General features: G+C 38.3%; 8 protein-coding genes across 8 annotated transcripts; 5 read left to right on the forward strand and 3 right to left on the reverse strand.

Moving 5' to 3' along the window:
* Positions 1-19,420: 19,420 nt before the first annotated feature.
* Positions 19,421-19,819, forward strand: LOC104442925 (glycine-rich protein 5). Its single transcript, XM_010056298.2, has one exon. It carries the CDS (start codon positions 19,421-19,423, stop codon positions 19,817-19,819), a length of 399 nt encoding a protein of 132 aa, XP_010054600.2.
* Positions 19,820-20,842: 1,023 nt separating this feature from the next.
* Positions 20,843-25,931, forward strand: LOC104441419 (U3 small nucleolar RNA-associated protein 6 homolog). Its single transcript, XM_010054567.3, has 6 exons — positions 20,843-21,379; positions 22,653-23,312; positions 23,450-23,890; positions 24,501-24,673; positions 24,820-25,003; positions 25,651-25,931. Exons 1-6 carry the CDS (start codon positions 20,987-20,989, stop codon positions 25,741-25,743), a joined length of 1,944 nt encoding a protein of 647 aa, XP_010052869.2. The 5' UTR covers positions 20,843-20,986; the 3' UTR covers positions 25,744-25,931.
* A 2,615-nt stretch (positions 25,932-28,546) lies between these two features.
* LOC104442926 (probable F-box protein At4g22030) lies at positions 28,547-29,935 on the reverse strand. Its single transcript, XM_010056300.2, has one exon. The coding sequence runs from the start codon at positions 29,933-29,935 to the stop codon at positions 28,547-28,549; it is 1,389 nt and encodes a 462-aa protein (XP_010054602.2).
* Positions 29,936-33,864: 3,929 nt separating this feature from the next.
* On the forward strand, positions 33,865-37,911 carry LOC104441420 (peroxisomal membrane protein PMP22). Its single transcript, XM_010054568.3, has 7 exons — positions 33,865-34,064; positions 34,404-34,502; positions 36,047-36,148; positions 36,664-36,739; positions 37,221-37,291; positions 37,383-37,468; positions 37,566-37,911. The coding sequence occupies exons 1-7, from the start codon at positions 33,993-33,995 to the stop codon at positions 37,618-37,620; spliced, it is 561 nt and encodes a 186-aa protein (XP_010052870.1). The 5' UTR covers positions 33,865-33,992; the 3' UTR covers positions 37,621-37,911.
* Positions 37,912-39,007: 1,096 nt separating this feature from the next.
* LOC104442927 (probable F-box protein At4g22030) lies at positions 39,008-40,228 on the forward strand. Its single transcript, XM_010056301.2, has one exon. The coding sequence runs from the start codon at positions 39,008-39,010 to the stop codon at positions 40,226-40,228; it is 1,221 nt and encodes a 406-aa protein (XP_010054603.2).
* A 288-nt stretch (positions 40,229-40,516) lies between these two features.
* LOC104441421 (aspartic proteinase) lies at positions 40,517-44,653 on the reverse strand. Its single transcript, XM_010054569.3, is given in 14 exon segments — positions 40,517-40,865; positions 40,998-41,086; positions 41,387-41,506; positions 41,579-41,735; positions 41,886-41,950; positions 42,136-42,249; positions 42,490-42,554; positions 43,280-43,319; positions 43,412-43,580; positions 43,666-43,778; positions 43,862-43,956; positions 44,138-44,198; positions 44,279-44,592; positions 44,595-44,653. Coding segments are annotated over 14 exon segments (1,542 nt in total). The 5' UTR covers positions 44,650-44,653; the 3' UTR covers positions 40,517-40,780.
* An 8,221-nt stretch (positions 44,654-52,874) lies between these two features.
* On the reverse strand, positions 52,875-54,615 carry LOC104441422 (putative pectate lyase 2). Its single transcript, XM_010054570.2, has 4 exons — positions 53,910-54,615; positions 53,702-53,805; positions 53,435-53,573; positions 52,875-53,262 (listed from the first exon to the last, which is right to left on the reverse strand). The coding sequence occupies exons 1-4, from the start codon at positions 54,603-54,605 to the stop codon at positions 53,041-53,043; spliced, it is 1,161 nt and encodes a 386-aa protein (XP_010052872.2). The 5' UTR covers positions 54,606-54,615; the 3' UTR covers positions 52,875-53,040.
* A 6,563-nt stretch (positions 54,616-61,178) lies between these two features.
* On the forward strand, positions 61,179-64,036 carry LOC104441423. The gene is made up of 3 exons (XM_010054571.3): positions 61,179-61,320; positions 62,054-62,077; positions 63,507-64,036. The coding sequence occupies exon 3, from the start codon at positions 63,542-63,544 to the stop codon at positions 63,812-63,814; it is 273 nt and encodes a 90-aa protein (XP_010052873.2). The 5' UTR covers positions 61,179-61,320; positions 62,054-62,077; positions 63,507-63,541; the 3' UTR covers positions 63,815-64,036.
* Positions 64,037-71,222: the final 7,186 nt, after the last annotated feature.

Below are 71,222 nucleotides of genomic sequence, written 5' to 3' on the forward strand. Positions count from 1 at the left end.
CGAAAGCTGGGGTAAGAATAGTGGGAATGCCATACTTTTCATACGGTGTTCACTTAAGTACCATAATTTTTTTTTCCACTCACTTTTTCGGGACCGGATCTCCCTGCTCGATCCCTCTCACGAGGAGAGGAATGAGAAATGTTGGATTTAGGGGTACTCAACTATGAGAGTTCCCTCACGGATCGAACCTTTTGTGAGTTCCCTCTGCAAGATCGCAAGTTCTCTTGAACTCATACCTTGCATGATAGCAGAGTGTTGCAACCTGTACCTACATGCACGACACACCTCGAGAGAGGAGGTCGCTTGAGAGAGGAGGTTGCGTGTGAATATCGAATTTAAGGGTACCTTTACCATGATAACCCTCCCTTTAGTACTCTCCTCTATAAGGATGGCATCACTTTATTCATTAGGAATTTTCCACATGTGGGTATGCTAAACCATGGTGAGTTTTATCAAGACTTGTACTCCACACAATGGGTTCATTTATACAGTCTAGTTGTTTAAGACAACTAAAAAATAAGACGGGAATCGCCATTAACCTCATATTTGGGGGGTCGACTAAAAAACCCTATCACGCAACCAAATATCTAGGTCCGGGACATTGGGTTATGCCATTATTTCTATTAGTGTCATTTTGGTACATAAACAGTATGTTGTGTTTGCCTAACGTGTCCATATATTTCTTCTTTATTATTTTAGTATCTTTTCTCCTAAACTAGGCAATCATGCTTGGTTGGTCATTTTTATGCTATTCTATTTCTAAGAAAAGTGAAAAGAAATCAATCAATTGTATTGGAATTGTGAGACATAAAGTAAACAATCAAGGAAAACGGTAAATCTACAATCCTAGAAAATATAAAAGAGAAACACAATTAAAAATGATAAAAGGAAGAGAGAGAACCTGCAACTCATCGGGCTTTATACAACAAAAGGAACTCAAGACACATGTTGGGGAATGAATAGTACATAATAATGGTTGGAATGGACATCGACCTTCACCATCTTCATGTCCTCTCCATCTTCAAGGTTCTAATCTAGATTTAGTTTACGAAATCTAAAACTAAGTACATATAATAGAAAAAGACAAACATACACATAAAACAGTCAAAAACACAACATCATGTCAAGATCAATTACTCAAAGAAAGTTCAATGCAAAAACCAAATTTGGGTCTTGGGGTTGACCTTTGTCTTTCGTGCGTAGGTCCTTTTAAGACACCTACCTAATCCATTTTTGTGACTTATAGCCATTATCGACCAACTGTGTTCTCGAGTGGCTAATAACAATTATAAGTCCCTAATGAGGTGCTCTATGTGATTGCAAGATTTTCCCTCGATATCATGCATCAACCTTAACATAAATCTAGCAATCATATGTATTATAGGACTTAAACATGCATCCAGGCCTTTTAGACCTTATTTCTCAATCAATCAAACAAATGAGTTAGCCGTTGGTGGATTACTCATTACCAAAAGCATGCACCAATCGCAAATACAAGCACTTCTAAATGAATGACGTGATTGTATGTAGGGGGTACATGTGATGTTTCAAAGACATTTTTTAATCATCCACAAAAAGTTTTAAGAAAAAGCGATGTCTTAGCTATGAAAGGCATTTAATTGTCAAGGCTAGCTCGGGCTTGTATAAATGCACTCAAGAGTATCGCAAGCATTCTGAATACAATTCAAACCGTGACTTTTCATAATGTCAAATAGAGTTTTGAAGGAATTTGAAAAAAAAATTAAAAGTAAGGAATATCTAAGTTATGAAACACGTTCAATTGCCAAAGCTAGCTTGGAACTCGCATAAATGCATTCACAAGCGTAGTAAGTATTTTGAATATGGTCAAAACCATAACTTTTCCTAGGCCAAATCAAGTTTTGAAAAAGAATTTCTAAAAATGTGGCTTTTAAAAACATTACATGTACCAAAGCATTTTCAAAATATGATTTGGGAAAGAAGCTTGTTGAAAATCATTTAACAATAAATAGCAAAGTATTTAAAGCATTTCTCATGAAGACGGTATGACCTAGGTTTATTTACAAACTAACTAAGGAAATTTACCTAAATAATCACGATAAAGTTTATGTTAAAAAATTTCGAATCTATCATGACAAAACAACAAAATTGGATGATGCTCATTGACAATTTAGCAAGGAAAAAATTCTCTAACATGCATGACATGGTAATGAAGAACTTTTGTGAATGAAGTTTTTCTAAATGAATTACACATGATTTTACAAAAATCAAATAATAAGCAACAACTCATCATAAGTTTGTCAAGTCATCAGGACATTAAGCCATTATCACAAAAATTTGTCCTATCAAAACACGTTTAAAAATCACCACATTTTTACACAACATAGCCAACATGATGAAAAACAAGTTTTATTAAGGGATCAAGTGCAGAATCCTTATAGAAAAATGGAAAAAAATGTCAATGATCTGTTCAAACATGGGTTAGAACAAGGGTCCGAATTTAATCCTAGGTCCAGATTCTAGTCTAGTTTTAAAAAAAATGGAAACTAACCCCAACGATGAGCGATCTACGTGAAATTAGTGGCATTGGAATCCTCTAAGTGTACCTTATGACTTCCTAGGAGGGCTCGAGTCCAAACTAGGTCGATTTTGTACTCTAAGACTGAGATATTTAAAAGTGTGCATGTCAATAATTAAGAAAAACAGAACACAAGTATGTATTACATGAAACCTCAGTCATTCAAATAATACACAAATGGCATTGAGAAATCATATGAGACTAAGAATTGGATGCGACAAACAATTTGGGTAATCATCTAACTCTAAGTCAGAATGTAAAATTGTTATACAATTTAATAACATTACGATATGATTTAAGATTCCTAATTACGTACTTGAGAATTCTAAGTATGATGAACATTTTGTGACACATGTTTAACATGCAAAGCGATACTTAAACAAAACGATCTAAACATGTACACAAACCTTGTAACATGCGGTTCAATTATCAAGAAGAAATAATTGCAAGATTTAGTCTCTAGATGACTCAAGCAAGCATGGTAAGGTTTTGTTCTGATTTAAGCATCACAGAACGAGCATGATTTTCGCTATCTAATGACATGCAAAAATTTAACAAAAAATTTCACATATAGGACATGCGATGATGAACATTTTTCATAGAGAATTTGAAACCTAGATGAAATCACATGAGTCATGGAAAAAATAACAAAATAGACATGCATATCCAAACTATATGTTACTGCAACATCTTTTCACATTAACTCATGCAATTGACGCTGTAGCCAATATTAACACTTTGCAAATCATGCATTATAAAACATACACAACATGTATTCCATCTTCCATGAATGATGAGACCAAACAAACTCATTTGTGAACTCAATTTTGTCCTAGTTAAACACATTCAAAAATTCCAAAAGAATTACAGAGCGTTCTCCACACAATAATGAACAATTTCATGAAAACAAGATTGCCCAAAAATCACCACAAAAAGTTACACAAAAATAGCAAAATCACATTTCAGAACTAAGACAGATTTGAAAACTAACCTAAACTACTGCAGAATTCCCAGTCGAATTCTCAAGTCTATTGCCTTAAAATTCCTTAATGGCTTACCCAGATAATCTAGTTATCTCGAGAGTGATCAACTCTGAGAACAGCCTTATAGACGTGTCAATGAAATATTCGATTAATTCAGTAGAAAACAGGTTGAAAGATTCAGGATGTCACACTAGTCCACACAAACTTAAGGATACCATGTGCATTGAATCATCACGCTGACCGCATTGTAAAGAAGATAATTCACTCCCAAATTATTGCCATGAATAGCCATGACACCATTTGGCTTTCCATTTCCACTAGTTCCTTTTGTGTATTGACAATTCTTTTTTTAATGCAACATTTTTATTTTCATCTTCTTCTTTAGTCTCCACTTTGCCCAATGCATATGAAAACAAGGAAAAATAAAACAAATAGTGGTGATAGGACAAAAAAGAAAATGAAAGGAAAGAAAAGAAGAAAAGAATTAGACTATTGCAAACTATCAAAATGGTTATGATTAAATTGATAAATGGTCAATAAATTATCAAAATGTTTAAGATTAAATTGACATAACTGAAAGGCTACCGTCATAAAATAGTTTAGGACTTTTTGGACAACTTTCTCGGAGTTTTGATGTTACCATTACAAACTCATTGTCATTGCAATAGGCTAGTAAATTCAAAGCAATCTCACGGAAAAGTTTTGAATGTATCAATGTAGGGAATTAGACTTAACTTGCACATACCATTCGAAACAACACTAATAATTGCAAAATGAAATTAGGCTAACATCCTAGTGTAAAATCCAACTCTCTCTATCTTTAGTCAAAGGAAAAGCTCGAGTGATTAATACCCAATTAGTACAATCTCGTACCAAAAGGGTGTTGTCAAATCTCTATGACATTCTTAAAATAGGAAATGATTGAGAGTAAGATTGAGGCAAAAAAAAATAAAAAATTGATGTCTTACAAGATCATGGGGCCATATTATCTCACTTGACAACAATTTATAGAACCCCAATATGTATGAGTAATTATAGATAAAACTATTTTTATAAGTCTCAAATCAAATGTGATAAAAGATCGATCATAGAAAGATTTTCTTTTACACTAGCCTAGTGTATGCTCTTATTTTCTTAATATTTTGTATTGCACAAACAAGAAGAAAATTATGAACTATTTAAGCAAGAACATCTACTATAGAGAATCATTAGCACAATCTCATCCTACTCTAGAAAATTGTCCAAAAAGTCATCGACTTTTCAATTGCCAATTGAATATACTCAATCAATTTTAGTCAAAAATCACTTATTTGAATGCAGATCATCCTATGTGGCACTATCAATGTCACGCCCCGATCCTCGGGCACGCACACATCCTTCTCAATAGGTCGATTTTATAATGCGATATCCTAGGACTAGTATCGCCGACCCTTTCATATATTAAGCACATGCGGAAGTAGTTAAAATCCCCAGACAATAAAACGATGGGATAGAAAAGCAGGGCCATACTTTTCATATTGAAACTTATAACCGAACTTTTATACAAAACACAAACCACTTCATAACTATTCACTTCAAAGGGAATTCTCAAAAAAAGATAGACTCTCAGTCCATCCGGGTCGTACTCAAGGCCCCTCTCAGGATTGCCTTCTTCCTCCAAAAATCTTTCTCCTTAAGATCCCCTCCGAGTCCTCCTTCTCGGATTCCTCCTTCTCAGCTCTTCAGCGAGGTCCTGAAATGGTTTTCCCCAAACTGGGATGAGACTACGTCTTAGCGAGTTCTACCCCACTAAGCCCGATTAGTAAACTATTATACTATAGGCTGCCTAAACACGCATAGGTCAGGGAACTTACCTTGGCCTCAGATTCCACCTGCATATTAGCACAGTTCAATAGGCACCCTAACAATTACATCATAGATCGATATCTCGATCAATCGACCTAGTCGATTTCATGTCAATCTGACCATTCCCGTCGTTTCCCTTATTCAGGTTCAAATCATACTCACGACTTCACAAGCATAGACTACCAAATTTCTTGGCAATAAATTACAGTCCCGAAGGACACGACCTATCTTTAGGTAGCAAATTACGGCCCAATGGGCGCGACCTTTAATAGGTGGCAGATTACGGCCTTATCAGGCGCGACCCGTATCGAGTGGCAAATTACGGCCTTAACAGGCGCGACCCATATCAGGTGGCAGATTACGGCCTTATCAGGCGCGACCTTTAATAGGTGGCAATTTACAGCCCAACGGGCGCGACCTTTAATAGGTGGCAGATTACGGCCTTATTAGGCGCGACCCGTATCGAGTGGCAAATTACGGCCTTAACAGGCGCGACCCATATCAGGTGGCAGATTACGGCCTTATCAGGCGCGACCTTTAATAGGTGGCAATTTACAGCCCAACGGGCGCGGCCCTTAATAGGTGGCAGATTACGGCCTTATCAGGCGCGACCGACTCCAAATTCAGTGGCAAATCTCGGCCCAACTGGCATAGCCATACTTCGGCGGCTTCCGAGGTTCAACTCACAACCTCTCATAGTCAAATTCTAATTGAATACCGACATTGATCAATCTTGGGATGAATCCCCACATACTCATCAACTCACTCAATCTTCACACGATATTAACATACCTGATGGATCTTAGCCAAGAGTATATTCAAATCACTCTCTCAATTCTACTCACTTTACAACTCAACAAAGCATTGCAAATGATGAATAAACATACTTGGCCATTTACCAATCAATAATTCAATCTCAATCAATTCCAATCAATTTAGGGTAAATCCCCAAAATATCACAATTTATTTAATTCCACGCAACGTGGAGCTCAAATAAATAAACGGACTGCACCACGATGATCAGCACGAGATTTCGGTCGTCGGCCATCAAAATTTTAATTTCCGAAAAATAATTAATTAATTTCGAAAATTAAATAATTAATATTAAAAATTCAATTTAGCTCAAAATAAAGCCCGATTAACTAAACGGACTTCACCACGGTCATCAGCATAATATTCCGGTCCCGGGCCATCTCAGTTAAATTTTCGGAAAATAAATAATTATTTAATTTAATTCCAAAAATTAATATTTAAATACTAAAAAAATCCACTTAGGCTTGAAAAGCCTAATTGGACCCACTAAGGGTCGGGAAAAATCTCGAAGCACTTCCAATAATTAGTAGACCACGTCTACTTGTTAATTGCACAATCAATTTATCTAAATCGCATCACAATTGAGTAATAATTGCTAATTTATTCTAATCTAACAACCTAAACATAATTAATTAAATCTAAACCAACCTTAAGCATAATTAGCCAACTAATCCAGGATTAGTGAGATTACTCACCAAATCGCGCGCAAATCGGATCAATCCGACGGGGGCGACGTGAGGAACGATACTTCCCAAAGCACGGCTCGGGTTCGGGCCCGTCCGGAAACGGCCCAAAACGGGCCCGAACCAGCTGGAAACCCATTTTGTGGGTTTCTTCCCTTGGCTGGTCGGAGCAGATCCGGCGGCCAAAACGGCGAGGGAAGGCCGGCGAAGGACGAGGGGGACGCCGGGAAGTCCCGGCGGGGCCGGGCGGTGGCTAGAGGTGGCCGGACGGTGGCTGGTCGGTGTGGAACGAGGGGGCAAAACAGGGCTGATTCGCGCGGCCTGGGCGTGTGCGGACGGCGGGACGACGGCGGGCGCACGGGCGAGCGGCTGTCGTGAGCGTGCGAGCGGCGGTGCGGCGGCGGGACGGGCGGCGACGGAGCTGTAGCTTCAGGTTCTGGTTCGCTCGCGAAGAAAGAAGGAGAAGAAGAAGCTGGTTCTGTCGTGTGCGGGAAGGAAGAAGAGAGAGGAGAGAGAAGAGAGAGATAAACATTGACTGGTCAAAGAGGAAAAAGAGAGAGAATAGGCGGTGGGGAAGGGTTTCGCACGAGGGGAGGGAAAGAAGAGAGAGAAAAAGGGAGAGAGAGAGAGAAGAAAAAGAATAATACTATTCTAAATTTTCTTTTCTCTTTCCATTTCCCTTTCTAATTTCTTCCGGTCTTCGATTTTTCCTCCGATAATTTCTTTCTTGAAATTTCGGACTCGGCAATAAATTGATAGACGATGAGACAGTCCTAAAAATGAATTGTGACACTCTCGAATATTCGATTCCCGAAACCAAATCAAATTCCATGGTTAAAATCGACCGGACTTGATTTTAGTCCAATCCAATCAATTAGGTAGCTTTTAGGGATTTTACCATGGATATATCCCTTAACAGCTTCACCCAATAGGTTAGTTAACTCGTGAGTGATCAGCTCAGAGAAAAAGGACCATAGGCACGTCGACGAAATGCACATTTCATTTTATCGAAACGGGGTCGAATTTCAGGATGTCACAATCAGTGCTAATATAGATAATTTATAATAATAGTTTTTTCACAACTTTCTTGATATAGGCAAGGACAACGACCCTCGCTCAAAGCTAGGCGAGAGCCATAACCCTCGTCAAACCTTAGCCCATTGGCCAATGATAGCTGTGATCCCTTGCATGACTTGGGGAGGGCCTCCATACCCTCACCTAGACCAAGCAAGGTTCAACCAGCAACTGCCAACCTAGGATTTAGGGGAAAAAAAGAAAAGAAAAAAGGAAAATGAAAAAAAAAATTAATAGAAATTCAATGAAATATTAAAATATTATTAAAATTGTCAACGCTCACACTAGCCATGCTACTTAGAATAGTTGGCATGGCCTTAGTGATTTTAACTAAAATTAATCAGATTGACTCAATTAGGACTAGATTGGTAAAATTGAAAGATTTAGAATTAAATTGGTAAAAGTAGTATTTAAGACTTTTCAAACAATTTTTCTCGTTCTACTCTCGGATTGCGTCAAACCAAATGAGCCAGCAAAACCTTTGCTCATAATCAATATTTTGATAGGTAAGCCAGATGAACAGGCTTTACCCACATTTCTCTCAAAAGCCAACAATACTTACATGATCTCGGTGCCCATTAAAACTGTGCATATCAACTTTTAGATCATGTGTGGGCCCATTGATTTGATGGGTAAGATCATTTGGCCTTGTGCGGATCGACTAATAATCAGGCACTCACGACACATGTATAAAGCTTGAATAAGAAAAGAGCTCCTTATGTATTTCAGCAAGACCATTCAACCACGTGCGAATCGAGACAATGCAATAACAGTCACACGCTCGCGAGGCATCTATAACGCTGGTGATGAATTGAAAAAGATACCATTATGAATTTGATTGTTATTTTCTTACGAAGAGAATGAATGGCATATATCCACCGTCAAATCGGATCAAGAGTGATTCAATAAATTCCTTTTAAGGGAGCGTCTCTAGATTGGCCTCATTATTTATGGCATCGCTACGAATATCTTGGTTATGAATCATTATAATATATTTTGATTTAATTACCAAACCTTTAAGGTCTTTTCATAATTGAATGATCTTGTATATTTACCAAGAGAGATCATTATTAAGATACTCAACTATTAAACTGTGCTACACGGCTCATGTCATGGCAACTCGTTGTGCTCGTGTTGCCTAAGTTGATAAAACTAACCGTGTCGTGTTTTGATTTACCTGTTTCATCGTATATCCTTATGTTGACACGATACGAGGATAATCTATTAGGGAAATCCTTACGATATTTTGAAGATAACAAAATAAATCAAATGCTATTAACGTGTTTAATGGTTGAGTAAAATACTATGCATATAATAGAATGTGTAAATGATATTATCAAAGTCTTTACTTAGAAGAACCAGAAAATAAACTCTATGCTGAAGCTAAACTTATTTAGACTATGTCTAGACCTTAAGACTAAATATGTTCAGACTTACATACAGATCGAAAAGTTTGCTTTAGACGGAAGACACTTAGACTTTACTTTAGACAAAACACACTTAGACTTTACATACAGAACGAGACACAAACCAAAACATGACAAGGTTCAAAACGAGACACATGTCCAGAATGTGACAAGGTCCAAAATGAGACACATGTCCAGAATGTGACAAGTTTAGAATGAAACATGTTCAAAATGAGACAACTTGACAAAACGTAACACAAGCCTCAAACATATAACGGTTAATGATCTAGTTTGGATTTCATATCAAGATGCATTTGATTGACAATTGGATTTTGAAAACAAGAATTTTTTAAATGGAGAAACTCTACTTATGGAAACCAAAATTCTGTTTGTATGGGTGATCAGAATCAACTTGGGATTTTGCTTCTATTACTCAACGGCTACTAAATCTTCTTAATATAGATTTGTCCAATAGGTAGATTGGAAAACGATCCCCTAGATGTTGTCCGATAGCTAGTTTGGAAGTGGAAGAGTATTCAAGGAAACCGAGGATCGAGGAGCAAAAAAGAGATAGAGTGTAAAATCTAGAGTGACTTTTGATCATACACTTGTCTTTCGTGAACTTAAATGTTTGTGATTGTGAGAGACATACTAAAAGAGTGACTTAGTGAAATAGTGTGATCTACCACTGAGTGTTTGTACTCAAAATTGTAATCTCTTATCCTATTTAAATCTGTTGCATACTTACAGGTTATTTCAGAAATCTGTTCCATCGCATAACAGATTCTGAACATCTGCCAAAAGTCTAGTGGCTTGCTTATCAGATTCTGATCTTTATTCAGACTTTGTTAACAACTTATTTTATTTCGCATTTATTTGTCAAGATTTGTTTTAAACACCTATGCACCATCTCTAGGTGTTCGTACTAGCATCATCAATTGGTATCAGAGTCAAGTGTTCGTTTTATTGAAGTGTTTTTACTTCCGAGCTAAAGATCTTCTATGGCTAGTATCTTGACACTAGGGCTGGTTGAAGGGTAAAGCAATACCGGACCACCCAATTTCGATGGAAATGAATACAACGTTTGGAAAAAAAAAAAAAAGGCATTCCTAAGATTTAGATATCTCTTACAATTGGATTTTGTGGAAAAGTGAATCAATCCCACTATTGTGTCTTCATTAAATAAGAATGGCTAAGACAAAAAAAAAACCGAAGCCCTTGGTCCTATGCCTCGGACTAAGATGTTCAAAAGAGAAGCTTTTGATGTAAAAGCTATTTATTCCTTATATTGCGCTTTGTCTCCTAATGAGTATAATAGAATCTTTTCATATGAAATAGCTAAAGAAGTTTGGGATATACTTCATGTTACTTATGAAGGGACCAATTGTATAAAAGAGACAAAAGTAAACTTCCTGCTTGGCCAATATGAATCCTTCAAGATGAAGCCAGGAGAGTCAATTGGAGATATGTTCAGCCGTTTTACAGAAATTGTAAATAGTTTAGCATATCAAAGACAACCAATTTTTGCTCCTATGAAGGTCAATAAACTTCTGCGAGGCCTATCAAAGGATTGGAACCATGTCAAGATCTCAATTTGAGAGACACATAGGATCATGCCACTTTCTGTTGATGAACTTATTGGCACTCTTCAATTCTACAAAGTGGAACGAATCATTGATGAAGATCCCGAACATAAGAAGTCCATTACACTTAAATCTAATGCTGATTTTGATTAGACAAATTCTGAAAATGACATGGACGACGAAGAACTTGCTTTTATGATAAAGAAATTCATAAAACTAAATAGAAAAGGAAGAAGATTGAATTGGAAAAAGCAAAGCAAGCAAAATTTCCAGAAAAGATCAATGTAAGATCTTGAATCTAATAAGGATGTAATATGCTTTAAGTGCAAGAAGAATTGACACATTAAGCCTAACTATCCCTTGCTGAAAAAGAAGAAAGGTAAGTATGAAAAATACAAGAAAGCTTTAAAAGCAGAAACCTGGAGTGACATAGAATGTGGGGAAAGTACAGAGAAGTTTGCAAATATTTGTTTGATGGCTCACTTAGAGTGAGACTCAAAATCAGAGTTGGACTCAGACATAGATTCATAATATGGTAAGGAAATCAATGTGGGTCATTTAGAAATTTCTATTAAAGTTTCTAAGTATATAAATGAGTTTTACTTAAACCTCAAATCTCCTATTAAAATAATATCTAAACTAAAAAATGATAATTCATGGCTTAGGTAAAAAGATCTTTCTCGAAAAGAAAAGTTTGAAATTTTTCAAAAGGATTTTCTACAAACAAAAGAAAATCGAGATTTACTTGTCAAAGAAATGATTCTTTAAAGAAAGAATTTTCAAATATTTCAACAAAATTTTTAAAGGGTTCAAAATATTAGAGTATATCATTTCCATACAATTACCTTACTATAACAAGTCGGGCCTCGGTTCAATAAGAAAAAGTGATTTTTTAATAGATTTTTTAAAGTTAATGAGAGATTTTGACAAAAACCTCCTAGACTTGCGTACAAATCAAAGGATCTTTATAAAATCTATTGGTTGAAATGCCCTCAAGTTTTCAAATTGTGGAGACTCAAAATACTTTGAGAAAGAATGTCCTAAAGTCTGGACACCCGTTAAGAAAGATTGAGTAAAAACAGCATACTCTACTAACTCATGGACCCGAGAAAATTTGGATACCGAAAAAAAGATGAGTTTGATGAGTTGTTTTTGCAGGAAATAAAGAAAAAGAAGAAAGAAAATTTGGTAAGGAAGGTATATTTTTAAATTCTCAATTTGATTTGGGCACATAATTAAAAAATTCTCATTATACTTGATATTCAATATATCCTCTTTTTGCCTTGGTTGATTCAGACTTTATTATGACCGTATTCTATGATTGGTTTCATTGAAGGATGGATCGTTTGATATATTCATAGGATGTAATTTGTTTAAATAATTTGATTGACTAATATCTTGCCTTAAAATAATTCGGTTGATTGGGTAGATACTCAACGATTTTATTTCTTCTAATTTTATCGTGCTTTGACAAAGTGAGAGTTTCTTTTTTGAGATATTATTGTGCATAATGTTCTTTCCTTAAGTAATATGGTATGGTGAGTTAAGAAAGAATATTTGATTATCTATGGAGATTTCATTTTTGCTCTAACGTCAAGAAAGGATTCAAATTCATGGATACCAAAAAGGAAATAAGTTTATTGTAGGAAACTCTACAAAGGAAAATGATCGCAAATTTATGCAAATCATGGCACAATTAGATCTCATGCGAAAAATGGCAATGATCATCCTTAAATTAATGAAAATAAAGGAATGACATTTGGTTCAACGTGCAAATATTATCATGATAATAGGGGGAGAAAGTGAATCCAAAAGAAGGGAGAAGAATCATGATCACTTCAAAAAGGCAACAAATTGAGGGGGAGCATTGATTAGTTATGAAAGGAAAAGGTAAATGTGTTAAAACTTGTTAAGTTCTACAAAATCCGGTTAGTACAACTCTTATTACCTTTTATCATTGACAAATCTCTTATTTACATTATGATTTTATTATGACAAAAAGGATAAGTGAATTTTATAATGCATCCGTGATTTTACTAGATATTTGCTGATATATATGATCAAAGTGAGTTATATTATATATCTTTAATGTTCGACTTACTTTGTAGAAGCTGATATTTTTGGAAATTGTGTTTCATGTAATATATATTATCGCTTTATATTTTCTAAGTGACACCATTTCCATTGTTATCGCTTTTTGATTATGACAAAAATGGGGAGAGAATATAAATATGCATATGTGTTTGATATTTTGCGATTATCTTTCCATATATTACTATGCTCAATCAATCTACTATCTTTTGCTATCTTCTTATTCGAAATACATTTTTTAAATACCTCATATTTAAAGATTATTTATGTGCTTAAGATTGCCCTAATTTATTATTATCTTTGAAAGTATATATACACATCTGCATATTCAGAGATTGTTTTGTCATCATAAAAAAAGAATGCGATTGTTAGGGAAATCACTTATGATGTTTTGAAGATAAAATAAATAAATTAAAGGCTACTAACGTGTTTAATAGTTGAGTAATAGACTTTGTAGATAATATAATGTGTAAATGATATTATCAAAGTCTATACTTGGAAGAATTATAAGATAGACTCTATACTGAAGCTGAACTTATTCAAACTGTGTCCATACCATAAGGCTACATATATTCAGACTTACGTTTATATTGTAAAGTTTGCTTAAGATGGAAGACATTCAGACTTTACTTTATATAGAACACACTCAGACTTTACATATAGAATGAGACACAAGTCCAGAATGTGACAAGGTCCATAATGAGACACATGTTTAGAACGTGACAAGGTCCAAAATGAGACACATGTCCAGAACGTGACAAGGTCCAAAACGAGACACATGTCCAAAATGTGACAAGTTTAGAACAATGCATGTTTAGAACGAGACAATTTGACAGAACGTAACACAAGCTCCAAACATATAATGGTTAGTGCTTTAGTTTAGATTTCATATCAAGATGGATTTGATTAATTCAATCTAATTTATTGACAATTGGATCTTGAAGACAAGAACTTTCTAAATGGAGAAACTTTATTTATGGAAACCAAGATTCTGTTTTTATGAACGATCAAAATCAACTTGGGATTTTGCTTCTATCACTTAACAGCTATTAAATTTTCTTGATACAGATCTGTCCAATAAGTAGATTAGAAGACAATCCTTTAGATATTGTCCAACAGCTAGTTTGGAAGTGGAGGAGTATTTAAGGAGACCAAGAACCGAGAAGCAAAAAAAAGACGGAGCATAGAATGTAGAAATCCAAAGTTTGAGTGACATACACTTGTCTTTCATGAGCTTAAACGTTTGTGATTGTGAGAGAAACAAAAAAAGTGACTTAGTAAGATAGTGTGATTTATCACTGAGTGTTTGCACTCAAAGTTATAATTTCTTATTGATCCTATAGTGGAATCCAACTAGAAAGCTATTAGCATGGGAGAATGAACATTGGCTTGATTTAAGCCGAATCATTATAAATTTCATTGGCAACATTCTCTTCCCTTATCTCTTCTTATTTAAATATGTTGCATACTTACAGGTTATTTCAGAAGCCTATTCTATTGCATAACATATTTTGAATATCTACCAAAAATTCGATGGCTCGCTTATCAAACTCTGATTTTTATTCAAACTTTGCTCACAACTTATTTTATTCCATATTTATTTATCAATATTTCTTTTAAACACTTATGCACCCCATTTAGGTGTTCGTACTAGCATCATCATAATCCACAATCATGATCTGCCATCTCTGAATGACATCTAGTACAATTAGGTTTATTTTCCATAACTCAAACGTTTGAGGTTTATTTTATAACATGAAGCATCCAGACCTTTCAAGTAATTGATCGGGTAAGGCTCCAATGGTGGGGCGGCCTTAAAGGCTACTCGAAGTTTCAAGATGCGTCGTTAGACAAGCGCGGGATCTATCGCATTTGAATCAAATGTTAAATCACTTGGCCAACCTCATGTGTTAACTTTGAGGAAAATTTGTTGGAGCAAAAATAATTTGTATGGTTCGACCGAAAAAGAAAAGGAGTTCGAAGTCCTTTTTTTAATCGAGTGGAAGTGCGAAAAAGTCTAATTCTCGTGCCGGAATAAAGGGGACTCTGGAATACATGACGACGGATGAAGCCCTTGTTTTGTAGTAGGATTTTCATATATTTCTATATGTATGTTTCCTCTATGATAAGCATTGCTGACGTCATCTTTGTTTTTTCTCTGAACATGCTTTAACTCATTTTTCTTTTCCAACTTTCACCAGCTTTTAAAGTCTTGTTTTCTGTTTGCGTTTTTTCGCCTCTTAGACGAACGTTGTACTTGCTTTTCTTCTGCTCGGGTTGTAACGCTAGGTTTATTACTGGGGCTTGCTTTCTGCTGTGAAATTTGACATTTTCTCCTTCTTTTGAGCGGAAATTCGGTACAGCTCTTTGTCCGGTTGGAAAGGGATACGAGGACACGGAGAATATTGTGATATCATGAAACCCTTTTTTGCGAAGCATGAGTATTTGTATGCTAATCGAGTTTTAAGTACAGATGAACAAGAGGCTGTGAATCACTAACATGTTGCTGCTATAAGTCAAGTAGGTGCTGAATATTTTTGCTTAGTTTGGAGACAGAATGTCTGCAAAATGTGACCGGAAGAATGTCTTCATAAAGTACTCATATTATATGGACCTGCCAATGTCCTTTTCAAATATTTTTTTCATTTATTTCAGGTAAACTTTATGCAATATTTTTCACTGAATCATGAAGGCATTTTTGAACACGCAGGTTCTGAAGAGAGTGGAGCTTTTTTTCCTTTTTCTAATCAAGACCCCAAAAGAATTAAACCTGAACTCCCCCAAGACTGAGCAAAAGCTGCACAAAAAGACAAACGGGTTCAACGGAGTCTTACCAGGTATTTATTCTCTCTACTGTTGCAATATAGTACTCTTCAATTACATCAAGAGTGTTATTGAAGAGGAGGAACATGGTGCATGGAGAAGAAAGCTCCCTTAAGAAGTCCAATTCTCCATCCTCTTCTGTTGTCAATGTTGATGGTCCATCCTCGGAATCATCCAATTTGAGGGGCGACAGGAAGCGAGGCAATGAGATGTTGGCTTTACTGCCCCTGGGAACGATAAGCCGGCGGCCATCTGTGGTCAGGCCTTATGTTCGATCCAAGACGCCCGGCTTCGTTGGACCCCGGATCTTCATCAGTGCTTCATGCATGCTGTCGAACAGCTTGGCGGAGAGGATAGTAAGGCCATCTAAATTAACATCACCAGTTCGGCTATATAAAGAGTTTTGTTTTATTAAATAATGATGTGGGAATGAACTAAAAGTAGCTGCTGCGACCTGTTCTTGCAGGAGCGACACCAAAATGGTTCTGCAGATGATGAGTGTTAAGGGACTAACCATATCTCATGTGAAGAGCCATCTTCAGGTTTGTGTTTTCACTTAACCTGCACTATTTTCCGATCCATTTTAAAGAGGTTCTTGCTGATGTGAGTCCTAATGGTGCTATTTTTGGGAGTAGATGTGCAGAAGCATGAAGCATGAGCAGATCATGCAAGGTCATCTCTACAACTCTACAACTTTTTTATGCATATTCTTGTAGATATAAGTAGGTTTGCCCTAAGAAACATTATCCTCTCTCACTGGGTTACCCTTCGTAGAATTTTACTCGCCTTTGTCGTCTTACACGCTGCAATCAACGATGAAATGGTGCCTTTTGTTAGTTTCAATGAGAACGATGCTACGATATACTGATAATTATTCGGCTAGCTCCAGAATTGATAGTTTTTAAGTGATTGTTTAAGCCCCACAAAAAGATCAGCTTGTTATTCCTCTTATAATATACGGTTCCTCAAGGCACTTTAATATCTTTGGATTTGACTCCGGAGATGTCGCATGCCGAGTTTCACCGGTTGACCGCCACCACGTTCTTTGCCAGAGTAGATCTGTCTGCTTCTCATAACCCATCTCAGAAGAAACTGGAAAAACAAAACGTTTTAATGTCCAAGGATCCTTTATGTCTTACCTATTTAATTGCACGTAATGAAATATCTCACTTTTCCAATTCCACTCTAATATGAAAAAAATTAAATTCCCAGAGTCACTTATTTAAAATGGCTTACGCCCACCCTACTACCTGTAAAAAAGCCGGGCGTGCGATGGAATAGAACACGTTTGTGTGATTTCGAAAGCTTCTCCTTGCAGAAGCAGAACCTGCAGGAAGAAAGAATGAGAGGGGGCGGAGCGTGGCATATTCGGATCATCTTCCTCACTGGGATGCGGTCCATCACCAACAACATTACTGGCACCAAAGCGACAAGGTCGATCTGACGATGAATAACTTCATAACCAGCCACAAAAATCAGGGAAATCATCACTCCGGGGGGCTCGCTCTCCAGCACAATAGCGTGCGCACGAAGGGGTTTGTTAACCTTTTTCTATCGACACACCCAATTTGTCTCGCATATAACTTGCTCATAGGTCGCAAGTTTCAATTGTATTAGACCTTAAAGTTGTGATCTCATGATTAACTCAATGAGCGATAGGAGAATGTGAACTGTAATATAAAAAGGATATAACTTGAGGGTTCAATATAATGAAATGTGAGAAAATCCTAATTCGTAGAATTTAGATTATCGCAACATTATTACCAGAATATAATCATGAAGTGTCATAGTTGATTCCAAATGGCGAATAGTACTTACTTTCAACCAAGAGATGCACAATTTACACACAGAATAAGAATCAACCATGGAGATGACCACATACACTTGACTTTTCTAGTGCGCAACATATGACTAGAGAGAATTTTCTTGCACGCACTTTTTTAACTGTTTGGTATCTTCTGTATATTTTCAGCTATGAGAACCAACAGGGAAGGAATATTGAAACATCAGCAAGCAAAGGGTGTCCAAGATCTTACATCATCTTCAAGGATCTGCTCAAAAGCTGCAAATCCCCGGTAAAATCTCTCTCTCTCTCTCTCTTCTCTCTCTCTCTGTGGGCAGGCTCTGACGATGGTTTTAATTTGATTCTTTCGGAGAGTAAGGAAAAGGAAGGAGCGCTGGAAGATGCTGAGACCCAGAATGCATGCAAGGGCAATCATAGCGGCGGAGAAAATTCGGCTAAGAAGAGGAGGGTTGATTGCACATCAATGACCACTCTATCAGTGAACTCAGCAGTTCATGAAGTGCCTTTGGATCTAACTCTTTGATCTGATCTAAGTCGTATAGCTGACTGAAGTTGTTTACTTATCTTAGACCTTCGTGTTATGTGGGTATATAGTTTATGCATATGTATGTTAGTTTTCTGACCTGGACTTCCATCAAGTTCGTCTGGGTGACAATACATTCGCATATATGATAAATAAAAGAGATGTTCAAACTTCATAGTACCTCAAGCGCCTGCTTTAGCTATACTCAAAAACAAGAGTTGATTAGCTTAATTTCTATGTCGATATACCTCTCTCTAATGACATATCCAGATTACAACACCCAAATTATATATACAATTCCCAAACTTAAACTATGTTACAATCCTCTAGTAAAAAGGAACTAAGAAAAAGCTCTCGTTTTTCTTGCAGAAATGTTAATCAGGGTTTGGGTAGCTTAATCATGAACTTTGACAAAATTTTAGCCCTCATATTTCAGTTGAATGTTATGGTTCATTTGATTCTTCAAGATTTTGTCAGGGAAGTTTCTTTGTTTTGTGTGCGGCATTGATTATTCCAAAAAGTTCTGTGCACATTTTTGCCATTCCACTGTATGTACAAAATAAAATTATCAATGGCATTCTTGAAGGCTGCGTTCTGCAGATTGCCAACTACATATAGATTGCCAACTACATAATGAAGTAGTAGGGGCTGAAAAGGATGGTTATCTTTAGTCCGGAAATATTGACACATGAAATTCTGAGAAGACCGAAAAAAAAAAAAAAAAAACTTTCAAATTTCATCCATTCATTACTAGTATTTGGTTGAAGGTTCACCTTTTTTTGGGCATTCAATTTCTAGAACTACATAGAGAGGCAACTCCGAACCCTAACTTACCCATTTTTCTCGTTAGATATCCGATCCACCCATCAAATTCCAATATATTCATTGTCAAATAGCGGTGGAAAACCCTAAAACTCGATCAAATCCCACCGCATGATTGCTAGATTGATGATCATATGTGTCCAAGCTCAATTCATGAACCTAGTCACGAGATGGCGAATGATGGAGGGTTTGCCTTTTTCTCTGGAGGCAGCTTGGTCTCCATCAATACTTCAGCTGTGTCCTACATACTTTGGCACGGACAATAAATGATACATGTAGGAATGTGAATCCTTTTAAAGCCTTCTCAACCGTCACCTTCTCATTTCCTCTTTATAAATTCCTCTAAACGTTGGCACCTTGACATGCAAAATTGATAAAGAAGGAAAAGAATTCTCTCTTTGATTCAAAGAACAATGACAGTTGTTACTAGTAGAAACATTCTCTTCGCGGTTCTCTTTTGTGCACTCATATGCGCCACCGCCGCCGGTAGGAAGCTTCTCGTGGGCAATGCTCAGGAGAGTTCGTCGCTCAATGACGAGAAGACGATATCCGTGGGTTACGGCGGCATCGGAGGCGGTGGAGGTTTTGGCGGCGGTGGGGGCGGAAGCGGACTGGGCGGAGGTGCAGGATACGGTTATGGGGGCGGAGCTGGAGGTGGGTTCGGAACCGGGCTCGGAGGCGGTGGTGGAGGAGGGTTTGGCGGTGGGGACGGTGGTTTTCTTGGTGGCGGTGACGGTGGTTTTCTTGGTGGCGGTTTTGGAGGTGGGTATGGTGGAGGTGGTGGAGGAGGAATTGGGGGTGGACTACCTTGAAAATGCTTCACGAGTTCATTGCAAAACCTAGATCTTCATCAATTGGGTTTCTTGCTACTTCATAAATTCTGGGTTTTGCTAATAAAAGTTATATGTCCTTCTCGTCGTTGATTTCCCACAATCCCTATCGTGTAATAGTTTGGCCAATAATAATAAGCATTGATCATGCTTCTCAAATTCATTAAATATTTCTAGTCCACCCATCTCCATAGCTGTTTCCTTGGGAGCGTCTCGATTTCATTATTATATAATACGCTTCTAAGGAGTTATTAGTGCAAATTAAGGACATGATTCATTGAACAAGGATGGTAAAAACCTTTATTGCCAATGAACAATTCTTAGGTAGCTTATTACTACTTGGATATTTCCTCAATTGGGGATTTTATTACAGCATCAAATTCGATGTTGTTCGATTCATGTATTTAGATGCACCACCTACCCACAATCGAATTGAAAAATGTCCCATATAAGCAACTGTTGTAAGTACATAAACATTACTAAATAGACAATGCTATGTCTGGTTTAAGCTGTTTATCAAGATTAAAAAAAAAAAATGTGCCTATGTCAAGCTAATCCAAGATATCCAAACTTTTCAATTGGTCGATCCGATCGAAATGCTTCTTTTCCCTGATTTTCTCCCATTACCACCATTCACCAATGTTCTTTCGAAAAGCCCTCTTCGACAGCCCGATTCATCTAGATTATAAACCGTGTTTTCCAAACGAATTTTTCTTCACTTCGAAGGGATGCTAAAAACCATGCGATTCGATCCTCAATTCACGATTTCGATAACATTAGTTACCATCTAATAATAAAGCCAAAGCCAAGGATCTTCAGGCATGGCTAGCTAGCCAATCAACTCACTATTGCACAACCAAAAGCCCATCGGGCCCATTAACTAATTGCTTAATGGGCCAGCTTACAAGCCCACGATGATATATTCCAAAGCCCAAAAATACAATAAGATGGAAAAAATATCGCCAAAAAAAATAAAAAAAAAATTAAAACGGGCTTCTTCTTGCGCGCCTTACAGTAAGCAAAACCCTAAAACCCTAGCCACAACCACCGTCGACGGTGCTCCCCTCCGCTCCCTCGAACCGCCGGAAAATCCTTGTCTAACCTCGATCTCTCGCGGGCTCCCGGCAAGCGGCGGCGGCGGCGGCGGTGATGGCGGACGTGGTGCAGTACCGGCTCGAGCGTATGGTGAACGAGCTCGACGACCTCGAGCGGCGGGGGCTCTTCACGCGCCGCGAGATCGCGGAGGTCGTGAAGCAGCGCCGGAAGTTCGAGTACCGCCTCAAGAGGCCGAGCCCGCTCAAGGAAGACTTCCTCGCCTACATCGAGTACGAGGCCCAGCTCGACGCGCTCCGGCGGCTCCGGAAGAACGCGCTCGCGCGGGAGGCGCGGAAGAAGATGAAGAAGTCGGTGTCGGATTTCGCCGGGGTCGCGAGGATCATTGAGATTTATAGGATGGCGGTGATGAGGTATAAGGGAGACATCGATCTGTGGTTCCGGTACTTGGAGTTCTGTAGGGTGAGAAAGAACGGTCGGATGAAGAAGGTACGGGTTTTTGGTTTGAAGGCTCGTCTTCAATTTGTCTGCATAATTCACTGATCTGACATATGGCTTACCTCAATGTCAAGTTGAAAGTTTAGGGAAGGCGAGAAAGGTTCGAGCTTCAGCTTTGGAATTGTTAGTTTTGTTCAGGTGGTTGGCTTGTCGTAGGCAAAGTGCTTTATTGAATTCCGCTTATGTTTTGTGTTTGGAGTTGTTGATGAATGGGGAGAATGAAGAATGAATTGTTTGGTTAAGGACAGTTATTCGGAAGATACAAATGTTAAGCAGGGAATTTGAAGAATTTGTTAGAGAAGTAAGCTGAATATGTTGTGAATGCTTCTGAGAAGTGAGCCTCCATTAAAGTTGAAATCTGTGGGCTAGGGGGCATTTAGAGGTTGTTAATAGTGCTTAATAGCTGAATACAACACCTTGGAATGGGTAATGAGAACTTTTTTTTACCAACTAAAACATTGAAAGCTGTTGGTACTTCTATGTGGTGCAGTCCTTTGATTGTAATTTAGAGGACCCGGTGCCTTGGGGTCTTTAGTTCTCTTCACAGACGATTGGCTGAAAGAAGTTTGTTTTTTTCCCCAATTGGCTTACTAGGTAAAAAAGAATTCATCCTGGCAGATCTATTCACTCTATCAATAAGCGGGCCGGATCTGGTTGAGGAGGAGATAACTTTGGGTATTGTGAATTTTGTAGATCTTGGATAGTCTGCCTATCATATCTAAAATTAAAGGCTAGATGAAAAATAATTTAAACAGAATGCCGTGGGAGTTGGGATCTGGAAATCAATCAAATGTGTCCAACATGGAGAAGAATCTGTAGTAGAAATTTATAATGAATGGAAGTGCTTATCATCCCTTAGCTTACTCCTCAAGCACAGGGAAGTTTATCATTGCTCATGCTTATGGTGTCTGTGAAAATGCAGCGACTCAGATGATTGTCCTCTTGATTTTCAAGATATGCATTAAAGTGCCTTTTGTTATTAGGATAGTCTTTCCTTTTATATTGAAGCAGAACTATTCATCCAGCCTGCCCATCCATAATAGTAACTTTCTAAGAGAGCTACAGTGGCCTGATTGAGATAATAACCTTTATAGTCTGTTTCATGAGTATCGTCTTCTGTAGTGTTTCAAAAAGATTCTGTGCACTGTATGCTTTATTTGCTGGACCGTGTGGACCTGAAGCATTTACATGATGCCTGGGTTGTATCTGGTTGATTGATCTACTGCTGAAAGAAGTTGTTTATTTAGTCTCAGCTTCTCTGCAGGCCCTTGCTCAGGTGATAAGGTTCCACCCAAAGGTCCCGGGAGTTTGGATTTATGCTGCGGCCTGGGAATTTGACCACAATCTAAATGTTGCAGCTGCTCGTGCACTTATGCAAAGCGGTTTAAGATTGTGTCCAACGTCAGAAGATCTATGGGTAGAATATCTGAGAATGGAACTCACATACCTTAATAAGTTGAAGGCCCGAAGAGTTGCTCTTGGAGAGGATAATGGGACTTTGATTCGCAGTCGTGAAGACAATAACGAGAAACAATGGAGAAATGAGAATGAAGATCTATTTATGTCTCTGAATGAAGTCAGAGATACAGGTGATGGATCAGATGCTCAAAATGGGGAAGCTGAAAAGAAAGTAGATTTGTTTCAAGAGCAAGGGTTAATTATTCTTCAAACTATTTACAGTGGTGCCGTAGAAGCGCTTCCCTCAAGTTTGAATCTTAGAAAACGACTGTTTGAGATATTGGATTCAATAAACTTGTCAGATTCAGAAGACTTGCGAGAGAAGGTACTGGGTGACATGAAGAGAGATTTTTCCACTAACCCAGAATATTGGGACTGGCTTGCGAAACACCAAATTACTGATTTTGAGAGTCTACAATTTATGGATGAGGAGAGATTGCATTCTGAGGTGCAAAAGGCAGTCAAGGTATATATTTTGTGACCTTGATAATGTCCTGAACTAGTAAAATTCTTGTTGTGATAATTTACTGATAGCTTGAGATCCCTGTGCACCTACAGTTACTATTTGTGACTGCCTAATCATTACCTCTGTTGTTTATGCAGATCTATGAAGAGGCATTAGAGATACTGCCTTCCCCTGTATTGTTTAAACTGTATACGAATTTTTTTATGGATGTCATTGCTTTGAAAGAAGGAAATACTCAGTCATCTGGACACATGCATAGCTATATATCACAACTACTAATGGTATATGAAAAGGCTGAAACAATGGAGTGCCTTGATGAGGATCTTGCTTGCAGACATGTCTCATTGTACTTACAATTAGGAAGACTAAATGAAGCCCGTGACATGACAGGAAAGCTTTGCAGCAGAAAACTGTCTGATTCGATGCAGTTGTTGCTCTTAAGGGTCTTGGTAGAACTTAGATGTCTTACGAAGAATGATACATCCATGGATAAGGCTGATCTGGTTTCCATCTTTGATCTTCTGAGAAACGTTTTGGCAAAAGCCTCTGTTTCAGAAACTGAGCAATTGTGGTTAGTGGTGAGTCATAACTTCCAAAACATATCCATATTGGATGCTTCAAATTTTTGTTGCACTTGAGTAATACTTAGTTTAATTTGTTGATGCTGCTGGACCTCAGAACTTTAAAGAATAATGTGAGAGCTCTGAGCCTGCTTATTTACCACTTTTCATTAACATAATATGTCCATAACGAAATTCAGTTAGATAATTCCTCACCTAATAGCATGACTAACCCTTCAAAAAAGTTTTGTCCTTCCAGAGATGATATTGCTTTTCAATGTCTGGTCATGCTTCCCATTCTCAGGTCGTTTTGAACAATTGTCTGGTTCAGCACTTTCTCTGGTTGGAGAATTTCAGGAAATTGTGATGTTTTGGACTTTTGTCTTCCATGAAAGTCGGGGCATGTCCTGAAGTTAGGTGTCGTTCGAGTTACTTGTCTAAAGGTTCTGATTTATGCAGTTGTAAACAAAATGGGACCAAGCCTGTGAATTTTTTCTCTAATACTTAAGAACCATCTGATGCTTGTTCTCATCATATTATTCCTTAACTTATTTTCTGCAGTATATTTGAGAAAGCTAATTGACATATTTTGATTGTTTGGCCTAATTCCTTTGACTTTCTACAACAGGCTCTCAAGTTTTTTGGTGATCAAAACCAATACTTTGATAAGCTTGTGGAGATCGCTTTTGTTGCTTTAGCTAAAAATGGTACCAGTGAAACCGAATTTTCCCTCTCTTCAGCAGTTGTTAACTTTGTTCTTCAGAAAGATGGGGTTGAACGTGCTAGACAGATGTACAAACGGTAAGTATCTATGTGATTTTTATGTTACTCTTACATATGTAGTCTTATTAAATAATTCTGCAATGCAGCCTGTGTAGTGTAATGTTGTATGTTGTGGTTTCAACCTCATTTTAAAAGTCCCTAATCTTCTGGGTTTTTTATGGCAGATTTCTTGCTCTTCCTCACCCTGAGGTTGCATTATACAAGACTTGCATTGAATTGGAGATGAACCTTGCATTGGCGGGTTCTAAAGATTGTCTTTCTAAAGTTCGGAAGTTATATGAAGCTGCTCTCACAACTTATGACCAGAGTGTAGATTTGTGGAGAGCTTACTATTCTCTGGAGAGCAAGGTGAGGTTTGCTTTGCCCTGCTTTTGTTGCATGCTACTACATTCGAAAGTACAATGTGACTGAAAATCTTTGGTTAGTCAACCTTACTGATGACATTTGGTGATTAACTTAACCTGTTGAGTGAGAATTATTAGGTATTGTCAAAAGTGTCTGGAAATTAAATTGCCGGTAACTAGTTTGAGGAAAATCCCTCCAACCATATCTTACAAGCATGGACATCATCCACATTCAATTTTGGTTAAGTTTGCTTTGTGGGAGATGTCTATAACTTGTAACCAACTAATCAGAGGTATTGTTGGAGGGAGTTTCCTCCAACCTGCCCATGTTAATATATCATATGAACTAAGTTCTAGGATTGTACTGTCCATACTGTCCAAGAACGAGTTTAAGCTTATTTTGGTTAGATAGCAGAAAATAGGTGCAAATTCCCTTTGAGTACTCATTTGTTTGCTTGCTTTGAATAATTCTGGATAAGTGGTTTACTACTTCGGCTGATGTCCTCCAGGTAAGTTGATCTGGCTTTATTCTCCTGGTGCCCAAGAGAAAGGAAAATATCTGACACCTCGTGGGTGGGGGTGCCATATGTAATGAAAATGTTCTTTTATTTCTCCTTGATATGGGCTTACAAGGATGTCACTGTTTTGCAGATGGGAACAGCAGAATCTGCAACGGCCGTGTACTGGCGTGCCCGGAAGATACTAAAAGATGCTTCAGCCATCACTAACCTTCTGCATTTGTGATTGTGCTCTAAATGATTTGTTACATCTATTATTTGATGTAGAAGGTACAACATTGTAAATGCAATTTTGACCCCAGTTCCAATGTGATTTTATCGCTTTTGGCCAAAGTACTTGTCTACAAGACGTTGCCTCTTCTTTCAATTGTGTCAGGCACGGGATACAGCTAAAAGGGGGGAAATGTTTCTGTATAAGGTTTCCTTGGTTTGCCTGTTCAATTTTCATTTTCTGTCAGCTCAGTTTTGGTGCATGGAGGGGGTGATAGGGAGCGGTATCAGGTAGCTCGAGGTCACCATTGGCGCCGTACGAGTCAACCTGCGAAGTCAGGGACTCAGTGCTCGGCCCAAAGAAATGAGCGTGAGTCTCTTTCTTCTTCCTCAAGTAATTCATTAGCAGTTGGGGGTTGGAGCAATGCCTTTGAAGTTGGGTCAAGACGACCAGACGGTGGAATTTTAATGATGTCTAAACTTTGATCATTGAGCATACACAAGGCTATAAGTTGGATGATGAACAGAATATGATTCATCTGTATTATGATAAAAACCAAAGTCAATACCTGTTTTCTTATGGTCATCTGGACAACGCGGTAATTTGGGGTTTGCCGCATACTCTGAACAATTTGATTTTACCATATCAAGTTCTATTCGATCAGGAGAAATTGACAGATTAACTGCAACTATTATGTGACTTATTCAACTTCGAATTGGTCTCAGGAGTAGTGCCAGCAATGGATGATCGATTCTTGTTTCTCCTGCTAATTGAATTTGCTGCTTTTGTCCTCGGTACACGCAACACAAGGCATGTGCTGTTGAATTCCGTACCATGCGGCAACAGTCAAATATGCCCTCTGGTTCAAGTCACCGAATGTGATACGTTGTTGCCGGTCATTTCATAATCCTGGGCTTTGACAAAACTCAATTTTCAATGTTTTTGAACTAGCTCCTGTGTCTGACCCAAAAAAAAGGAACTAGCTCCCGTCAAAACTCGCGAGTAAAAGCGCGTTCGCATGCCTTGGGCTTAGGAATCGGCGATTGTAGGTTCGATTCTTGTTCTGGGAAATTCGTACTTAGATGGGGAGTCATCGTAGTTGGTTATTGTGCTGTATCTCCCTTTTGGTCAAGCCCTAGGGTTGTAATGCGGACAAGAAACTCACGACCAAATCGTTCCTTGCTCTATTAAAATGCCGACACATGCCCTTACGTGTCGTCATATTTATCGCCCATCCACCATGTTCATGTCTCTCGTGCTTGCCCAATGGAGACTCGAGAACAATGAAATTCTTCTTTTAACATGAGAAGTTGCTATAATAATACTATAACTATAGACATGCCGAAAATCGATTTTCTCAATCTAAAAGGGTTGATAAGTCTATGAATTTTCATCCGATACGAAATGGTTAATGTGAATTTATAAAATCGCCATGTAGAAAGAGGGTTAGGCAGAGGAAAATGTATGTTTGAAGGGATTGAGCAAAGACCAATTTGTCTGTTTAGAATGAAAATACATGTATGAAAGGAATTGCATTTTTCTTTTTCGGTGGTTTCAAGTGAACATTTAAGTGCCCGAATCCAGGTATGTACTTTACGCTTCTCCATCCAACATTAATTTCACCTAATTGGTGTTCATCTCCGCAAAATTTATTAACGCAAAGTGATATGTTTTTTCTTATTTGGTAAAAGGGAAAATTTTTATTTCACATATAAGAGATACATAACTTCAAGATAAAACCAATCCCAAAAAATTGAAGTCCAATGCAAATCCAAAAAATGAAACAACTTAGTATAGTTTACAAAGACTCACTCATTGTCATAATTTCAAAGCACAACAAGCAACAAAACCAAAATTTGCATCATCATAAGTGATAAGCACATGATGAGGTTTCTCTCTCTAGTAGCAATGGTTTTGCCAATAGGCGGTGCATGCCTAGTTTGACGTCCCCGACACCATCACCATATAGAGACAACAACAATACTAATGGGTTGAAAGAACGCAAGTAACTCCTTGTAAATCCAGCTAAATTGAGATAAAAGTGCACCCAAATTTTGATTTAACTCTAAATCGGTAGAGAATAGCTGCAAAACAGATACTAATTGACAAAAAAATCACTTTCAGATAAGGCGATGGTTGAACGCAGTGGATGAGCTGCGGAGATTTGCAGAGCGCTCAGCTATATGGAGCAAACACCTAGAGCCAAAGCGAGCAAGCAGATTCGGAAAGATCAGATTCTTCTGAGGCGCTCGCACTTCGATTGTTAGAGCCCACAACGACAATGCTGTGCACGAACTCAACGCAGAGGTCTTGAACAAATCTTGGAGATGAAGATATAGGGAGATAGAGACTGAAACCTTGAGAGAAGGACCTCTCTCCCTCGAGAACGTAGCTTCAGAAAAGGGGGTTGGCGGTTTCAGAAAGAGGAAACCATAAGAGATGGAGAGGAGGGGAGAACACATTAAAATAGTTTAAGGACTTGTTTCAACGAATTACAAATCATTGTCCCTGGCCAAGATTTATGGACTAATAATATCATCATCCCATTTTTTACGGAAGTACATAGCTGATTTTGCTTTAACTCAGTTAACAGGCATTTCTAGCATCACCGAGGGTATAAGGTAAACTGGAACAAATGGAAGATCATATTTAAATTTGTATTTAAGTCTTATTGCAACAATTAATATTAATATAACACCACATTTGCTGCTATATGGAAAGTTGTCCCGCCTATTTCTGAGGAAAACCAAATCAAAGAACTAAAAGGATGACAATCGAGGTCATCAGCCAAACTAAATTATAGCAAGCTCAAATGTTATCAGAAAAGCTTGCTCGCAAATTCATCCACATCGGTCCCATAATCTCCGGAGGAAGTTGATTTTCTTGCTAAATCTCTGAGCTGGGACAAGCTTCTTCCCAACTTGAGAGCCACCTTCAATCTAAACATCTCCCCATTTTCCCTTCTTTGCACTTCTCTCTCCACTAATGTGGATTCAATGGATTCCTCCAAAAGCCTGAAGAACCCTGCACAGTTTCTGTACATTTCCACCACCATACCCACCTGATAACCATGCTCAAAACTGTTGACCACCGCGGCCAGCGCGCCGCCGGTGACGGCCGCCACTGCCGCCCACGGTCCACCAGTGGGCCCCATGAACACTGAGCCGAAGGCCGCGATCCCAGTTAGTAAAGGCCCGGAGATGGCCAAAGCCTTGTTGATCTTCAATACCAGATTCCCCAGTCTCATGTAGTCCTCGGAATCTTTACTTTTCAACACATGAAGAACAGCTCTCATTTCCACTTCCAACTCCTCACTCCACCCATTATCTATCTGCTCCACATTTTTCAGAAAATCATCTATGTTTTCTCTTTCCTCGCATGAAGAATCCCTCTCTTTTTCTTGATTATCATCCCCATCACTTGACATAGGCCACCAAATGGCCGGCTCGAATTTCCCAGGAAATTTCTCGAGCATCTTTCCGATCAAGGAAAGAGGGTAAGCTTTATCAAGAGCCAAGATCTTCTCCACTATTTCCTCCACGTCAGCCTCTGTTACCGAATCACCACGAACATCGAGCCTCGACTCGACCTCGCTGTATAGTTGCTTGAACAATCTTACGGAGTTGCGCTGCTCTTCGGCTAGCTGCGAGGGCTGGATCTTGTTCACCACAAGCAACATCCCCGTTGCTGCAGAGAACAACAAGGCCGAACACAATTTCATAGCCAAAAGCGCTGAACTTGAAGATGAAGTCAGCGGTCCGCCAGAGGCGGAGATAATCACGGAAAGCCCGGAGATCGTTGTAGCGGTTAAGGTTATCATGTTAATGGAGCTCAGAAGGAGGTGGTTCCAGTTGTTTCGCTGCTCGCACATGTTGTTGTGCATCTCTATCCTGTCGGATATGGACGCCAAGAGTGCATGAAGTTGAATCCTTGCAAAAGAAGGATGATCAGCATAAGCTGAGGCGCTACTTTTGCATGGCCCATGCACTGCTTCATTGCTAACTATTTCGTCACCGACGTCGTTTGCCTCAACCGACGTCACAACGGGTGTTTTCAGTCGGTCGGCTGTTTCGAGAGTGATTTTTGTTGGGTTCGGAACTGCTGGACGTAGTTTTTGAGGCCATGGGAATCGAATGGCAGCATTTATTCTCTTCGAAGAACGAGGATTACAAGAAGAGAGCGAGAGAGTCGAAGCTAGAGAAGCCATTTGAGGGAGCTTTTTCCTTCTCTTCTCTTGCTTTTTTCAGGTTGTTGTTTGGTTGATGTGTTTGAGAGACTTCGTGATGACTTGAGACTGGATTATATAGGAGTGCAGACGCAGACTGATGAAGCATATTCGATGTTTATATATAGCAAAATGGAAAGCAGGTGGAGAGGAGAAGGAGAGGAAGACAGAAGGGGTCAAGGTTTGAAAATGTCGAATGAGTTGACTCAGCCCTAGGGGCCTGTCCCGTTCATGACTAGCCTCTGTTCATACAATTCGATTCAACGATAGAACTACAAACATAACTCCGACAGACGAATTCTGTCACTTCTTGATTATGAGTTCCATCAGCTTCAAGACCCAAAAATCAAACGCAACATGCAGAGAAACATATATATTTTTGCTTTATACATACCAACTTAACCAGTAGCTTAAAAATGACTGCATATTATCAATAGGACACAGATAATTCACAGAATTTATCCTCCCAGTTCATTGCACGATAATGTTTTACATGTTATTTATCGGTATACAGATGTGAAATTTCACGTCTTTGCGAGAGAGGATGCGAACAAAATAAGCAATGTTTATAAATGGTCTAAAGGCGTATCGAATTTACAACCCCAATTGAGTAAATAGTCCTCTACAAACAATGATATTGCTTGAGGATGAATGTGATTGCAGGTCATGGCTCATGCATCAGCTGATCATATACCGCATGCTTGAGTCAGTTCATCACATATTAAAGTATAATATATTATCATGTATGTTATAATCGTTTCTGATACTATTTTCCCCGCGTTGCTTTGCGTAGATCAAACTTTTCACTCCCTTAGGGTTTGAACGGAAGATTTGTTCCCGTTTTGTAGGTTATTGACATGGACCGAGCCCGCTCTCGTGGAAAGACTTGACTGTCAAAGGCAACTCCTGATCAAGTCCACTGAAACCAAAAGAGAAGTAACCCCATGAGACTGCCAACACATGGGCATGGTCGTATGACCATGTCTCTTGTTCCTTAATCCTATATCTAGTGTGTACCCAGTCTTTTCTTATGTGGAATGGTATGTCAAGATTGAGTCTGCAATCGCTAGTTCTAAACTTTAAAATATTAAGTAATAACGCAATCCATGTACCATAATGATGACCTGAAATTCCATCACTCCTGCTGGTTAAAAGTTAATGAGAGACCCTCAAACATATAATTGCGACATAGGCATGTTATAGGAATTTAGAAATCTAAGAAAGATGAGGAGAAAGCTACATAAGGAAAAAATTAAAGGGCATTTTTCAATCGCATATTGGGACGTCAAGAGATTTCCAATCCAAGAAGTGACATTAACATATTCAAATCCCACTAATTATATGCAAATTACTCTGAGTCAATATCACCTATATATATTAAAGGTTTAGACATAACTGCTTCATGTTTTTTTTTGTAGGCCTTGCGCTCACCCCCTCGGTATAAAAAGCAAATTGGGATTTTTTGAAATATTTTGTTTTGATACCATGTCAATTCCATGTTTTGGGATTTGCGTTGTTTGGATGCCCCTTTGTTGGTTCTTATGCGGAAGAACTCTTAAAAATAATTTTTTTTGTCATGTTTTTTATTTAAAAAAAAACACCATGTATTTCTATATTCACTTATTTATTAGAATGCCAAGAACTTTAATAATATCGCATGTGAACATGAAACTATATACACTAAATCAGCTAATAAAGAAAGTGTATACAAAGTGTGCCAACCGACTCGAATCTCCTAAGAGCAAAAAGCTGGCTGATCCAACCACCAAATATGTCTCCATCCCTGGGGGTCCACTACCACCTACTTGTAGGAAACTTAAGGGGCTATTTATATGGGAAAATGACAAATAATTCTTACATTATGTCATTATATACAATGTAATTCCTAAATTTTTAATTTATTTAATATGGTCCTTGACTTTTTGGTAAATATTCAAAATAGTCTCCAAATTATATGAAAACATCCAATGTTATTATTCTATTAATTTAAGTTTATTGATAATATTGAACATTTTCAGATATTAATTTGAATATGTATCAAAAGTTTAGAAACAATAAATGAACAAATTTAAAGTTCATGAATGATATTAGGAAAAGTGTTAAAAAAAAGTCTTAAGCATTTTGTAATTATGCCAATTTAGTCATAAACATTTTGATTTGATGTCAATTTAGTTCTTTTCCGCTACTTTTGGACGAATTTTGTTGATTGGGCACCGGTCAGTTGACGTGACACAATTGTTGTTAATGTAAACAATTTTTAGTAATATTTTAATATTTTTTTGAATTTTTATTTTCCTTTTATTTTTTTCCTTTCTCCTCCTCCTTCTTCCAGCCGGTCACGGGACCTCGTCGGCCTTTAGCTGAGCCCTTGCCAGTGGCTGGTGAGGCTCGCCTGACGCCGGCAAGGTCAACCTTGACCTCATTGACCATCACCTCTGGCCGGTTGACAAGGTCCAGCGATCAGCTTGAGGAAGGAGGAAGAGAAGGAAAAATAAAAATAAAAATAAAAATAAAAAGGAAAAAGAAAAAGAAAAATGAAATAAAATAATTCAAAATATAAAAATATTATTAAAAGTTGTCCAAGTCAACGCCGATCATACCACGTCGGCTAGAACCCAATTAGCAAAATCTAGCCAAAATTAGTTGGAAATGACTAAATTGTTACCAAATAAAAAGGTTAAGGACTAAATTGACACTAATAAAATGTTTAAGACTAAATTAGCACAAATGCAAAAAAATTATGACTTTTTTGACATTTTCCCCGGATGATATTACTTATTGAGCAAAAGTTTAACAACCACATAGAATAAATTAAAATTGTATGGATCACATTGCACGTTAAATCAAAATGCAAGACCATTTGCTTCATTTTTCCCTATTTATATTATAGAAATTACTCGAGCTAGTTTTCCTATACGAGTTTGTTTTTTTTGTAGGGGGGGTTAAGTTTAAATTTGACAATCTAATCTGTAATTTGTCTTCAATGCTTTGCCTATAAGTTAATTTAGTAGACATGCACTATCAAATCAACTTTATCATTTGCTATTTCTTACTCTATCAACTTATGATCATGCTACCAGAGTTGGTACATGTTTAATGGGACGCCTCTTCGATAAATCGATAGAAAAGAAACGAGGAAAACACGTGCATAGAAACCGCCAATGAGGGCTACTAACCCTCTATGTCCATAAATGCAGGTCAACAAAAAATCTTTTCAGAATCGATAGTAAATACAAGCCTCGCCAGCGACTGTCGCAAGGGCAACTAGCCCTTACTTAGAGATTGGAAAAATTCAACACTGAATCGAACTAAGATAGTTAGAGAATTGCATTTTTGCTGAAACTAATAAAACGAGTTTAGAAATTTTTGCCGTAATTCCTCTGTGTCATAACAAATGAATACTCAAGAAATCTTCAGTAAAAACTCCAAGAAGATTATTCGAACTCTAAAATAGTTATGCATTAGTTATTATAATATAGGATAACCTTTGAAGGTACAAATGAATACTCAAGAAATCTTCAGTAAAAACTCCAAGAAGATTATTTGAACTCTAAAAAAGTTATGCGCTAGTTGTTATAATATAGGATAACCTTTGAAGGTCGGGAATGCGAGAACTCCAACCCATGTCGAAAATTTCCACCGGACCACACTAGAGAAAGGCATACACAAAACCAATAACAGAACAGATTTTTAGAACGATCGCAGGCAAAGAGATCGGTCGTTCAGAGCAAATCGATTTTGCCTGCACGAGGATATGCTGTTAGGTGTCAATCGAACTAAACTAAGATTCTGCTCCCACATTATAGGGTAATCCGCCAGATTAGTAGAGCCAGGATCAGGACAAAGCACGGCCTGGTTTTGGGTCGGGTCCACGGACAGTGACATAAAGCGTGCACGTTCTACTTAGCCAGATATTTTAAGCAAGGAGGGAGAGGAAAGGAAGACAGAGCTCAAAGGACAGAAACGGGCACAGAGGCTCTCTCAGTCGCCGCAGGCCTCGATTTCTGGGGAATTCAAAGGAATTAGGACATTTAAAATCATGGGTTCTGTTGCCAAGAAGGGATTGCAGCAGTACCTGTTGCAGCTTCAACAACACCCTTTGAGAACTAAGGTCTAAAACTCATCCCTCCTCTGCTTCTCTCTCTCTTGGCCACTGTTCTCGTTGACCTTTCAAGTTGGTTAGCATGTTATTGAGTCCGATTTAATTGTTGGATCGCCTTCGCAAGGATTTAGTTGTGTTACCAACTTAGTTGAAATCCTCGTTCGAGTGCAAATTTCAGAGCTTTTTCTTGGAGATTCATGAATCACGTGATTTTGCTGAGCTGTTGTTAGTTGTGATGAAATGGGGCTGGATGAAACTTCAGACTTTAAGGAGTGAATGCGAAGTTTTGATAATTCATTTTGTGCAATAAATGTTCAACCTATGGTGCTATTTAATTGCTTTGTGCAGGCAGTCACTGCAGGAGTGCTGTCAGCAATAAGCGACATAGTAGCACAGAAGCTGACTGGCATACAGAAGCTTCAAATTAAAAGGCTTCTTCTCAAAGTGGTAAACCTTTTTTATCTTCTCACCTCATTAAACTGGTACCATTGCTCGCCTGCACAATGGCAAACGGTTGTGCAATCCAATTTCGATCAATTTATGAACCAGAGAAATCATATTCGTTGTGGAAATCAATAGTATAAACATCTTCTTGTACTGGAATCAGTGGAGTGTTAAAGTAGATGTCTTGATTATCTATGTTCTCAAATCTCTTATGTTCTTCATATTTTCCCCTACCCATTTTGTATTACTGGTGTTAGAATATTCTTCAGCCAAGATTAGGAGTCCCTGTTGCCTAGTAAGATTATGCTGCTGCTGCATCTCTTGTGCATATATAGTTTAGAGATTGTCCTAAACAGAATTGAATGGGACGGTAGCCATTCACTCAGAAATATGCATGATTGAAGACTGGCTAAGCTGGATAGCCACCTTTGCGTGGAATCATTACTTAGTGAAATGTATTAACTAACAGACACTTAGTTCATGCAATTGCGTTGGAGAAATTTTTTAGGCTAAAATGAATAGAAGTACCAATTACGTGTATAATGTAAATGAATTTATGTATGTATACACATGCATCTGTACGTCTTTGTGAATGTATTTTGTAAATTGTTTACTAGGGTTAAAGATATATGTTTCAGCTCTTGAAATGATAATAACAGTGAAGGGCATTTAGCTTTAGTATATGGATGTATGAACTGTGTGTATTTCATATAGTCCACAATTGGCATGAAAAAAAGTTCTTATATCTCTAATGGCAAAAAAGTTCTTTCCCTTTTTATTTACAATTTGCATAAAACAAGTATTACCTTGAATAATAAAACAGTAATTGAGATTTATGTTATTTTTCTCTTTGATCAATCGAACGAATGACACATGTGGCATCCAACCGAAAAATTTACTCATAGGGATGTAGCGTAAGTTTTGTGGACGGTATTAAGTTTAAGGCGTGATCTTATAGGAAGTGGGAGATGGTAGCAAGGGGTTTAGTAACTGTCCTCTTAACCTCTAGTTCTAATAGTTACAGTGATTGCGTGGAAGGCAAAACATTGCTACTTTTTGGTCAATGTGGCTTTGATGTGAGAAAATATTAGGAGTTTCACCTAATGTCAAAGGACTTCAACCAAGTAAGCATCAGATCAGGTCTTTTGTGGCTCAGAATTTATCAGATTGATTTAGAAAATAGTGCAAACTTCTGTTTTGACAGGGCCATCTGTGGCGCTTAAAGAGATCCTAATAGCAGAAACAGCATAAAGTATCCATCTTCCAGGATTGACCTCTAGATTGACTCTTGCTGGTCTGAGAAAATACTGCAATCAAGCAACCTTTTAGAAGTTGACTTTTCCTAATAATCTTCATAGAGTTTCAAATTACCAAAAACGCTATACACAGGATGTGTCACGTGACTGTATTTTTTTGCAAGGATGTCCCATGGGGCTAAAACTGAGATTACTTGAAGAGCTGTTTTTGTTGATTGCTCATCGTTTCTATTCATGTAATGGTTTCTCTTAATATGATACTTTTTGAGATTAAGGTTCTGTCAATTGCAGCTTTTTGGGTTTGCTTACCTTGGTCCCTTTGGGCATTTCCTCCATATAGCACTTGATAAAATTTTCAAGGGGAAGAAGGATACAAAAACAGTGGCCAAGAAGGTATACTTCTCATTCTCCTTCTACGTGCACGGTCCAGTCAAATCACCAGCACTGAAATCCGCTGCTTTTTTGAGTTGTTGAATTCACATATGCTTTCAATTATTTTTATGTTTGCTTTGGGTATAAACTGTGATGTTTAATGTTCTAGGGAAAATTAGTGGTCATATGCATTTGAGGAGTTGCTTGATTTTTAGGGCCATGTTTCCCTCAATGCTTGTTTGCTCCAACCAGTCTTCTACCTGGTGGCTTACAAACATGGATGTCACCCATATATATATATATATATATATATATATATATATATATATTTAGTTAAGTTTGCATGACGGTGATTCCCATTACTAGAAACACACCAATCAGAGGCATGATTGGAGGAAGTTTCCTCCAACTAGGTAGAGGAAAATACGACCCTAAAATTATTATGCCAGCTTCATTGTTTCAATTGATCACTTGATCTCTCTTAAAAATTAGAGAGAATTCTCGGAGCATGCTTAACTATCATTTGGATTATGCAGGTGGTGTTGGAACAGTTGACATCTTCTCCTTGGAACAATTTACTATTCATGATTTACTATGGATTAGTAATTGAGGGTAAGTGGGCAATGGTAATCCCTTGTGTAACATCCATGCTTTATGGAGCTTTGGCCTAGGGAGATTGTTTACAACCTTACTTCCAAGGCGCAAACGTTTGGACTTTTCTATACCATCGTATCAAAGTTGTAGCCAAGAGCAATTTCTTCTTATTTTAATTCTTTCAATTTGAAGTGATTAGAAATTTCAAAAGCTTGAACAGAGTGTAGGATCCAGAACTTTTGATCCTCCCACCTTGTACCACATCTTTTGCGACTGTTTCCTTAATCCTTACTCTGCTGGGTGAATTCTTCCACCTTAATTTAGAGTGGATTGAAAAAGAAAAAACGAATTAGTTACAATTTAAGACTACCGTACAAAGCAATGATCTCATCTCCTCACTCCTTACAATGGGTAAATCACATCAATTTTTTCTGCCCCAGTATTCTTAGACAGCAGATGTTATCTACTGCTCTTTCTTGACTGCAAATATGAAATGCAGGAAGACCGTGGATGCACGTGAGAAGTAAGATCAAGAAGGATTATCCCTCCGTGCAGTATGCATCTTGGACGGTATGCCCTTCACTCTGACGTGAATGCATGGAAAAATGTGGCATCATTGAGGGGTTCATTGTGAATCTTTTTGACTTTTGTTCAACTACAGTTTTGGCCGGTTGTGGGGTGGGTGAACCATCAGTATGTTCCTCTGCAGTTCCGCGTCATCTTTGCCAGTGTTATTGCATGTGGCTGGTATGTGCTTTTTAGCCTTTTCTCTGTTTCTTCCTGTTTAATCAAAAGCATTGTAATAGCTTCAAGTACGTGGATCATCTTCCTTCTTGCTTTTCAGGGGTATATTCTTGAATCTACGGGCAAGGTCCATGGCACTGACCAAAAGCTCATAAATGGAGACAACCGTCAATGTTATAATAGTTAAGACTCGCATCAGAAAATGGTTAGATGTGCCATGATCAGCACACCTTCAAACCATTACACACCGATCACGTCTATTTATGCTATTTTAATGTGGGATCTATGTTTTGAGACTGAAACATGGAATAATTCTTGAATGGTATCCGAAATTTAGTTATGGATAACTGGTTCAACCAGGTGTTTTGAGTTATGTAATGTAAGTAATAATTCTTTTAAGCCAGCATACATGTGAGCTGGGCAGTGAGATTTCATAAATTTATAGATCTTCTGTTTGTCCAATTATTGTATCTCCATGCCCTGCTGCTGGTCGTTATGTTTGTCATGCATGTGATGGTGGCAGCCAGACAGCTACTAAGTGAAACATGTAAATCAAGGAACGTGTTCTTGTCCCACTACATGACTGTCTAGGCCCAAGCTCGTGTATCAGCATTTACTAATGCTTGCCAATTTGCCGAAACTTATACGAACAAAGAAGGCTATATTACTTACCAATCATTTGTGATCCAGCTTGAAATAGCATAACAATAATGACACTGTGTTTAGTAAATCTAAGTACAACGCTTGATAGTAATATCACATTAACATGTCACTCGATCCTTTTTAACTTGTTAGCCAATCGCAAGACTTTGTGCTTGAATAGTTGATCGAGCAGTTGCCATGAGTATTTAGGTCACTCTGCCATGTGTTTTTCTTAATACATCTATTAAATATGATCATGCTCTGCTATCATTATATACTGTTTATGTTTCTAAGATTGACCTTGGCATATGTGTTCTTTGCTGGCGGGCTGTTCATAAACTATTATCACATTAACTTGTCACTCGATCCTTTTTGACTTGTTAACCAATCGCAAGACTTTGTGCTTGAATAGTTGATCGAGCAGTTGCCATGAGTATTTAGGTCACTCTGCCATGTGTTTTTCATGAGTACATCTATTGAATATGACCATGCTCTGCTATCATTATATATTGTTTATGTTTCTAAGATTGACCTTGCATTTGTGTTCTTTGCTGGCGGGCTGTTCATAAACTATGCATGTAAAGACAAGACTTCCACAATAATGGAAGTGCCAATGTAAGATCTCATGAAAAGGAAGCATTTGTCCCGAGATCTCCGTCTCTTTCCAGGTTTTGTCCTTATTGGCTGTTGAAAGTCAGAGAAAGGAACCCAATTGGACTTGAAAAATGTGGAGCAGCAGTCATTTCCAAGTTCTAACCACCAGACCCCAATCCATCCAATCTCTAGACCTTTCCACTTGTCTACAAATGCAGTGAGCTGACCTCTTGAATGTGACACAGATCCTAAGTCACTAACCTTTCATAAGTAACCCCAATTCAGACACTACTTGAACAAAGAAACATGTTGAGCCTTCAAGCTTCATATGATCCATTGGCTTTGCCGTTGCAGTTATGCAGGCGAAAAATTACCCGAGCTGCAGTTGATGCCACACCTCTCTTGGGTCCCAGTCTCTCGAGCCTGGGTTCTGTTAAGGAATCAGTCAATGTAAGTGAATGCGAAGCAGTAAGGAATACTTGTGACCCTCTTGTCCTTGCCAAGCTTTTTACAATATTAGAGGCCCTTGGTGACAGAGTGGAGATGCATAAGAACATTGGAGAACAAAGAGATAACTGGAACTCTCTCTTCCTGATCTCTGTCAACATGATGTTGCTCGCCGCAGCTATTGTTGTGGGCATGGCCACCGTTAGTGCTGCATCAAATGATCAAGCACTACCCCTGGCGTTCAAAGTCACCTCAACAGTACTATATTTAGCAGCTACAATGATGCTGGTGGTGGCGAACGTGATCCAACCATCCCAACTGGCTGAAGAACAGAGAAATGCCGCTAGGCTATTCAAGCAACTGCGAGATCAGGTCTGCATAAAGCTCTCTATTTGCACTCCGAGCATCATGGACGTGGATGAAGCAATGGAGAAAGTCTTGGCATTGGACAAGGCGTACCCACTCCCTCTAATAGGAAAAATGCTCGAGAAGTTCCCGAAGAAGATTGAACCTGCTGTTTGGTGGTCACAACAAAGCCGGCAGTGGGCTGAAGGGCTCAGTCTAGAAGGCAAAAGGATTGGGAATGGATGGAGCGAAAAGTTGGAAGATGGAATGAGAGACATCGTAGAAGTGTTGAAGAGGAAGGACTTGGCAGATTATTTAAGATTGAGCAAAAAGGCCTTGAAAATGAACAAGGTATTGGCAATTTCAGGTCCTGTGTTAACAATGCTTGCTGCTTTTGGGTCTCTAATGGTGGGATTTCCCCACCGTTCTTGGGCTAGTGTGATGGGGATGGTGTGTGGAGCATTGGCATGCATAGTGAACACAGCAGGACATGGAGGGCAAGTTGGGATGGTGTTTGAGATGTATAGGAACAACGCTGGTTTCTTTAAGCTCATGGAAGAGAACATAGAGTCTAATCTTAGCGAAAGAGATGCTGAGAAAAGAGAGAATGGGGACATATTGAGATTGAAGGTGGCTCTACAGCTAGGAAGAACTGTGTCAGAACTTGAGGACTTGGGCAAATCCTTGCCAAGTGATGGGAAGGCCATTGAAGAATTTGCAAGCAAGCTATTTTGACCATTCAAAGTTCATTTTCTAGCCAAGGTGTTGATTTGAGAGGTACCGAGGCCATCTTCCTCAGCTCAAAGTCTCAAATTCTACATTGTGGTGGAATACTCAAAAAGTATCTCAGTAATCCATCTCCTTTCATGTCTGCAATATATTATGGTTTGATCGATTTTGACATAGAGCCGCTTCACTCGGAAGAAAGAAATGTATATATTCACGCTCGCCGAACTTATGCACTATGCATTAACTAGGGTCCATATGAGCCCTCAGATTTGTTGCGTCTGTTTCTACTAAATCTGCTGGGAACTCCACCAGTTAAGATGCATGCAATAAGTACATTCAACATGTCTCATCAAAGAGGTCTAAAGGGCAACAGCAATGCATACTACATGAGAAAGCAACCCCCTGAAACATTTTACAACGGTTGTCCATCATCATAAAAGGATGGGAAAGGACTTTTAATTTGACCACCAAACCCCACCTGTCTTTTTCAACATACACAGAACGAAGTAGCTGAACATATATATTAACAACAGGGGGGAACCACATAGGAACAATCCTCTACGCTGCCTCTGCAAATCCAACCCTGACATTTCCATAGTCGAACACCGTGTGATAACGGCGCATGAAGACATCCCCCAAAATCCTATATCACGAGGATACGAGCATGAGAAGAATGTAGAGAAACACCAACACAAACAAGTCAGAAACTGAATTTACGACAAAAAATGCTACTCCTGCCAACAAAATTGAAACTTGAAAGTGTTATAAGTAATACCAGAGAGGTCCACGAGGTGGAGGAACATCAAGACCAGTGAAGCCGCTGATGCACTGAGTGTTGGGTTCTTGTCCGACTTTAAGTACGTACTGGTTGTCGGGAAAAAAAAAAAAAACAGATGGAGAACTTATTGACTAATACCCCAAACCATCCACATGCAATAAATAATATGATTTAAGCCAATCTATCTGTTAACCTCAGAGCACTACACCAGCAAAATCTTCAGACTCAGGTTGCCTTTTTCTAGAGATGATAAATAAAAAGTAACTAGCATCATCCTATTGATTTTGCTCAGCAGATGATGGAACATAAAGAAATCTTATTGAACGAGTTTTTACTCGAAGGGGTGCATTGCCAATTCTTAAGATGTAAGAAGATTGAAGTCACACCTCATTTGGGCTGAGGTCGAAAACTTTGCCACCCAAGGTGAATGAAACAACGGGCATGGAGGAAAGCTTTTCACAGTCCACAGAAGATTCTCCATTTGGGCTAGGAACCCGATCACAGAGCTGAAAAGCATAACAAATTTTGGTGAGACTATGAGGAATGACTATAAAGCACAACACTGTACAAAAAATTACCTCATTGACATAGTTCAGAACACGCTTCTGTGTCTGATTCTGCTCCAGCTGACTTTGCATCCAAACAACTGCCATCTCACATGCCGAGCACATTGCATCATGCATAAAGCCAGAGGACCTACCCTTGGTTTTATCCACCACACTCTCGATACCCATACTGCAAGCAACATTATGAATGATAGATAAGAGTAAAACCAAAGAAAATAGAAACAAAATGGCAGCATGGTATGGGAAAATATTAGATGTCTAACAACACCATTTCTGAAAATAAAAAACGCCAGTAAAGATTTAAGAGTTAGAGCCTGACCTAACTCCACGATTCCCATCAAAAGTGCACACCCCAACCTGAGAGCAGATCTTCTTTGGTGAAGCCTGTCAATGCAAAACAAATGCCTTACCATTAGAACAATGTAGAAAGCCAAAAAATTGCTACAGGATAAATTTCTTGGAAAAGATTGACAACAGAATATCTTGCGCAATATTGTGGCACTGTAAATCGCAAAACATGTCATGTCTTCCTAATATTAATATTTAAATTGTTAAGAACAAATAATCACCTCCGCCAAAAGCAAATCCATAATTGTCTGTCCATACTGTGCAACAACAGCCTTGCACTCTTGACTAGCAACTCCAGAGGCTCCAATAGCATTGTTTATCATAGTAATCACAGTCTGAGGGAGAGAGAGAGAGAGATGTCATGCATCGATACTTGTCACTGTGCTTGTCCAGAAACTAAAATGTCCTGAATCTCGCTTCCCTATCATGCATGACCTTGCTAGAAGGAACTCCTAGAGATCCACATATAGGGTACCAAACAAGTAAAGCAAGATTCGAAACATTCGTGCAGGAACATTATCTTACATATATATGAATGATCATCCAGAGAGTTTGAAATGATCAATGGCACATACCGTAGGACCAGCCAGCAAAGAGGTTCCAGAATCAGCAATTGCAGCACATCCACCACCACAGTATCCTGCAGCAGTATGTTTGAGTAAAAATAAAACGAATGTGGGAAAATACCAAAATCTATTCTCACATTTCACCCCAATTCTACTTTCCCACCTCATCTTTTAAAAATATTACTTCACTCCTAAGGCAAAACTCCATAGCCAAAAAGACCAAATTGCCCCTCTTTAGAAATCCCAAGCCTCCAAGTCCCTACAAGGCTGCTGTCAACCCACCTCCCCATCACCAACTGTACTGCAAGCCACCATTTCCTGCCACCATCGACCTATCTCCCCCTCTGTTCATGAGGTAATTGTGCTGACGCAGCAGTGGGCGATGGCTGGCTTGGCGACAGTAGGTGGCTGGAGAATTTGGTGGCAGCCAGTGGAGGCAGCTAAACCTAAGGTTTGGGTGTTTAGGACTTGGGTTCTGGGGATTTTGGTAAGTGTTTGATGTAGGATTGGGGCAGGGGAATTTTCAAAAAGTAAAGGCTTTTTTGCAAATAAAGCCTAAGGATAATTGATGCGAGAAAGCAAAGTGGTCTCCAGAGATAAAACTCAAGATGCAAATACATATTTTCAAAAGTAGACGAAAGTAAGTGGTAATGGGAACAAATGTGAGAACTGTTTTTAGTATTTTCCCTTTACATGCGGCTCCATGCCTTTTTCAAGAACAAGAACGGCAAGATTAAGTTATCATACATTGTACACTTCTGCCTCATTCCAATTCAAATTAAGATTCACGAGGACATACCAGTTGGTTTGCCATCAATAAGAACATCTCCCATAGCAAACTGTAAACGAAAATAGCAAGGAAAAGAATGAGAAAAACAACTAAAAATTATGCATAATGAGGCACGCTAAAGCCCAATTTTTGGCAACCAACCTGCCAATATCCCTTCTGTGTCACGGGAACATAAGTGTGCTTGCCCTTGAAGTGCTTCTGATCCACCCCACCAAACACTAGTTCGCCCCCTTCTTCCTCATCAGGATTGCTGTTGAGCCAAAATGAAAATACCGGTTCCTTAACCAGCCTTTGTTTCACCATGTTGTACCTGCAAATTTGCAAGCCTCTGATTTTAACCGAGTATAATATACTGGTAACTTTAAAGCAAGACAAACTTAGAAGGTCAATCATACCACAGAGGAACAGCATCTCCAACTGAGATCTCTTGGAATCCAAGACCAAGTATGCCATCAAACTTAGCCGCCATGAATGTGACACCAGGCTCTCTGGTGGCCTCAATAAATTCCTAGAAGAAATCTTAGGTCTTGAGCAAAAGATACTTCAATTGTACTATCAATTCAAACGAGTTCTAAACAAACATTAATGTACCTGATCCTTAACGACTAAGTTGCCGACTTGGACATTGTCATTGCTGAAGAAACCAGAAATAGCTCCAGTACCATATTGAATGGAAGCAGATTTGCCTGAAAAAAGGAGACACAAGGAAGCAGCAAGAGAAATTTTGAGGAGGAACTTCATTTGCTTGACTAGCGAAAAAAAAAGGGAGTGGCACTTCTGTCAAACTGAATCAATAACTATACGCTCAAAGGAAAAAGTTTAAGTGCATGACAAGAGAATTGCTGCCTATGAGCAATGTAAACAGACCATTCCTCTTGTATGTGCTTGACTGGCTGGCTTGGTACTTGGAATGGAAAAAACAAGCCACCTGCAACAAAAACACCATAACAATCAGGCTTTTGTATGTCCAGTGGGCCAAAAAATTCCAGCTATAGGTAAAATCCTCACCGATAAATAGCATTTCGATGAAGGCACCCACAAGTTGGAACTGCCTGTGTCAAATATCACGGTGAACTTCTGAGGGGGAGTGCCAATACCAATCTCTCCATAGTACTGAGCATCCAAGTAATTCTTCAAACCAACTATATCAGGTAGCTGAGCATCTCCTCGCCAACCATTCAGATGATATGGCCTAATTGACGACCTAAGCAACCCCCCACCCTGGGATTCAAGCCTTGCAGCCACCCTGTTGTTAGGATCCGGTTTAAACTTCTTAAGTCCCACCCTCAGCAGACCATCCTCTGGGGCAGAGGAAACCAGGGGGACAATAGCAATGAAATGACCAGAAAGGATACAAATGCCTTGAAATTGGTTCTCATGATGACCTACTAAGATGTAATCAAGGGTTATTTTATCACATTGTTCAATAAGTTATTACTAACATAGGAAACAACAATTCGTGACAACAGTATAACTGCAAATGAGCATGATTTCTTACAGAAGTACGTGCACTATGCCTGTAAAGCATACTCTTCACTCAAACATGATCATACGCAAAATTTACATTGATACTGAGAATGACATTAGTCTCATGCTTCTCCCAGGTGTCCTCAGCCATATTATCATTTGAAAACAAGAAGATTACAACTAAAGCAGAATAAAATGAATACAGCCTCCCTGTTTCATTGATCAACTTAAAACCAAGCAGACTTTTCTCTTCAACATAGGACATGCATGGGAAGAAAACCAAGTTGCTGGATCAACTTATCAAAATTGAAGCCTTTGGATAGTGGAAATCAACAGCAAGATAATCAAATTACTCCTCCAGAAACAGCACAAGGAGGCTACAGCCAAAACCCAGATGACCATTGTAAAACCTCATCCCCATCAGTCGAACCGTACCCAAAAAAAAAAAGCAAAAAAGAAGGCAACAACACACGAGCTGCATAAACAGAGTCTAAGAACAGCAGTTAACAAAAAAATGCCAAACTTAGAGAACTCATTGTGGGCACCCGAGACTAGCCCACGATCATGCGTAACATGAGAAGAAAGACAGAGGGTCATCGACATGAATGAAGCATCACTCACCAGAATTGCGAAACCCATCAGTGAGACAGAGAACGAGAGGAGAAAGGTGACAGAATTAAGAAGAAAGGATGGGTTTTTAACGTGGGAGGGAGGGAGAGAGGAGAGAGAGAGATAGACTACCTGTCACGATCTCAAACCCACCGGGCCCCAGCTTAGGCGCGTTCCTTAACTATGATACTAGAATAACGCCACGGAATGCATTAACATAGAAAATCCAATTTTATTTAAGAAAACCAAGTCATTAGTCCAACCAAATAGCAAATTCATCTAATGTCTTTTGACAATTTTATCTTGATCACAAGATAGTGTAAATAAATCAACCACTCGCAGTTTGGTACTTGTGATCATTTTTAGTATTGATAATTTTAATATGTCAAGTTGACAATGAGACTATATACCCATATATGAAAAAAAAAATTACTGCAGAACTATTACTTTTCATTATTTAAGGTGTGTTTTAACTATCATTGATCAAACCCTCATATAGATAGGGCTAAAGTGCAAAATGACTCTTAGTTAATCATGTTATTACATTGTATTTGTGATATAGAAAACCAAATTAGAAATGTTAATGGAGCAATCTTCAGCATAAAATACGGGGTATCATCATAAAAAACTAAACCAATCTATTACAAAGGTCATGATGACATGTCGTAAGTGACTGGACGTGGATGAGGTGAAATATCAATATACTGTAAAATAGGTAATATATGACTTTCTTACTATTCGGAAAGTGAAAAGAGTGATATGCACAACTCAAAAGGAGAAGGATGCAGTTATAATTAAAAGATAAAGTTCAAATGGGAGAGAGATTTTCTGTTATATATCAAAAATATTTTATCTTGTTGATTAGCCGGGATTATAATTTGGCTAGAAAATTATCATGAGAAAAAAAGAATATCACCAAGTACTTTCCAATTTGAAATAAAAAGATCGAAAGAAAAATTTAAACCATAATTTGAAAAGGTCACGCCACCATATACCCATATGATTTCATATGATAGATTAATAGCATGCTTTTATCACTTTTCAAATTGCAAAGGAAAAATCAACTCATGGTAGAAGACCACTTCAATGAAACGCAAGTCATACTCCCTATTCCATCAATTAAATAAAAAGCATTCTCGCAATATGTGTTGGAATAGAAACTTTAGTTAGAAATGATGAGAGTATAAACACATTAATTGAATGGTATGATACATATAAAAAAAAAAATCAACACTTCATTAAATCTTCGAGAGTTATGATAACTTTTGTACTAACCAAATTTGTATAATATATTGAATTCTCTTTTGATAAATGGCAAAAGGTGGCGTTTGGTTAGGTAAGTAGTGGGATAAACAATAGATTGAAAAAGAGAAAAAAAAAAGAGAGGTTCATTTGGCCTAACAATAACATACATAAACGCGTAGATCGCCATTCGTCTCACCTACTAATATCGTGTAAAAATTACAATAGTATCATAGGGCTAAACTGATTTTTTTTTTTTTTTTTGACAAATCACCCGAATGTCTTCCATTAGGTCTCAAATTCAGATGTCATTAGCAAACCTCTCGCCAACTTGCAGGTTGGGCATTTACTATATCATATGGAAAGATTTTTCGATGAATTCTAATGTCAATAAGTTTAGGATAAGCTTGTCAAACTTGGATATTGTTATTACGGGTGTGCTGACTAGATGTGTCTTAAATAGGACATCCTCTTGCCATCATGTGGGTTGGGCATTTACTATATCATATGGAAAGATTTTTGTTTGAATTCTAAGGTTGATAGGTTTAGGATAAGCTCGTCAAGCTCGGATATTGTTATCACGGGTGTACTGAGTAGATACGTCTTAAATTGGACATCCTATAATCGATATGTGATTAATGCAGCATTGCCCGAAGGAAGTAACCATGACAATGCTCCTCAATCCATCCTTTTTTCAAATTTAGATAGAAGAAACCTTTTATCTAATTTTGGAAGTGATTAATTGGAGGCAATGGCTCTTCTATACGCAATTCAAAGGAGCAACACGGCCGTCTATCTTCACTCTTGTACCTCTCAAAAACCCTTAATAGGGAAGATTCCAAACTCTAGCATTCAGACTTTTAGCAAAGGCTCTCAAACTCTTTATCGCTCACAAAAGTATTTGCAAGGTTGTAATTAGACCTGTCAAATGTGTAAATTGGGTCAAGTAAGAAAATAGTCCAATCTTATATCCACTTAATTCATTTTGACCCATTTTTCACACAATGCAAGTCTAGCGATACATACTCAACCTAATCTATACTCAATTCATACCCGATTCAGCTTATATTGTTAAACACTTTTATATTTAACACGAGCTAATACTTGAACCAAATTGAGGTCAAAGAGCAAACTGAATAAGCACAAGATTCAGCAAGAGCAAGAGAGAATGAAAATAATCATAGAGGTGAGTTAACTTTAAGTAAATTACAAACCTATTCATGACCTATTTAGCACTTATGATATATATAAATTCAATTGTAGCCTATTTACTTAATATAACTAACCTATATAATAACTCAACCTATCATATTAAAAAAAATATAACCTATTTTGATAGAGTCGTGACGTATTGAGAGAAAAAAAAAGGTAATCGTTAATAAATATCTCAAGACACTCATGAACAAGACTCTTTATCTTTTTAAGTTAAAAGATAAGGGTAATTGAAGCTTCAAAAGTGGCATGCATCATCGTTTCTATTCCCTAACGCATGAATCGTGTTTGGATAAGCCTTTTTCTTTTGCATTACAATGCGCATGATCTTCTGGGGAGGGTACTTCTCGTGGTGCGGAACGTGAGAGCGCTTTTGCCTTTAGTTCTCTCCTAGTCCTACCACCATCATCCCCTCTTTTGCTGCCCTTATTCGTGGATGAAAAAAAGCACTTGGCCACAATTCGATCTCAGCCGTTAATAGCAGGAGCTGCCCTTTTATCTTTTGATATGGGCCATGCGATTAGGCAACGGACCCGGCTTTAACCGTCGGATCTGGAACCGCTCTCCCCTCTACCCATTTTCGTGACTCGGAAAGGTGTCGGGAGAAGCTTAAGGCATGCAAAAGCATCTCTATACCCCTTATTTCTGCAGGGATCTCGTGGAGTTTTATTTAATGATATGGAGCTATTTTTGAGGATGTAAAATATCCTACTATATACGAATTGCTAACTATTATATCAATGAGCTTGATGCCCCTACCCAACCGGTGAAGATGATTATTTGGCAAACGGACGTGTCAATCGTGCCTAATCGATTATCCCTCGACAAAATTTCCACCTTGCACAACTTCACTAGAGAGAGCAACCCTATGACTACTTCTCAAAAATCAAATTCTGAAAAGTCTTAAGAGGCGGTCCAATCGTTGATTGTCTGAATTAGACCACCACTTATTATGACAGAGTCACCACTTTTTCAATCAATCCACAATCTATCTCAATCATTACATGATTGCATGAAAATGTTATTTTTAACTTAAAAGTGTAAACTGATTATGTTATTATGCAACTTCTTCAATAAAAGGGAAAATGTCACAAATGGTCCCTATACTATTACTTAATGTGCAATTTGGTCCTTGAACTTTCGATCGGCTCAATTTTTTTTTTTTTCGATCGGCTCAATTTGGTCCCTAAACTATTGATAAATGTCCGATTTGGTCCTTGAACTTTCGATCGGCTCAATTTGGTCCATGAACTATTGATAAAATGCTCACTTTGGTCCCTGAACTTTCGAACGGCTCAATTTGGTCTCTAAAATATTGATAAATGTTCGATTTAATCATTCGTTACTGTTTTTCTTTTTCTTTTTTCGTTTTTTTTTTTTTGCTTCTTCTCTCAGCCAGCATTCGGCGAGTTGAGCCAGTGGAGGGAAGAGAGAAGAAGCAAAAAAAAAAAAAAATTAGTAACGAATGACTAAATCGGATATTTATCAATAGTTCAAGAACCAAATTGAGCCGATCGAAAGTTCAGGGACCAAATCAAATATTTATCAATAGTTCATGGACCAAATTGAGCCAATCGAAAGTTCAATGACTAAATCGAACATTTATCAATAGTTCAGGGACCAAATTGAGCCGATTGAAAGTTCATGGACTAAATTGTACATTAAGTAATAGTATATGGACCATTTGTGACATTTTCCCTCAATAAAAATGTCATATTTGAGTTGTCGCATGACTTACAAATATATCTAAAATTAGAACTAGATTTGACATGACACGGTGATATAACATGAAAAATACAAATCGAATTCCCACCCCTAATCTCAAAATCTATGTCATATATGTTTCTTCAGGATAGTTATGGTGACATAATTAAGAGAATCATGCTGATTTATGTCCTGAGAAGCTATGCTTATGTTTGTGTGAAGTAATCAAAAGTCCCTTTCACGACCTTCCGCGCAGGAAAACGACGCGAAAGCTCCCGTTCGGATTTCATTGGCTTTTTGCAGCTTGTGACGGAGGCCTTACGTGTCAGCAAAGCATACAAAGGCGTGCACTTCATTCCTCCCCGGAACGCGACGCTTTCGTCACCTCGTCACGCCACGCTCCCCTCCTGTCGTATCGACATAAAGCCCGCGACCAATCAACCTCGTTTCGCTTGCGACATATCATACATCAGGACATCCAAATCCACGTCGGTTTCCGACGAATTCTCGACGACAAGAAGGCGTCCAAGTCACGTTCACGTCCTAGTCCTCTTTGTTTCCCTTGCCTTTTTTAGGGTTTTGTTTCTCTCGTATTTCCTTTGCGTACTCGATGTGCTTGCGTTATTAGGAACGTAATCTCTAATTGGTTTAGTGAAAAGCTTTCGCGTTACTCGCAATTAGCATAAGGATGGACACGAGTGAAAGTCACCTAAAGAAGGGGTAAGAAAAAAAGAAAATGGTTAGAAACACCCGACTGATTTTATGTCATCGCGACGATCTCTTCTGCCCGCTGCTATAGGGAAGTTACATAGAGTCAAGAGAGCTCTAAAGATCTGCCTGTGAATGTCGTCTACCATGAAACTCGGAATTACATGTGGATTAGTCTTCGGTCTTAATTAACTCGGCTAATCTCTCGAAGTAGAAACATAGGATCTTAAAAAGGGTTCAAACTATTATATGTCCATACATAAACACCAATGAAACTACGGATTTTTCCATGAAGGTTAAGATCCGGATTGTTCTTGTTAGTGTGGTGTGAAAAGCCTTTGTTTAATCTCCCATCATGAACCGTTTTCAGTCGTTGCACAAAGAGGAAACACCTGGGCTATCATTCATTTATCAAATTTATCCTTAGTTTGAGCCCATTGTTGAGTGGGCCGCAACCCAAATCAAATGAGATGATGAGCGAACCCACTAGGGTTTCTCTTCCTTGGATTGAGTTATTGAATAGGATTCAAAACTATTTTGTAATTGAATGAACTCTAGGAATAGACTGACAGAACCAGAAGCAAACTAGGGTTTTCAGATATCAAAATAAGAATTGACATCTGAAAATAGAGACGGGCTACCGCTAAAAGCCAGGCTTATCGTTATTAAGAACCTACGTTAAAAGCTCATTATCATTAAGGATATGCTCGATTTGAGAGTTGGAGAATGCTCCGGGGACTAGGCAAAGGGCTCACCGTGCTCTTTTTTGTGTGTGTTTTGAGATTGTCGGTTCGTGGTGTTCGAGGTGTATTCTCTAACTAGAGTGCTCGATATCTAATAATGCAATTTTGTGCCTCAACAATACGTAATATATGGGATTATATGCATATCGAATGCATGATTGCTTGCACTTCAGAGAGAGAATCTCTCCGGTTGGTCTAGGGCGCAAATGATAATCATTATGATTAGAAATTAATTTATGGAAGAGAAATAAATTTTTTTATTTATATTCTTAGATGAGCAACAATACACGTTTGATAACAATACATAATTTCTATTCCCATAATAGAAATTTATTTAATAACGACACAAAATTTCTCCCTCTCAAGTGGCGAACAACGGCAACGGACAATGGATGGCGGTCGAGAAGTGATGACGGCAAAGGGTGGACGACGGCAACCAACGACGGCGAATGGGTGGCTAGGTAGTAGCGAGAACAAACAATAAAAAGAGTTTTTATTTCTCATTTTTATTTTAGAAATAGATAAGTAAAAAAAAAAAATTACATCTGATTTCTATTCCAAACCTATTTCTAGAGTAAAAATCTATTCCATTAATAGAAAAATGAAATAGTTTTACCAAACGGTTTCTATTCCAAAAACAAATCTAGAACAAAAAAATAATTTTGAAATAGAAACCGAATGGTTATCATGTGCACCCAAAGGTGTGAATGTTAACCATTTTGTTTTGAAAATCAAGTTATAGCTAAAAAATGAATTTTCGTTTTTATTCCCGAACAAATTTCTGAGCAAAAACATGCATTTGATAATTATACAAAATTCTTGTTTCTCAAATAAAAATTCATTTGATAACAACATAAAATTTCATCCAGAGCGGTGATAAAAGGCAGCGAGCAGCCAACGATTAGTAATGAGCATTTGGCGACCGACGTCGGGCATCCAACGACAAGTAGTGGGTGCAGCCAGAGTTTAGTGGTGGGCAATGATGGACAACCGATAGCAAGTGACTGGCAGGTAAGCAGCTATAGATTGGCAGCCGGTAGCGAGGCTTCCAGCTTTTGGTGAGCTGCAAGGGGGAAGGAACTAGTGAGCCACCAGAGAACGGCGAGTGAGCGACCGAGGGGCAGCTTGTGGTTGACCAGTTAGCAACAAGGGAGGCGCCCAGCAGGCAACGGGCAGTGACAAGAGTGAACAGTAAAAAGTTCTTATTTTCCACTTTTCTTCCGAAATAGAAAAGCAAAAAATTTTAACTTCTAATTTATGTTCTAAATCTATTTCTAGAGTAAAAATTTGTACCGAAAATTAAAAAAAAATGAAATTGTGTCACCAAACAAACTTCTATTCTAAATCTATTTTTAGGGACAGAAAAATAGAAAGATAGAGAAACAAATTGATTGTCATATGCGCCCCTAGTGGCCAACATTTGATAAGCTGGGTTGGGGTGAAATGGTCTCTAAGGAGACCATCTAGGCTGAGAGGGTGGAGTTGAAACTACGGTTTTTTGTTTTTGTTTCATAGTGCACTTAGCGCATTTTCAGTAAAGTGAAGATTAGATAGGACGAGGGTATAATTGGGCTTAGCCATAATCTTCTCGAGCTCACAAGACAAGCTAAGAACTTATAAAGCCCAATACGCCAGTTCTAAAAGGGTCGGTCTAAGAAACCGTGAAATGGATTATAGCCACTCTACTTATCCGAGCAATCAGTTCATATAATATTATTAAAAAGTGTCCATTTTGAAATGAACGACTTATTTATAAAGTCGACTTTGGAAGCACCCAACTACTTTCCATCGTGTTTCTCTCTTATTTATCTACAAATAGCATCATCAAAACGTGGAAGTCCCACAATAAGTTGATGAACGTGGTAAGTCTTTTTGACATTTCCTTTCTCTACAGTCAACTTGGTCTGTTGCCAGAAATGTACATCGCAATTAGTACCCCCGTGCATAAAATCATGCTTTGATAAAATAACCGATCTCTCCCAAGAAGGCTTTAGACAGCACTCGGGGATTCAAAAGAGACACAAAGCCAAAAACCAAAACACATGTTAATCCTTCAAAACAAGACACGAATTAGGTCAAAAACTCTCAACATGCTTTGCCTACGGTGCACGAGAGAGGACCGGCATTAGAGGTCAACGCCGGAACTTTAGAACCATCGGCCACAGCGAATGACTGAGTTCCGGAGTACAGTGGGGCGCACGAACCGTAGCCAGATTGCACAAAGTACGCGCCATTCTCGAACAGATCTCTTGACGACCTCCATTTCCAACTCTTCCAGTCACCGCGCTTGGTCTCTCTCTTGGTCACCTGCGTTGCCGCATGTTGAATTTGATATGAAATTAGGATAGTCCCCATCATCTTGTATAATCAATGTTAACAAGGAGATACTGAATTTTGCAAGCAAGCAAATGGGAAATTCGAATGAACTCGTCGTGATCAAAATGGGAAATTGATGAAGGAGATGTCATCCTGGAGCTACCTGCTTGGAAACAGGATTGTTGGAGGCCAGGAAGTAGTTGCCCTCGCTGAAGATGGTGGGATTGGCACTGCCACCAATAGCATACATTCGCCACTCATCGTACTGGTTGTTGGCTACATGGGCATACCCAAATCTAACCCTGCAACATCATATGTTTTCATAATCACATCAAAATCTATTATGTTCATAATGTATATGTCTATCTACATTCACACCTATATCTACATATCTAGTCTTTACAAACCATATGAAAGTTGCCTCCCCTACCTAGGCATCCTCTCAATCAGACCCGAACCGAAGCGGTTAAAGACCACCGTCACCCTCATAACTTTATCGGCCGTGTATTTGTCGTTGTGTCCGAGCAACATCACCTGCGGTTATTATATATACAATCGCAGCTTTAGCGAGTGCTGATCATGTTAATCGCATGAAAATTTAGAAGTTCGTGCTCGCTGTAGTGAATCAATGCCAATACCTTATCATGCTGCTGGAAATAGTTGTTAGAGATGGTGACCGCCGTGGAAGCACGGATCACGTCGATGAGGCCGTCCGTGCAACGAGCTAGAAAGCAATGATCGACCCAGATGTGCGAAGACGCAAAGACACTGATAGCATCGCCATCGGAGCCTTGCCGGCGGCCGGCGTGCGTGGGAGAGTCCCTCACGATGCCCGATTTCCCGGGCTTGCAATCATGGATACTAATCCCGTGTACAATCACATGGCTCACATATTGCAACGTGATGCATGGCCCATTTGCTATCTCCACCTTGGCCCCCCTCCCATCAATGGTCTTGTAACTGTTCACCATCAGCTCATTCTTGAGAGTGATCTTCATATCCCTGGCAAAGGTGATCCAAAGCGGCTTATCTTGTATTGCGCCGTACCGGAGCATCCCCGGCTTCGGATTCACAGGGTCGTCAAGCGGGCTGGTGACCACATAGATGGACCCGTACTTCCCCCCGATCGCGTTGCTACCGAACCCGACGGCACAGTCAGCAAGGGCCCGCCTGTTCGCCGCCCATTTAGGGTTCGACCGCCAGCACGAATCGATGACGTTCATCGGCTTCTTGTAGGAGTAGTACGGAGTACTTGAGTCGTAGTAGGCTTGTAAAGAAGGGAGGGGGAGGGTTAGGAGGCATGAGAGGACTAGGAATGGAGCTAGGTAGGCCATTAGGCTTTTGATGCGAGGGAATGAACCTAAAGAAAACCAAGAGAAATTGGAGTTCTTATACGTTGTAGGAGATTAGAAATATAGGTGGCTCACACGTTGGAGAGGCTTAGGCTTTCTTGGGGGAAGTTGACCGGTGAAAGATTTTGATTTTGGGGGTCTTCGCATGAACGTGGGTGCACGAGCTCCGGCATTCTTGACTTTGCAAAATTAAAGAACAAGAGATTGTGTCTACATACATTCCAATTATAAAGGTTCTTGACATTGGTGAATTGTGATATTCTATGGTTTCGATGGATTTGGTGATTACGTGTGTGCAAGAATGTTTGTTGATTGGTCGTTTTGGGATAAATAACTTCTTGATTTGATGATATTTTGGAAGACTAAGGACAAAGAGAGGCATTGCTATGAATTATAATACGTTGGGCTTCATCTTCTCGGATTAAGTTAGGTATCCATTTGCACAATGCCTCTTCTATTTTAATGTAATCATGATCTAATGAGTGTTTGCAAGTAGTTAACAAGTTCAAGTGAAGCTCCCTTGCACTTGTCGATATTTTTCTATTGTGTTGACTTAATCTCTTGAGATAATATATTATCGGAATAATTATATTAAATATTTTAAAATTTATTACAAAAGTGCAATTCAATTCTAAATTTTTTAATTTGTGCAATTAAATTTTAAAACGTATCAAATTGGTGTGATTAGGACCTTTGGTTAGCTCTCTCTAATTTGGCTAACTAGAAAATACTAACTTGACATTTTTTAATGTTTCAATATTTCATGCGGCGCTTATGTGATGCCAATTAGGCATCAAATAAAAAAAAAAGGCTTGAAAAATATAAAAACATTTTAAAAAAAGGACACAAAATAAAAGAAAAAGAAGAAAAGGATAAAAATAAATAAGGAGGAGGAGGAGGAGGAGGAGGGATTCTTGGGTTGGTTCATGGGGAATTGGCTTTGCCGGTGAGGGCTGGCAACCGCGGCGCAGTGAGGGCTGGCAATCGCGGCTAGGCGTCGACGACTCTGGCCTGCAAAGTACAGGTTGCCGCCCTTAACTTTTATGCTTGATTCAAGTAACAATTATTTTTCAATCCTTTTTTCTTTTCTTTATTACAAATATTAGGAGAAAACCGACCTTGTTTTGGTCACTATTGCACTCCACATTAACATAGGGATCAAGCGGGAAAGAGAAAAAAAATGAGAAAATAAAATAAAAGTCTTGTCGATTTTTTCCTCCTTTCAAATTAGATGGCGTTATTGAACTACTTGATTGCACAAATTGGACTAGTTTAGGCACTTGATTGCACAAATTAGGCATGAGTAGTTCTAGGGTCGATCCAAGTTCCTCTTGAAACGTAAAACTTACTCATCAAAACTAGTTTATCAATTTTTAGTAAGAACAAGCGATTCTAGGTACCTTATAAGTTTCATATAGAACTTAGAACCTACTTTTTAGAACATGTTTCTTAATTTTTGGAACCGAACCTGCCTTGCATACCCTTACGTTGTTACGAGTTCTAGAGCTTACTCAGATTCCACCTATATTATTAATTAAACAATTGCAGTAAATTAAAACCCGTAATGACTATCACTTGCAATTACAATTTACTAACCATAAAGACACGTATAAAATATGAACATTAATAAAGTAAAAGTCTCAATTATAAAATGGAAACCCGAACTAGTTCTTCCAGATTATACACTCATCATCAAACAATATGGAATATCGCAAAGTTGTGCAAAGACACGAACAAAAAAAAACATTAAAATTAAAATTTATTCTAGATTTTAGATTTCGGGTTTCAAGTTATGGGTTCCAATTTCTAGGTTTCGGATTCCAGGTTTCTCAAACTAAGAACTTAGAACCTAACCGTGAAACAAGTTTCTCATTTTTTGGAATCTAAAATCTACTCTACATATCTTGAAACTTGGAACCCACAGGTTTCCATCAGTCCGATTCTCAAGTTTTAGATTCTATTCCAGAACCATGCTCACATCTTGTCTTTAGAACCTAGAATTTATTATGCATATCCTGGAACCTAAAAGCTATTGTGTCACTAGTTCTACAGTCTACCTGAGAATCGGCCAATTTCTCTTTTTACTTTTTGGTTTCATTTTTAGTTAAACAAATCCAATAGTTTAGAATATGCTTGGGGTGGCTATCATAAGCGCTCACAATAAATACTAAAGATCAGCGAAAGCATGCGGATGGCACATAATAGAGCACAGGAGCTCACCAATCTCTTAGAGTGCACTTCAATAGGATGAGACCACGGAATGTTAATACCAATAACCAAAAAGCAAACAAAATGAAAAACACATTTGTTTGGCCTCTACCTCATGGCCCTCACTAATACCCTAGGTGGTTCAATTCTCCAATTCTTGATCCATTTCGGTTCCTACACAAGAATTGAAAATCGAATTGCATAGTACAGGTTCAAAAAATATATAATTGGGAATCGGATCAAATTTCACCAAAACTTGAAATAGGAATAATTCCCATTAGTCTAATTATCAGGTTCTTGGTTCTAACTTGGAACCATACTCATCTTTAGCATAAATTGACAATTTTATGACTGAATTGTATTTTTGTAATCTTCAATGCATTTATCTCTATAATTTTTAACATCCCATCAACTACATAGTTGTTATTAAGCTTTAGAATTCAGTTCCCACATGTTTCTAAGCACCTAAGCTTCAAAAGAAACGAGCTACAGATACAATTCATTTTATGTTGTTGAAGCCAAAACTAAGAGGATGTCCTCTATAGATATTGATATGTGGCCCTTCACTCCAACTATATATTTGCCACTGGCACATTTTGGCCACGTGGCGCACATTTGAATAGTAAGCTTTCAGCTTGATAATTTGTCATTTATTAGTTTCTATCTCTTATTGGATTTAAATTTCATAAAATAAATAAAGAAAAATTACATGATGAATTTAACCTATTGTGGAGTATAAACTTGAAAAAAGAGAGGAGAAATTAGAGAAAGCATTTTCAAGTACACTTATCATCTCCCAATTGTGGTTACAAATTTTAGAACTTTCAATCTATTATCCCAACGTTATATTATCTTAAGAAATACAGTCAACGCGATGAATAAGCATCGAAGAAGGCAAGGGAGCTTCACTTGAACTTGTTAGCTACTGGCAAGTACTCCGTAGGGTATATAGTTTATCCATTTTTCAACATTTAATGGAAAATGCTAACAATTTCTTCATTTTTTTAAATTGTTTTGGGATTACACATAGCGCTGATGTGGTGCCATCTAGGCTCCACATAGAAAATAGCTTGAAAATTTAAAAAAAAAAAAAGCAAAAAGATTAAAAGATTAGTAGGAAAAAGGATCAAAAAAATAAAATAAAAGGGAAAAAGAATGAAAATATTTATTTAAAAAAAAGGCATAAAAAAAGAGAGAGAAGGATTCCTGAGTGGGTTGAAGGGAGTGGCCCTGCTGCCTCATACTTTGTCGACAACGCAGTTGCCACCCCTTGCTAGTGAGTACAAGTTGTTGGTAGGAGTGAGCATGATCCGAATAAGAGATTCTCACTCGAAAATCGAGAACTACCAACTAAGAACCGATTTCAAAAAATTGGAGCCAAGAAGTGTTCATCGATTCCATGGAACTAGTCCCCCAAACTTCATGCACTTAGTACAATGTTTTCCAACAAGCCAAAGTAAAGTAAACAAAAAAAACAAAAAACTTCCATCTTTTAGGGTGCGCATGGATTTATTTCTGTGCTTTTTTGTTCTGGGAAACAAAACAAAAAAGTGTTTTGCATTCGGGAACAATTTTTGAACAAAAGAACGCGTTTGGTAACATTTGGTCGGAATAAAAAATGAACAAACACGTTTGGTTAAATTTTATTATTTTTTTGTTTCTTTTAATTTTTTAAACATTTTTTATTATTTTTTATTTTTTCCTTTCTTTTTATTTTTTTTTTTTTCCGGCCGGTCACCGGCCTCCGCGACCAGCCGACGGGGCGGCAGCCTCGCCCAGCCACGGCGAGGCTCGCCGCCCACGGCGAGGCCGAGCTTTGGCCGTGGTTGGGCGAGGCTCGGCCTCGCCTTGGCCGGGCGAGCTCGGGCTCGCCCATCCGGCGAGGCCGAGCCGCCGCCCCCGGCGAGGCTCGGGCTCGCCGGACTGGCGAGCTCGAGCTCGCCCGCCCATGGCGAGGCCGAGCCTCGCGGATCCGGGCGAGCCCGAGCTCGCCCAGCCAAGGCGAGGCTCGGCCTCGCCGGCGCGGGCCACGCCGAGCCTCGCCTTGGCTGGGCGAGCTTGGGCTCGCCCGGATCCGGCGAGCCCGAGCCTCGCCATGGCCGGGCGAGCTCGAGCTCGCCCGCATCCGGTGAGCCCGAGCTCGCCGGGGCCGGCGACGCCGGCTCGCCGGATCTCGGGCGAGGCCGAGCCTCGACGGCCGGTCGCCGGCCATGGCCGAGGCGGCGACCGGCCAAAGAAAAAGAAGAAAAAAAGAAGAAAAGAAGAAGAGAAGAAGAAGAGAGAGAAGAGACGTTTTTGTTCTTTTGTTTCTCCCGAAGTGTTTCTTTTCCGGAGAAACAACTTTTTTTGTTTCTTTTTTCTGTTTCTATTTTGTTCGAGAAACAAAAAAAAAAAAAGAACAAAAACGCAACCAAACGCGTTTGTTCCTTTTTGTTCCGGGAACACTTTCCCTGAGAAGTGTGCCGGAAACACTTTTGGAGTGTTTCCATGCACGCCCTTAATGGCAAGATCAGTAAAAAGAATGGGCTTACATTGAAAGTTGAAAGTCAAGGCCATGAGTTGATGGACTTTGACCTTGAGAGTCAAGACTCCGAGTAAAAGTTAGAGAGATGACTCAAGCAAGATGAAAGTAAGACGTAACGAGCACTTAGTCAATGAGTGTTAAGTTTCAGATTATGAATTTCAAGGTTTTCATTTTCTTAAACTTCTTCTTTTTTTTGGAAATTTTTCTTAAAATTTATATATATTACCAATCCAGTCCTAGTAGGCGATTCAACCCCTAGAACAAAGAACTAGGAACTAGACCGATTTTCTTGGGAACCATCGACTCTAGTTTGATTCAATTCGACTCCGAGTGGTCTAGGTGGTTCCCATTTCCTTGCACACCCCTTGGTGCCGATGCCACTCCTTAACCTATAAGGTCAATCCAAAGTAATTTTTGTTTTTCAATCTTTTCTTTTTTTATTTACTTTTAATCTAATTTTCATTAAAATTGGGAGTTAAACAGTTTCATTTTGGTCATCATTGCACTCTTTGTTAATGTAATGGTCACGCTTGCATTTTCCATCATTCAAGTTGGACGGAGTTAATGAGGGACTTGATTGCACAAATTGATCAAATTTTAAGACTAAATCATATTTTTGTGACTAGTTTTAGTACTATCAATACAATCATCATTACAATATCTAACCCTACCACATAGTTTCAACTCCACAGTTGTTATTAAGATTCAGTGTAGATCCCCATATATCCTAACCATTTAAACTTCTACCAATAAGGTTTTAGCTTAATAATTTGCAATATGACAGTTTCTATCTCTTATTGAATATCAAGAGATAAATAAAAGAGAAATTTTATATAAATTTGGTCTCTTATTGAATTTTAAATTGTAAAAAAAGGGTAAATTAGAAATAGCATTTTCGATTATACTCTATCATATCCCAACTTCTATATTCTGTTTGTTTTGAGATTAAATGTTAGTAAATGGGTAAAGAGAAAGAATATCAAGACAAGCTTTCACTTTAATGATTTGTAATCTGTCAGTTTTTATCTTTTCTTTGATTTAAAATCCAAATTACGCATAAAGCGAAATTTTATAGAGATCTTATATCTTATTGAGTTTAAACTTGATTTAAAAGGGGAATAAATTAAAGAAAACATTTTTCGATTAAACTCCATCACCTCCCAATTTTGAAACCCTCATATCCATGTTATCCGAAAGTAGAGCAGGCTCGCAACCCTTGCCATTCAAACCAAAATTCTTCTCAATATTTGGAATTACTCAAGCCAGGAACCACCTGAACTTGGAAACTATTTGAATTGGAAACATTTCTCTATTCATAAAATTAACTTGATGATTAATCTATCATTAATTTGTCTACTCTTAACTCAATGATCGACCAATTATCTTCCAAAATCACCCATACTTCACAAATTAAACTAACCACTACTCTCTCTTCATCCCAAAAAAATAAATCAACTCTACTTGCAATTATTCAATTACGACCATTACACAATCAATCAAATAAATTCACTCGAAATCCTATTAAAAAATAATGAATTTGTTCTTTTCTATTTTCTCTTTTATTTTCTCTTTTCTCTTAAAAACTCCCCTTGCATTTAGGAGGGAAACTACCCCCGTCACGCGCCTCTCTCCTCCTCCTTCGCGGTTCCTGCGAACGATCGATCGCCCACCATTCGCCGCCGCCGCCGCCGCCGTCGCTCCGGCTCGAAATCATACGCGCGTACATCCCGCGAGGGGGAGGGAGAGAGAGATGAATCGGCGACAGCAGAGGGCGCTGAAGTCGTTCGTCGCGGTGGTGGCGGTGTGCATGTTGTGCTACATAGTGGGGCCCCCTCTGCACTGGCGCGCCACCGAGGCCCTCGCCTCCGTCCGCCGGCGGCGGCGGCGGCGGCGGTGGCCCCTCCGCCTCCTGCCCTCCCTGCCGCTGCGATTGCTCCTCCCAGCCGCTCCTCTCCCTCGGCGACGGTATCCTCGCTTCCTCATTTCCCTCGGTTTCCCTTCTCTTGCCTTTTCGTTTCCGTTGATCACCCCGTGCCGATCGATCGCTGGCCCCTCGGTCGCCACGATTGATGTTCCCACGTAATAGATGGAGCTGATTTGGTGGTGTTTGCGTGATCTCGCAATTACCCTCTTGGTCGTGTCTTGTACGTTTTCGAGCCTCGAGAAGATTTTTGGGAGACAATTTACAATGGATTGAACGTGATTGTGTTTACGTTTGCCGATCATGTCGGCGACTTGTGTATTTTGATCATGGAAACTGAAGGATAAAGGAGATTGGTTAGGCCTTTGCAAGCTTTCCATGTGATCTTTGTGCATCGAGTTTAGAATTCTATAGCTGCTGGAGGTCTAATTAAAACCAGAAAAGGATGGTAAATGTGATACCCGAGTGGCGATATTGGCTTAAAACTTTATAAAGGCGAGACCTTTTAGCCCCTACACGAAGTCGTGGAGTTGCCGAAAAGATAGCTTTGTCCAAACGGTGCTGGTTATATTTTCTGATTGGGGTGTTCTGTGACTTGAGGCGTCAGTGTTCTGGAGTCTGTCTTGTCTTGTCCAGAGCGAGTAAAACATATTTCATGTTGATAGTTTTTAAAGTTTCATTGCATTTTTTTCCAATGGGTTGGGTAGTTTTTTCTTTTGAGCTGCTTGGACAATGTCATCTGACCTTCATGTTCTACTTTTATCTGTTCTGTTGCAGAATTGATCAACAACACCTTCACAGGTTAGTGCTCATTGCTCGGATAATTCTAGCTGGTCTGTTATTGATGGAATGACTAACCATAGGGAACTGATGGACTTCCATTGCGCATGCTTCATGCTGACACATGAATTAGCAATAGTCCTCGGTTGAAGTTCCTTTTTACAGAGTGAGCTTGTCACCCACCCAATACCGCTTCAAAAGTTGTATGGGCTGTCTCCTGGCTTGCTTGTTGTCTGACTTTTAACCAGAAAAACAAGGTTCCTTTGTTCAATGCGGTATTTGCTTTCAACAAATTCTTGCACACTATTGTTTTGTGACTGTTCATTTTTAAAGATAATGGACCTCAACATAGATTTGAACTCTGACATATAGGTCTGCTGGTTGAATAGAAACTTGGTCTTTATTATATTGTGACAATATTAAGGTTCGGGCATGCCATGCTGAAGATCTCGCTGGAATATCAAGGATTTAGGGTGGAGGCCTTAAGAACTGAGAATCTATGAATGCTGCTTACACATGCCAGATTTGTTTTCAAGTTATTCTTTAGAAAATTGTCGTATGACATAGCTGTATAGCTTCATGCATAACCCCTGAGCTACTTTTTCATGCTAAGGACAACTGGGATGAGATGGTGTGGAACATGGCTAAAATTTGAATTTTTCCACTTATTTCTCTCTCACAGAGATTTCAAAATTCTACACCATGTTCCCCACCCGCCTCATCTTTTCACCATGCCTCGTCTTCCTAACCATAGCAAGCTATTAGGAGAAAGACAATTGGATAAGTGTAAACAGGATAACTAACTTACATGTAAAGTCTCATAACTTCATCTGCAATAGAATTGAACTGAAAATAATTGAAAAGATTGAGTAAACATCAGGATAATCTTTTTTAAATTAAATTTGAGATGCATTGTTTTGCCACATTCAATGTGTGGTGCACTTCTTCTTCTCCTTCTTCTTGGCCTAAAAATGCTAATTCGCTCAGTTTAGGTGACATCATGAAGAATATCCCCATACTTTGAATACTGCATATTGCACAAGGTTATATACTGGTCCAGGCTAGACAAATGCATCTTTTCTGTGCATTATTTATATAGTTTTCATTGAGTTTAGGGTCACTGTGTAGCTGGTCTTTGTTGAGAACAGTGGAGGAAGTGACATTGCCTTCCATTATTGATAACTTACTTTTTGGCCACTATACTTTCCAAGCTGTGAACTTTAACATCACTCACATGCGCTTTATGGCACTATAATTGATGATTTATATGTGGTGATCACTTTGCCAAAACTAACTGATATGTATCAGTCATTTGAAATTAGATTATAGTCTGTGGAAAAAATGCTGTTATAGGACCTGCCTTCACGTTACTAGAGCTATATGCTAAACTAATTGAAGCATGACATCAGCTTAGGCCATTTAATTCCTTAATTCCCTGCAATTGTTGTAGATTGTGTAAAGCATGACCCAGAGGTAAGCGAAGAAATGGAAAAGAGCTTCACGGAGTTGCTAATGGAGGAAGTGAGGCTGAGGGAAGCTCAAGCCTTGGAGAACCAGCAGCGTGCTGATATAAGACTGTTAGAGGCCAAGAAAATGGCATCTCAATATCAGAAGGAGGCAGACAAGTGCAGTTCTGGGATGGAGACATGTGAAGAAACGAGGGAAAGAGCTGAAGCAATATTAGAAGAACAGAGAAGGGTAACAGAAATGTGGGAACTCAGGGCTCGTCAGAGAGGATGGCAAGAAGGGTTCCAATAGTTTTTCTTCTCAGATCCGATCGTTATAAATATGTAAGTCAAGTGAAAGAACCATTCTGCAGATTTGATCCTTGAGAATTTTCTGTTTAGGGGTTGCACTGATTTTATTAGGAAGGTGTATTGGATTCATTCTTTCATTCATTCATGTACTTATTATTACACTTCAGAACTTCTACCCAGATTAGAAGTAATTTAAAGCCCTACTGCTTAACCTCCACTTCCTGATACGCATCTCTTTTTCAGATATGTTTGCTTGATTGTTTTGCTCAAATGTGCTTGCTCTCTACTTAAATTATTCAATCTACTGGATGCATTTTGATAAAAAGATCTTGCTGTTGCTAATTTTTCAAGGTGTTCTCTGACAGTCAAGTTGTCGCATTTTTCTCTGACATGAATAGCTAACTCGGCAGTGTTTGGGATCCATAAATGACTTGGGACGCCACTTCATTATCTTTTCTCTGACTCAGTATTGAAACGCTGCTCTTCATAGTCTCTCTCTCTCCTTCTCTCTCTCTCTGAGACAAAGAATGCGACCTTGGATTGGAGGTCGCCAACCTCAAACGTAGAGGTCGACCTTCTTAAATATGAGAAAAGAGTTGGAATTTGAGTTCGTGGTGATGGTGTGGTTGGAATCGATGATGGCAGATTTTGGGGGTGCTGGTGGTGGTAACCATGTGTGGTGGAGGTCGAGGTGGGGATGGAGGTGGTGTTCGTGTTGGCCAAGTTTGATGGTAGTGGTGGTGATGGTCGTGGGAGTGGTGGTGGTGGTGGTGGTGGTATGGGGTGATACAGTACGGTGCGGACGTCAAACCAATCCAAACCACACAAATAGAGTCAGGAAAAAAGTGTAATTAAACCAAACCATATAGTCGGGAACCAAATCAAACCATTTTTCACATTATACATATATGTCTTGTCATAATTTCACTTGATGTTATCACACTTAAGCTTAATAACGTGTACGCTTGTGAAGAATCACAAACTCTGTCAAATTGAAATTGAGGGGGTTTAAGGAATAGAATAAGTACGAATCACATTTAGAATGGTTTGGCTTTTCATTTTGCCTATTTTACTCTCTCAACTCTCATGGATTCACCAAGGTTAGATTCATTATGTAATTGTTAAAATGTTCGATAAACTTGAGCACCTCCCACTGTACTACATCGCTCTTTTCGAAGTTTAGCATATTCACACCCTCCACAAAGATTTTAGATCAAAAATCACTCTATTTTGCACAAAGGAAAGCAAGAGAATTCAATGCAGTGGGGAGAGAGAGAGCAAGAGAGTTGTTTCTGAGAATCTTTAATCCGCGAATCACTTGGATCTGATTTTAAAGACTATTAGGTTTCAAGATATCCGTTGAAAGCTTTATCCAATCAAGTAGTCGTTGTTGTGAACTTCTTTGACCATCAGAACGCTACAAAGCATCAACGGCCATTTCCCAAAGTGGATCATTTTGCTTTTGCAATCTGCCAAATATCTTTTCTACTTATTCACAGATGGCAAAAAATAGGTGATTCATCCCAGGCTGCTTCCGGCGAATTCCAACACTTGAAGAAGTTGTAGAGCACCAATTTTACTCCAATTCGAATTGATAAAGAGTTGGGTCTTCCCACCAAGTGAAGGCTCGTACGTAGAACCATTCATTTCGTCCGTAACATGTACTGCTTCAGCAAGACGGTCACTCCAGAATATTTAGGAGTTTCTTTATATGGTCAATTCACCTTATGCAAATAGGTTTTCTCAGGCAAATTAACATCCTCATGTTGTATAGACTATTGACCTTCTATAGGTCCATCCAAGCTTTAACGGACTCCTGATCTACAACTTGTTCTTCTATAAAGGTCCTTGTAAACTTCGACACATTTCTAGTTTAATAGCTCGTTCTCATTTTGCAAAGCCAAAAACTTCATGTGCTTTAGATGTCCAGCTGTTAACATTATCTAGATATGTCTTGTGTATATAGAAGCTATCCTTTTTACACATTCAAATACAAGTATTATTAGCTTTTGATCACTTTGTTATTTTCAAAATATCGTAAGAGATTTTCTCAATAGATATGATTTGATATGAAAAGATGAACAATTTTTCCATGAATAATTCAAATTAAACCTTGATATATGCAAGAACAATTTGATAATATCAAATGCAAATATTCTATTGAAATTAGTAAAGAGAAGAAGATATTGCAAGCACATTTTATAGTGATTTGACTTATAAGGCTAAAATCTACCTGTAGTCTCAAAAGACTTATAACTTTTTTTTTTTTTTTTTGGGTCTGAAAACATAATATTTCATCCAAGTAGGCAAAACAGAACAACCCTTAGCTAGGGCTTCAGAGCATACAAGATCCAAAAGGGGTTGGGGAGGTTTAACAGCCCAATTCGGGGGAAGTATGCGGCATCCATGGGCTTTAGCGGCCCAGTCAACAATATGATTAACCTCTCGCCTACAATGCTGAAGCCGAAGGTCGGAGAAACGAGGAAGCAGCACCGCACATTCAGCAAACAGAGCACGACTCTCCCACAGCGTTAAGCAGGGGTTGTGCACAGCCTCCACGAGCACCAAACAGTCAGATTCCAGCAATAGGTTTTCCTGTGTCTCGTAAAAGGTTAGCCAAAACGGGCTGTGTTCCCGGACTTCAGCACGTAGCTATTGGCCATAATACATCTTATCTTTCCCTTCCAACTTATCTTCATCAAAGGGGAATTATTTGCAGTACATAGTGTAATGGCTTAATTTGCCACATGAGTAGCAATAGTGTGATAATCTTTCATAGCAAAAACCTAGCCAGATGTTCTTCCCTTCCAATCTAATCAGTTGGCTTGGTTTAAGTAGGTCATGTAATCTGATTTCAACTCTAGCCCTCCCCGCTCTGAGAGTTGTTCCTTCTTTATTCTCAATTTTAACATTCAACACCCTACCGACATGTCTCACAACTTTGCAAAGCATACTCTCAATACACCATTCCAGGGGAAGCCCAAAAACTTGAACCTAGAAAGCGCAAGTCGTAAAGTCATATTAATGTCGGGGAGTATTTGGTACCAAGGAATGAAAGGTGATTCGAAAAAAGGCAAGGACCATTATCCAATACTCTTTGTTTTTCCCCTTCAGAGTTGAATTTAAAAGTTGAGATATTTCTACTTGGTCCGTGTGCCATGCTCGTTTTATTGTGTTCTAAAATGCTTGGAAATTAATGGATGGGTTAGAGAGGAGCTTATCGACTAGTATCAATTTTTCCTCTAGTTTCTCTGTTGGGGCCGCGTCATCCCACACTTCAATTTCCTATTCTGACCATAGGCGGCCTAATCTGTTGCAGAGAGGCGAGTCATTCCTCTTCTTCTTGCCCGGTGTGTTCCATCGAAGATCAGGCCACGGGGGAATCTCAGGAAAGGCGGGCCGGGTGGACAATCCCACATGCAGAGAATCCAGTAACTACTGGGATTGGGAGCGAGACAGTCAAGGGAGCGATGGGGAAAGGAAATGGCTCAGGCGTAATGGTGATGGTCCCTCGTTGGGAAGGTGAGGTGGGTCTTAGAGAACGGGCGGTAATATCTAAGTGATGGGAGGGGATAGATGTAAGGTGAGAAGAAGTCCATAACCTGGAATGGAGCGACGATGAAGGAAATAGTGGAAAACGGAGGACGAAGCAGGGGAGATGGTGGTAATCAACAGTGGGTTTTGGGTATCTTGAAGTAAACTACCATTAAGGTAGAAAGAGCTCTACATTGCGAGAGAATTCTTCATTCCCAACTTGAGTTTGGACTCAATTTAAAGACTTATAACTTAGCAAGTGTTTTTTTTTTTTTTTTTTTTTTTTTGGTAAAGATAACTTAGCAAGTGATGTTTCTACCCAAAACTGAGAATTCCACTATCAACAAACAGGAATTGTTGCTACAGTTGTACACTTCTCAATTCGCAGATTCAATTGGGAAAAAGAACTATCAATATAATGAAACATAAGAGAGAAATGGTAAGCGTGCAAAATAGAGAGAGAATGAGACAAATTCAAAAGTATAGTTTTCTTAATGTTTCCCGACTCTTTCAGATTGTTTTAAATCTCTTAATATTGATCTTGAAATTAACCGTGGGAGAATCTTCGAGAGACCAATTAGCCGTTAGAGTTGATAGACACAATCGCTGGGAATTCGGATGCCTATGCAGTTTATATTCTTAGCAACAGTGAGGTATCCCTAAACGGAGTCTTCTATCTCTGTCAATTATCCGTTCCTTTGTTTGCTTGAACAAAATAGGCAAGAACTGATTTGAAATTCCAGATCTTTTAACGTGAATTCCGAATCAAATTGTTGGGTCTTCTTATCCAGCTAATGGAAAGAGGGATGGGCATCTTTTGCACAATTGATATAGGGAACTGCCTTTATCAATAATCAAATAAATTTATTTGATCTGCCTGCTGGAACTAAACTTGTGATTTGCCATCCGTTGGTCCTCTAGAGTACATCAACGATAAAGACTTCACCCAATTGTTTAACATATCGTGGTCATTTTGTTGTACCAAATTTGTTCGCCCTCTATCAAGGTCTACCCAGTTGATAAATATCTTTCCAGTATGTACTCTGTATATGTAGGTAGTCACAACATTTCTCATATCAACTTAACTGACAACAACAAAATGTGTATTTATCAAACAATAAAAGGAAAATTTCAAATAAGGGCTTAAAGTACCATTGATTTTTCAAATAAGAATTTAAAGTGAGCTTTATTTCAAATAGGGACCCGAAGTGGCCTCATTTTCTTAAATAAGGGTTTAAAGTAAACATTATTTCAAATAAAGATATAAAGTGGCATGTCAGTCTCATTAAAGGACCTAACCTCACCGGTTGATCAAAGACATTTCCATCATCTACAATTTCTTATTTTCTTCCCCTTTTTTTCTTTCTTTTTCCTTTTTTCTTTTTTTCCATAAAAGAGACAAACTAAAAATGAAAAAAAAATAATAAAACCTTTTTGAAAAAAAAAAAAAAAAAAAAAAAAAGGGCGAAGACCTAGGGCCAATACTACTACTTGTGACTGCCCCATTGCCAATGAAGCGTCAACCATGGCCTACGACCTCGCCAGTTTGGGAGAGGGCCACTAGCCCTCTCACGGTTCTAGCGAGGGCCGGCGACTCTCACCCAGACCTAAGGAAGAGCTGAGAAGCCTCGCCTAAATTTGGGAAAAAGGTTGTGATAACTCTATTATTTTACCTATTTTAGGTAATAAATAATGCAATATTTGTGAGAAAATATTTGAATTTCATTCTATTTATTCAAATACTCATTATTTATACAACATAATGAGATATGGAAAAAATAAGGAAAAGAATGGCAAAAAGAAGAAAATGAAGAATTTTGTCATTTAGGAATTCAAATTAGAAAGCTTTGGAAAGTGGATATCAAATTGAATCTTCCGTGATTCATTCCCTAGTTTTATGCAGAAGCATTGAAAGAGTGGATATTAAATCAGGATTCTATAATTTATTCCCTAATTTTATGCGAAAAATAAGCAATTGCTTTGTGATAGGAATATTGGATGCATCCTATAAATAGGAGAATATTGAAAGCTTACAAAGATAGGTAAGTTTTTATTTTTAGATTTTTTTCATTGTTCTAGAAGTCTTTCAAATATTTTGAATAGAAAATAGAAGTGATAATAGAATTCTTATTCTTTGACTCAAAATGTAAGATTTAATTTATATTTTCTTTTCTTTTTCTATTATGTTCTAATTTTCTTTTGCTAGGGCTACGATATAGTTTGATCATGATTACATGAAGTCCATGATTTTTTTATGTTTTTGCAATTAATTTCATTCACGTGAATTATATATTATTGTGCTTAATTTTTTTAAGCAATTGACCACCTTATAAATGATATGATGTGCATGTTTGAGACTAAAAAAGTAATAATATGCAATTGCTCCATATAATATATAATCTTGAATTAAATGTGGATAAAGCATTCAGTGATTAGGTGGTCCAAAAGATTCATTGCAAACAATGAATATTCACGGATTCTAATGCATTTATATTTATTTAACTTCACATGAAATATGATGAATTGATAAATTGAGTAAGTTTATTATACCTAAAGATAAGATAGTAAATAAATTTAAAATTCTGCTATCACATGTTAGATATCATTATTGAATATGTAATAATTTGGAATTCATATCTAGTGTTTATGATAAAATTGGATGCTCTAATATATTTATTTGATTGATTTACTGCATTTAATTCCTAAATTTTGCTACTAAGTTTGTCAATTTTCATTTATTCATGATTTTATTTTGATCTATCAGATAAATTTTAGAATTAGACCATTTTTAATATTTAATTGGTTTATTAATCATCAATCTCTATAGGATGATATCATTTCCTATAATTATGAGAAAAGATATTGTCCTTCAGAGATTGATGACTAATAAACCAATCAAATATTAAAAATGGACTAATTCTAAAATTTATCTAACAAATCAAAATAAAATTAGTAATGGAGTAAAATTGATAATCTTAAAAGAAAATTTTGGAACTAAATGTAGTAAATCAATTAAATAAATATGTTATAGCATCCAATTTCATTATAACCACTAAGTATAAATTTCAAATTATTACTTGGAAAAGAACAATATCAAATATGTGATAGCGGAAATTTGATAATCTATTTACTATCTTATCTCTAAGTATAACAAACTTAATTAGTTTATTAATCCCTCATATCTTTATGTGAATTTAAATAAGGGATATCTTCAGCAGAAGTCCTAAAACTTGTCAAAAAGTGTAATTGAGTCCTAAAACTTACAAAAGTGCAATCAAGTCCTAAAACTTGTCAAGTTGGTTCAATTGAGTCCTAAAGTTAACACCGTCAAGAAAGTTAACGGAATTGCGACGTAGTGCTGACATAATATTTTAAATGAATTTTTTTTTATATATGGCTTTTTAAAATTATTTTTATTCAAAATCTTTAAAAATAAGATAAAAATTAAAAAGGAAAAGCTAAATTTATTTTAAAAAAACAAAGGGTTAATACTGAAAACCCTAAACTGGTACACTTGTGACAAATTTACCCCAAACTATTTTTTTGACCATGAAAAACCCCAAACCGGTAAACCGTGACAAATTTACCCCGATTGACTATATAAAACCCTAAACTGGTACATTTATGACAAATTTACCCCAAACTAATTTATTCGACTACAAAAAATCCTAAACCTGGTAAATTTGCGACAAATATACCCTCTGCTAAATTGTATTAATACCACAAAAAAATCACAAAAATTGTAAACTATGACAAACGGAATGTAAAATCCTAAATTGGTATACCGGTTAAGCGTCACGTGCCATTTAACTTAATAATTTGATAATAAAATTTAACCAAAACTAACATAGGGTAAATTTGCCACAAGTATACCA

Source organism: Eucalyptus grandis, chromosome 4 (assembly GCF_016545825.1).
Source record: "Eucalyptus grandis isolate ANBG69807.140 chromosome 4, ASM1654582v1, whole genome shotgun sequence".
NCBI classification, from domain to species: domain Eukaryota; kingdom Viridiplantae; phylum Streptophyta; class Magnoliopsida; order Myrtales; family Myrtaceae; genus Eucalyptus; species Eucalyptus grandis.

Excerpts from the sequence above, each read along its gene's own strand:
- LOC104442925 (XM_010056298.2), top strand. The coding sequence starts at position 19,421 with ATGACAGTTGTTACTAGTAGAAACATTCTCTTCGCGGTTCTCTTTTGT.
- LOC104441419 (XM_010054567.3), top strand. The coding sequence starts at position 20,987 with ATGGCGGACGTGGTGCAGTACCGGCTCGAGCGTATGGTGAACGAGCTC. Across the intron at positions 21,380-22,652 it reads AGAACGGTCGGATGAAGAAG|GCCCTTGCTCAGGTGATAAG; the intron begins GTACGGGTTTTT and ends GCTTCTCTGCAG. Across the intron at positions 25,004-25,650 it reads ACTATTCTCTGGAGAGCAAG|ATGGGAACAGCAGAATCTGC; the intron begins GTGAGGTTTGCT and ends ACTGTTTTGCAG.
- LOC104442926 (XM_010056300.2), bottom strand. The coding sequence starts at position 29,935 with ATGGCTTCTCTAGCTTCGACTCTCTCGCTCTCTTCTTGTAATCCTCGT.
- LOC104441420 (XM_010054568.3), top strand. The coding sequence starts at position 33,993 with ATGGGTTCTGTTGCCAAGAAGGGATTGCAGCAGTACCTGTTGCAGCTT. Across the intron at positions 36,149-36,663 it reads CAAAAACAGTGGCCAAGAAG|GTGGTGTTGGAACAGTTGAC; the intron begins GTATACTTCTCA and ends TGGATTATGCAG. Across the intron at positions 37,292-37,382 it reads TGCAGTATGCATCTTGGACG|TTTTGGCCGGTTGTGGGGTG; the intron begins GTATGCCCTTCA and ends GTTCAACTACAG.
- LOC104442927 (XM_010056301.2), top strand. The coding sequence starts at position 39,008 with ATGTTGAGCCTTCAAGCTTCATATGATCCATTGGCTTTGCCGTTGCAG.
- LOC104441422 (XM_010054570.2), bottom strand. The coding sequence starts at position 54,605 with ATGGCCTACCTAGCTCCATTCCTAGTCCTCTCATGCCTCCTAACCCTC. Across the intron at positions 53,806-53,909 it reads ATTTCCAGCAGCATGATAAG|GTGATGTTGCTCGGACACAA; the intron begins GTATTGGCATTG and ends TAATAACCGCAG. Across the intron at positions 53,263-53,434 it reads ACAATCCTGTTTCCAAGCAG|GTGACCAAGAGAGAGACCAA; the intron begins GTAGCTCCAGGA and ends GCGGCAACGCAG.
- LOC104441423 (XM_010054571.3), top strand. The coding sequence starts at position 63,542 with ATGGAAAAGAGCTTCACGGAGTTGCTAATGGAGGAAGTGAGGCTGAGG.